Below are 52,791 nucleotides of genomic sequence, written 5' to 3'. Positions count from 1 at the left end.
GTTGTGCCTTGGGCTGGGTGTGCCGGAAGTAAGGTTTGCCTCCACCACTTCCCATCTCTGTCTCATACAGGGTTTGGATCTGCATCCCAGGGGTGTGCCCACCATCTGACCTCTCACTCCTATTACCCTTGTTATAGAATGGCCAAGCTCTCTGGCCTTTCCTGCGACACCTGTTGTTTTTTATTCTGGAGCTTACCAACCTTGGTAGGTAGTGAAGCATGAAGATGCATCCTTGCCTCTTCACCGTGGGAAATTCGTGGCCCCATTTCTATCAGACTGTTGGGACAGGGAAGGTGTGGGTGGCTGGCCCCTAGTTCCCTGGGATACCTTGGTGGCCAGGCTCATCTTGGGGAATGGTGTCTCTAGAGGTTTATTCCAAGAGCCACCAGAGACCTCAACATCCTTGTGTCCCTGCATCTTAGGCTCCTAGATGTGGCTTCTCTGTCTCATCTCCTTCTTTTTCTTTACCAGCTTCCCTCCTAACTGTTGTGAGTTCTTTGCCCCGCTTCCTGGAAACTCTCCCTCCCCTCCAAGTCCTGATACTGAGAATTTTCCAAATCTCTGATTCTAGTCTTCTGTTTTTCCTAATGTCATCCCTTCTCAGAGCCAAGATTTGGCCCCAGGCCCTTCCTATAGCTGCCCAGGGAACTCATGGTCTGTCCCCATCATTGGGCCAGACCTCATCTCAGTGATGTTTATATCATAACTCTCTCTCCTCCTGCCTTCCTTCCCTGTGCCCAAAGTATCTCCACCCCCAACTTCTCTTGCTACTTGTGGTTCTACCTGTTATCAGCCCCAGACGTTAGAACCCCTGGACTCCTGGTCTCCCCCATCTCTATACATCTAATTAGCCACGGTGCCAGTTGGCTTCATAGTCCCTTCCTTCCCCTGTTACGCACCCCCTCCAGGCTTCTCAGCTCACCAGATCATCTAGTATGTGCCTTGTCCCAGAGGTCAAAGGGAATGCCCACTGCAGGGCAGGAGTGGGGGGGCTGCTGGTGGTGCTGATGTGTCTTCTGTCCTTAACTTTGTCCATTTGCCTGGTCACTGGGTGAGGAGAGCTGGCTCTGCATGGAGAGCAACAGGGGTTCCTTGTTGGTGACCTGAGTATCACCTCCCAAGGACCCAGGCCTGGAGCCCTTCCACCTTCCATCTTTCCAGTTTTCAGAAACAGCCTCCTTTTTTCTTTTTTCTTTTTAAGATTTTATTTTTTTATTCATGAGAGACACACACAGAGAGAGAGGCAGAGACACAGGCAGAGGGAGAAGCAGGCTCCATGCAGGGAGCCCGACGTGGGACTCGATCCCAGGACTCCAGGATGAGGCCCTGGGCTGAAGGCAGCGCTAAACGGCTGAGCCACCCGGGCTGCCCAAGAAACAGCCTCCTTGTAGGAGGGCCCTGCTGCCTCTGGCCTCAGACATTGGAGACACATCCACCCTGGGAAAGCCCCTTTGTTTTTCTTCATTTCATTTTTTTTTAAGATTTTACTTATTTATTCATAAGACATACAGAGAGAGAGAGAGAGAGAGAGAGAGAGAGAGAGAGAGAGGCAGAGACCCAGGCAGAGGGAGAAGCAGGCTCCACGCAGGAAGCCCAGTGTGGGACTCCATCCCGGGACTCCAGGATCATGCCCTGAGCCATCCAGGGATCCCCCCCACCCTTTTTTTCTTAAAGATTTTACGTTTTTCTTCATTTCTTATAATGGACATTCACCCAAGGGCAGAGAATTCTGAACAACTAGTATTCTGAAACTCATTTCTTTTGGGGCTTGGGGGGGGGCATGAAACCAATTTTGTTGGTTTTACATTAATGAATTTGTCTTAGTTTTTTTCCCCTGAAAATAAAAATTAAGCTTATTTACATGTCTGCACTCGTGATAAGTGATTTCGAGCCCCAGGCCGGAGGTGGGGATTTCCGGGGAGGCTCTCTGGGCTGAGTCCTCCTTTCTCACCTACCCCACTCAGACCACCCAGATGAGCCACGTCTCAGCATCCACATCACCAGCAGGGTCTTTCCCATCCTGTGCAGCTTCACCCATCAGGGCTGGGGGGGAGCAGGAGGCAGCCACCAGGACTGTCTGAGGTCACAAAGCTTCAGGTTGGACTTGAATTTCTTGCATCGAGGCTAATTGGCGGGGTGATGCATCCACCTAGAGAAATTATAAAGTGGCTCGCCCAGGAGCCCTGCGTCTGTTGCCAGCGGTGGAGGGAGGAGAGCTTTTCTCAGTGGGACCCAGCAGACCCCCTGGGGTTCAGAGGAGCAGCCTCTCCTGCGGGCTGCTGAGCCCCACCCTCCTTGGCCATCTCCTTCCCCCCATGGCGGCCATCACGGACCTATCCTTCATGTATCGCTGGCTCAAGAACTGCAATCTGGTGCGCAACCTCTCGGACAAGTACGTCTTCATCACGGGCTGTGACTCGGGCTTCGGGAACCTGCTGGCCCGGCAGCTGGTAAACCGGGGCATGCGGGTGCTGGCGGCTTGCTTCACCGAGGAGGGGGCCCAGAAGCTTCAACGGGACACGTCCTATCGGCTGCAGACCACCCTACTGGATGTCACCAGGACGGAGAGCATACAGGCAGCGACCCAGTGGGTGAGGGACCAAGTAGGCGAGCAAGGTGGGGCAAATCGGCCTCTTTGGCTTTCTGGGGCTACCCCCTCTCTGTCTCCCCTGGGCATCTGACGGTGATCAGGGCCACAGGGTTCAGGTGCGGCGGGAGGGGTGACGTAGAGAAGGGGGCTGGTCCTGCTCGGTGGGACTGGAAACCATTGTGTGGTTTGGTGGGTTCACTCCTGTGATTTCCCAGGGAGGTTTTCTCTGCCAGAGACTCGGAAGGGTTGGGGAGACCAGCATAGAATGGGGAGAGGGAAGGTGCGTGCTGTATGCCCAACCCACCAAAGATGGAGGGGCCTCCCTGGGACTTGGGTCTCCCAACCATCAGCTCCTATAGACATGGGAGCACGTTTTGCTGGGATCGGGGTCGGGAAGGGGAAGGGAACATGAGGTTGGACTCCTTGAGTGGGGACATTTGCTCTCCTTGACTGGGTCAGGCTAGAAGGCAGGAGAGAGAGATCTGTCCTCTTCTTCACATCATGGTGGATACTGGGTTGACCTCAGGTTAAGTGCTGACATCGGAGTGACCACTCCTTTTGGGGAAAAAAGACTGGGCTGGTTGGGCTGGACCAGACGTGCATACGGACCTGCCCAGGAAGCTTCCTGCACGCAGGGCATGGGCACAGAAGAGGAGGAACAGGGTGGCTATGTTGAGCAACAGCACCCTGAGGGAAGCTCTGACCCCTAAGGGGACTCGTCTGGCGGTCCCACCACAGGTGAGGGCCGGAGAGCCCTGGGGCCCAGGAGGGGTCAAACAGTAACTCTCTGCTTTATTTTTCTCCTTAGCATTTACCATGATCCAAGACAATATACTTTAGTCTTTTAAAAAGATTTTATTTATTTATTTGAGAGAGAGAGGGAGGAGAGAGCATGAGCAGAGGGGCAGAGGCCGAGGGAGAAGCAGGCTGCCCTCTGAGTAGGGAGCCCAATGTGGGGGCTTGATCCCAGGGCCCTGGGATCATGACCTGAGCCGAAGGCAGACGCTTAACTGACTGAGCCACCCAGGGGCCCCTATAATATGTTTTACTTATTTTTCTTATTTATTGTCTGTTTTCCCCTGCTGGAATAAAGCTTCCAGGGTGGGGCAGGGGTGGGATGGGAGAGGGGCTTTTTGTCCCTTTCTCTTACTATACAACCTTGGTACCCAAACAGTGTCTGGCTTCCAGTGAGGTGCTCAGTAAATTTTGTTGAATGAACTATTTGACGAATAATTCAATGAGAGTCGGTCTCTTTCTCTATAGGCCGCCCTGCCCTGTGCCCTACATCCAGCCTTGAGGCACTTATGTTATTGATGACTCATTGGGTATATTAGGTTCCTGTTCCTGCTGTAGTAAGTTAAAGCAGAAACTGAGTCGCTTAAAACACCACACACTTATGATCTTATACTTATGGAGATCAGAAGTCCAAAATGGGTCTCACTGAGCTAAAATCAAGGTGTCAACAGAGTTGTGTTGCTTCTGGAGGCTCAAGGGGAGAATTCATTTCATTGCCTCTCCCAGCTTCTAGAGGTTTCCTGCGTTCCTTAGCTCATGACCCTCAACCTCCATCTTCAAGACCAGCAAGGTAGGGCCAAGTCCTTTTCATGCTGCTATCTCTCAGGTTTTGTCTTTAGCCTGCTTCTTCCACTGAAAAAACCCCTATGGTTATATTGGGCTCACCAGGTTAATCTAGGATAATCTTCCCATTTTAAGGTCAGTTGATTAACAATTTGAATTCCATCTGCTATCTGAATTCCTATTTCCCGCGTAACCCACCGTACTCACAGGTTCTAGGGATTAATATGGGGACATCTTTGGGAGGACATTATTCTCCCTATCTCGTTGGGCAACACCCTTGGTCCAAGAAGCACTGGGAAAGGGGGGGGGCAGGGTTCCTGGCACACTTTGCTGTTGCCCCTGAGAGTCTCTGGACATGACAGGTTGGCACAGCCTTAAAGCTATTCACACTGCTCTGGTAGTTCTCTCGTTGCTCTTCGCAGGAACAAAATGAAGGTAGTCCTGGTTTGCCAACAGGCACAGCTGCCTGCCAGGATGATCATAGGTAGTGGCAAGTGTGTATCCCTTCTTCATGGACAGAGACCTCTTGGGTTTTATACTCTGGGTCACAGGAGCCTCATTTCTTCCTCTGTAAGACAAGAGAGCCCCCTCTGGCTGCAAAGGTTCGAGTCTTACCAGCCGGCTGGTTTCCTGGGGTCTCTCTAGTTGGAGGAAAGCAGGAAGCTATGATGGAGGCATGGCTAGTGTGTGGACCCCAGGCCTAGGAAGAGAAGTGGACCAAGAGCAGTGCTACATCTAGACCTGCCGTCAGAAGAGAGTGGAATTGTGCTGGGAGGAGTATCTCCAGGCTGCAGGGGCCAAGGTGGGCTACTGGGATGAGGGAAGGGGACGGGAAAGAGCCAGGGTAGGGAATCTTTGATTGAAAGAGCTGGAAAGTGTCCTTAGGTATCATTTAGGGACTTTTACAACATGTTTTCATCAAACATCCTCCTCCAAGTAGAATTTCACTTGGAGACTCAACATGTAAAACAAATGCAAGTCAAGCCTCCCCTGCATCTCTCTCCCTGAGCAGGTTCTGGGGTTCAGCCTGGAAGGGTCTCAGGATTGCAAACTGCAGGCTGGAAGCATCTGTTCCACTGAGTCTATGAAGGACCTGAGGCTAAGAGACAGGAAGTGACTTGTCCAAGGCTGGAGGTATAACCAAGACTAGAACTTGAGGCCCTGCAGAGTTGAATGACAATACTTAGCATTATTTCTCTCCACTATACTAACTCGGATTAAATATCTGCAAGAGAGCCCTTATTACAATTTTTCATGATTGTTTTACTTAAATGTGTTATATATTTACTTACGGATATTATTAATGTCCTCTGGTTCGTGAGCTCCTTGAGGGATAAGACCCTATCTTGTTCATTTTATGTCTCTAGCACCTTCCTCTCTGTAACCCACAGAGAATAGATATGTGAATGGATGAATGTGTGAATGGATGAACTGCTTTTGGTAATGTGCAAAATGAAGTTGGTTTCTTACACTTAGGTGACTAGAGAAGGGGAAGCATGAGGGGTGAAGGACTTCGACCATTAATTCATTGGTATGAAAATGGTATCTCTTTTCCCAGAGCTAATGGTTCAGGTGCTATTAGCTAAGGCCTGGACTGTGGCTGGTACAGGGGCCCAGCTAGCACAGTGACAGGCTATGTGAATCAGAAAAAGTGGCCCTTTAGGGAAACTAATTAGTAATAAAAGGCAGACCTTCCTCTGGGCTATCATAGCTCCCCACTGCTCACCACCAGCCTGGCCATCTTGTGACCTTACGTACCTGCTCAACCATCCTTGGCAGCCCTGAACTGGTGGGTGGTGGACCCCGATGCTTTTCCAGAAATGCTAATGATTTCTATGTGGTTCTCTCTCCCTCCATCACACCCCCAGGCCTCTGGGCCCTGGTGAACAATGCTGGTATAGGCCTGCCCAGTGGACCCAATGAATGGCTGACAAAGGAGGACTTTGTGAAGGTGATCAATGTGAACCTGGTGGGACTGATCGAAGTGACCCTCCATATGCTGCCCATGGTCAAAAAAGCTCGGGGCAGGGTCGTCAACATGTCCAGCTCTGGTGGTCGTGTGGCTCTCATTGGTGGTGGCTACTGCGTCTCTAAGTTTGGTGTCGAGGCCTTCTCTGACAGCATCAGGTGATTGGGCCCCAGTGCCAAACCACTCTGGGTGGGAGTCCTGCGGGTTTTACCCCAGGAAGAGAGGGCTAGGGACGACAGCATGTAGGCAGGGGAGCACTGGAGGGAGGGAGCTAACACAATAGCAGGAAGAAGGCTAGTCCTCAAGGGGCCTTTCCCAAGGACCAAGAGAAGGGATGAGGAGAAGGGGTGGGGTGGTGGGTGCCTGGGTGACTCAGTCAGTTAAGCATCTGCCTTCGGTTCAGGTAATGATCTCAGGGTCCTGGGATCGAGCCCACACTGGGTTCCTTGTTCAGTGAGGAGTCTGCTTCTCCTTCTGCCCACCCCCCTACTCATGCATGTGCTCCTGCTTGTGTGCATGCTCTCTCTCAAAAATAAATAAAATCTTTAAAAAAAAAAAAAAAAAAGGAGGTAGGGTAGTGATAGGAGACTGTCTTCCTGCCTTTCCTTGAGCTGTCCCAAAGTGAGTAAAACATGTTTGGGCCTATGGGAGTAAGAGGGAGAGTCTCTCAAGCAGAGAGGCGTGGGGACAGACATGCCCAGGGGAGACCCTCAGAGGAGGATTCGGGCCTTGCTCAGATCCCCTCATTCCCTTTGCCATGTGAGTGTTGGGTGTGGGGCTGAGTGGGAGAACCCAGCAGGGCTTTGGTCTAGATTCTCTGTTGACTTCTTTCCTGCTGGGTGTTTGCCTAATGCAAATTGCTTAGGAAAGGGCTGAGGCCCTTATTTGCATGAGGGCAGTGCCAGCTTAGCACAGAAGTAGGGGAGCTCTTCTAGGTTCCTAGAAGAGTCAGAAGTGACCCTCCATCATGATCCATTGTCATCTCGGGGCCCCAGACTGAGCCCAACTCTCCTTTCCCAGGCGTGAGCTCCACTACTTTGGGGTGAAAGTGAGCATCATTGAGCCCGGGAACTATCGAACATCCATCCTGGGCAAGGAGGACATGGTGTCCCGCATGCGAAAGCTGTGGGAGCGGCTGCCCCAGGAGACCAAGGATAGCTACGGAGAGGAGTACTTCCGCAACTGTGAGTTCTCCGGGAGGGAGAGGGGTCTCTGAGAGGAACAGCTAGATCTTGAGGATCGCTGACTCATTTTCATTTCATAGATAATGGGGATGGAGGCTCAGAGGAGTTAAGGACCCAAGGTCACTCAACTGGTGGCAGGCCTGGGATTTAAGGATAGAGACCAAGGGCCCAACTGCTCAGAGCAGCAGAAAGATAGCCTTTGTGGAAAGAAGAGCATTAGGGGAGGTGCTGCCCAGGGATGGGGCCCACTCCTGGCACCTGGCACACATTATTCTGCCGGCAAACAGGTGGAAATGCACTGACATGAGTACAGAGAGGTTGTTCAGAGCACAGCTGCTTCACTGCAGTGGTTTTCTCCCTAGGAAACAAAAATGGGGTTCATTGGAGTTGGGGGTAAAGGGCATTTTGAATATACTGTCCTGCCCTCATCAACTGCCCACAAGTATTTTGCACAGAGGAGGTGAATTGCCTGCCTTCCTAGACCATCCCCAAAGCTGGGCCAGCTATTGCTCCTTTGCTCTCAATCCCTTATTGGGAAGTCTGACCCTCAGGCGCCATTTCCTCCTACATGTGGGCACAAAGCTAACAGAACAGTCCCTCACATTTGTTAGAGCCTTACAAAATACCTGCCTGTGCCTTAGGTCCCCGGAGCCCAAAGCGAGCGCACTGTTACTATTTTTTAATAACATTTTTTTCTTACATGCTTTTGTAGAAAATCTGGGAACTGTAGGATCTACATAGGAGGAAAAAAAAAAGAGAGCCTCCCATGATTAGGAATCCCACCAGCCAGACAGTATTTTTACTTATTTTCTTCCAATTTTTCCCATTCACTTATACACACTTGTTTTCTACTCTGTCCTCCTCACTGTCTACTCTGCTATTATTCATCTTTATTATTCTCTAGAGTGGGTATTACTATCCTCATTTTACAGGTGATGGAGGTTTAAGCTCAAAGTGACAACTAATAAGTGGCAGAACTGGACACAGTTCTCATTGCTTGTAGGAATTCAACACACAATTGTTGGATTCAGGAAGAGAAATAGGATTATTTGGGGGTGTTTACGTGAGGGACAACCTGGAGGGTGTGGTAGGTCCGAGCCCCAAAATGTGGGCTCAGGGGTCAGGAAAGGGAGCTTGGCTAGAATTCAGAAGAAACTGTCTTTCCCGAAGAGTAACAGAGCCTTGACTCTCCTGCCTTCCTGTACCCTCAGATACTGACAAGTTAAAAAACATGATGCAGTCGGCAGAGCCGCGGATCCGCGAGGTCACCAACAGCATGGAGCATGCCATCGTTTCCCGGAGTCCCCGGGTCCGCTACAACCCTGGCCTCGATGCCAAACTGCTCTACCTCCCACTGGCGAAGTTGCCCACCCCTGTGACAGATTTCATCCTGAGCCGGTACCTTCCAAGGCCAGCGGACAGTGTCTGAGCTGGGGAAGCCCAGGGGTGGTCCGGGGAGTGTGGGGGAGGGAAGGGGTAGGAGAAGAGTCTGTAGGGCCACAAGAGTGGTATCAGACATTCTGGTGGACACTTTGCTTGGGTGACACCCACTGCTGGAGAATTTATGGATAACTTCTAGCAGAAGACAAGTGCCTCTTCCCACTCGCTGGGCCCCCACAGACACCTGAGGTGGCCTTTCCAGGGGCAAAGACCCCAAGAACATCTGTCACTCATTCAGGATATGGCTTTTTCTGGACCTGGAAATGTCAAGGGGAGGAAAACAAGCCCCTGCTGAATCATGAGCCTCTCTCAGTTACCACCACCGCTGGGAAACACTGCAGGATAATCTAGCCCGCAGAGGCATCAGGCATCGTGTCAACCACTTTCTGCCTGGGTCTCTACGCATTCACCTCATTCCCACAACCCATTATTTGAAGTATGTAGTAGGGCAGACAGGGAGTGCAAGATTGTATCAGGTAAAAGTTTATATTTTCTTTCTATATATATTTCTCTGTTCACAGGTGATTGGGATTCACATAAAATAACATTTATTTATTTAATCGCCATTGATTAATTTTTCAAATATTTATTGTCTACAACATTCCAGGCACTGTGTAAGTGCTGGAAGGATCTAAAGATGATTAAATCATGGTCTTGGTTTTTTTTATTGTTTATTTTGTGGTTTTGTTTTTTTAGCACAATATCTAGCAGCAGAGATAGGACAAACAGTGATAGAAGAAACAGAAATCAGAAAATCACATTTTTAGAGCTATGAGGAACCCAGAGGCCATCTGATCCAGTAGTTCCCACCGTACCTCATAATCACCTAGTTCATTAAAAATACAGATTCCTGGCCTCAATGTTAAAATATCTGATTCAGTAGCTTGAGATGGGACCCAGGAATGTGTATTTGTAACAAGATGACAATTCCCATGTCTATGTCCACCTGGGAACCACTGACAGCTCCATAGCAGTACTGAGCGTTCAGAGGAGGAAGTGATCTGACCAAGGCTTCTCAGCATGGTGGCCAAGACAAAACTCAGGGGTTCAGATTCCCAAAGCAGAGTTAATACATTTTTTACATTAGCAACATTGTCAAATAAGTCATGAAACTGTATTAAAACACCTTAAACTTCTAAGTCATGTGAAATTCTATTGAAAAGCCTTTTTTGAACTCCTAGATGGTTCAGTCAGCTAAATGTCTGCCTTCAGCTCAGGTCATGATCCCAGGGTCCTGGGATCCAGCCCTGCATCGGGCTCCTGTTAAGCAGGAGTCTGCTTCTCCCTCTCCCTCTGGCACCCCGTGCCTCCCCCCATGCTCTCTATCATTTTCTTTCAAATAAATAAATAAATACAATCTTTTAAAAAAGAAAAGACTTTTTTGGTCTTGAGGAGTGGTTATGTAATAAAGGTCAAATGTGAATTTTTTAAATTAAAATGTCCTCAATTTGTGTCTCTTCAATATCCAATTGAACTTGAAAATAGCAAAATGAACACTTAATTACCTCTGCAAAGACCCCTTTTCCAAATAAGATAACATTCACAGAGGCAGCCCCGATGGTCCAGCGGTTTAGTGCCGCCTGCAGCCCATGGTGTGATCCTGGAGACCTGGGATCGAGTCCCACATCAGGCTCCCTGCATGGAGCCTGCTTCTCCCTCTGCCTGTGTCTCTGCCTCTCTCTCTCGCTCTGTATCTCTCATGAGTAAATAAAATAAAATTTAAAAAATAAATAAAATAAAATATATTATACAAAAAAGATAACATTCACAGATTCCAGGAATTAGGATGTGCACATATCTTTGGAGGGGGCCACTGTACAACCCCCTCAGTCTGTTATTTGCAGCACTTTTATTCCTGACACCAAATTGTGTATCAGGTAGGATGCATTGAATAGCAAGTGACAGAAAAGCCAACTCACATTGGCTTTAACAACAAAGAAAGATGACAGGATTCAGTGGCTGAATGATGGCATCGAGGATGCAGGTTCATTCTACTTTGCTCTGCCATCCACGGTTTTGGCTTTAACCCACTTATCTTTATTGTTGTGCTATGATTGCCAGTGGTACTGGGAACTCTGCACTTCTTCATTCACAACTTAACGGAGAAGAAAGAGCCTGCCTTTCCATGGCATTAAAGATTAAGGAAGTCTATTTCCCAGAGCCCTCAACAAGACTCTCCTTGAATCTCATTGACCCAAGCTGACTTAGGTTTGTCCATCCCTGAACCAAGCATTGACAAGGAGGTAAATTGCCATAGTTTAGATTAATTGGGACATGTTGGGGAGTCAGTCACTGCCCAGGAAAATTCAAAACTTAGACTCTGCTATTAAGAAGGTTAAATCTAGGGGATCCCTGGGTGGCTCAGCAGTTTGGCACCTGCCTTTGGCCCAGGGCATGATCCTGGAGTCCTGGGATCGAGTCCCACATGGGGCTTCCAACATGGAGCCTGCTTCTCCCTCTGCCTGGGTCTCTGCCTCTCTCTCTACGTCTATCATAAATAAATAAATAAATAAATAAATAAATAAATAAATAAATAAATAAATAAATCTTTTTTTTTAAAAAAAAGGTTGAATCTAGGTCAAAACCAAATTTTCTTTCTTTTTTTAAAGATTTTATTTTTTTTAATTTTTATTTATTATTTTATTTATTATTATTTATTTTTATTTATTTATGATAGTCACACACACAGAGAGAGAGAGAGAGAGAGAGAGAGGCAGAGACATAGGCAGAGGGAGAAGCAGGCTCCACGCACCGGGAGCCCAGTGTGGGATTCGACCCTGGGTCTCCAGGATCGCGCCCTGGGCCAAAGGCAGGCGCTAAACCGCTGCGCCACCCAGAGATCCCAAAGATTTTCTTTATTTATTTTCTTTCTTTATTTATGTCACAACAGACATATAGAGAGAGAGGCAGAGACATAGGCAGAGGGAGAAGCAGGCTCCATGCAGGGAGCCCGAATGGGACTTGATCCAGGACCCCAGGATCATGCCCTGAGCCGAAGACAGATGCCCAACCGCTGAGCCACCTAGGCGTCCCTCAAATTTTCTTTCTTAAAGACACAAAATATACTAGGGGTAGACCATGACTAGGTGATATTTTGAGACATTAATTGACACATGATCATTGCTCCCTGTCTTCCGTTTCCCTACTCAAGTGGGGAGATAATTTGATACTTCTTTACCTAAGGGTGAGATACTTGAAATACATTTCCTGCACTTTCTCCAGCTTTAGTTTCTTTCTCTAACCTTAATATTTTTAGAGAAATTATTGGATTTAGGGAAAGAAACAAAAGGGACTGTGACTTGTGGGTGTACACAGCGTCTCAGAGAAGCAGGGCCTTTTCCCTAAGAAGGAGATTCACTCTGGCTGATAAGAGAGTGAGGTTCGGTCCAAAGCAAGAAGTACCATTCACTTGTGGAAGCGCCTTGGGGAGGTGGCAAGACTCAAAAGAGTGACAGCTGCATTGTGTGCTTAGGCAGATGAGACCCTGGGTGACTTCATGTAAGACTGTGTCTCACTTCCTCCCATAGCAGGAAGGCAGTAGAGATTCACCAGATATAAAGAGCATGTAGACTGGGATGGCAGACATTTAAGAGGATACCCATGCAGATAGAAGACTTGATTTTTTTTTGCTCTAGGGGTTGTCTCCCTGACTCTATCATTAACAGTTAAGGTGTTTGCTTGATTTTTTTTAAATTTGTGGACTGAGATTCAGATCTGCTCCAATATTACATTTTAGTTTCCTTCATGTTACAATTATAACTTTTCTTGTATAGCTTTTGTATTTTCCTGAAGTTTTAAATTGCCTTTTCTTAGGCAATTCTGTCTTCAATTTGAAGGCAGAGTGAATCTCCTTTTCTTATTTACCCATTCAGCCTCTTAATCAAATTAGCTCCACACATTTTTGTTTTGCTTTGTTTTGATTTTAAGCAGGGAAGTAATGTGATCTAAGTTTTGAAAAGGGGCTCTGTGGAGACTGAAATGAGGGGGCAATGGTGGAAGCAAGGGAACAATTACATAATCCAAGCAAGAAATAATGGTAGTGTAGGTCAGAGAGGTGGTAGTGAGGATGATAAGAATGGATGAAATCAGTATATAATTTGGAGGCAGAACCATTGAAGGATTTTAATGAGTTACTCTGTCAAAAAGAATTTATTATGCTTCTACTATGTGCCAGGTGTAGTTCTAGATGTTGGGGTTAGGGTGGTAGAGGAGACTGAGTCCTTGCCTCCAAGCAATTTATATTCTGATGGGGTGGAGCTATAGGGAAATAGACAAATAAAAAAATGAATGAAATAATTTCATAAGCTGATAAATGCCATTAAGAAGAGAAAATTTAGTAATGTAATAGATGACCAGGGAGGTTGTTTACCTTTTTTTTTAAGCCAATGTTATTGAGATAAAATAGATATTAAACAAAGTGAATGTTTTTTAACTATAAAGTTGGGGACACCTGGGTGGCTCAGTGGTTGAACGCCTGTCTTTGACTCAGGTCATGATCCTGGGATTCTGGGATCGAGTCACGCCTCAGGCTCCCCATGGGGAGCCTGCTTCTCCCTCTGCCTATGTCTCTGCCTCTTTCTCTGTGTCTCTCATGAATAAAGAAATAAAATCTTAAAAAAAAAGCCCTCATAAAGTTTGATGAGTTTTGACTTATAAATATACCTGTGCAACCACCATCCACCATCAGTCCAGATATAGAACATTTATCTCATCCCCAAATCTCCCTGGCGCCTCCTTGTAGTTTATTTTCCTTACTTTCTGCCAGGGTTCCAGATGAATGCTGATGTGCCTGGTGTCCCTATAGATTTGCTTTAAAGCTACTTTCTTTTTTTCATTTCTTTAAAAAAAATTTTTTTAATTTAAATTCAATTTAGTTAACATACATTAGTTAAACAATTTAGTTAACATACTATTAGTTTTGGGGGTAGAATTTAGTGATTCATCAGTTGCATATAATACCCCGTGCTCATTACATCAAGTGCCCTCCTTAATGCCCATCTCTCAATTACCCCATCTCCCATCCACCTCCCCTTCCCTAAATTTATTTCCTATAGTTAAGAGTTTTTTATGGTTTACCTCTCTCTCTACTTTTATCTTATTTTTTCTACTCTTCTCCTATGTTCATCTATTTTATTAAATTCCACTTATGAAGGGTCCCTGGGTGGCTTAGTGGTTGAGCGCCTGCCTTCGGCTCAAGTCATAATCCCAGGGTCCCAGGATCGAGTCCTACATCAGCCTCCCCACAGGAAGCTTGCTTCTCTCCCTGCCTGTGTCTCTGCCTCTCTCTGTGCCTTTCATGAATAAATAAATAAAATATTTTTTAAAAATTCCATGTATGCATGAAATTATATGGTATTTGTCTTTCTCTGACTGACTTATTCTGCTTAGCATAATACCCTCTACTTCTAGCCACGTTGTTGCAAATGGTAAGATTTCTTTTTTTATTTAAAATTTTATTTATTTGAGAATGAGAGAGATCATGAGCAGGGAGAGGGGCAGAGGGGGCAGCAGACTCCCCACTGAGCAAGGAGCCCAATGCAGGGCTCCATCCCAGGACCCTGGGATCATGACCTGGGCCAAAGGCAGAAGCTTAACCAACTGAGCTGCCAGGTGCCCTGCAGATGGCAAGATTTTATTCTTTTTGATGGCTGAGTAATAATCCATTGTATATATACAACACATCTTCTTTATCCATTCATCTGGTGATGGACATCTTGGCTCTTTCCATATTTTGGCTATTTGAACATTTCTGCTGTAAACATTGGGGTGTGTGTGTGCCCCTTTGAATTCTTGAGATAAATACCTAGTAGTACAATTGCCGGGTTGTGGGGTAGCTCAATTCTTAGCTTTGTGAAGAACCTCCATACTGTTTTCTGCAGGGGCCGCACCAGTTTGCAGTCCCATTGACAGTGTAAGAGGGTTCCCCTTTAGGCTACTTATTTTTGGAGAAGATCACTTTTGCTGCCATTGGGGAATTAATTGGAATGAACCTAGTTGGAGGGGCATGAGAGGAGCAAGACTAGAGATGATGAGAGAAGTATACCAATAAAATAATAGAAATAATTAGCATTTATTGGACATTACTCAGTCCCAAGCATGGAGTGTTTTAAGTGTTTAGTGTTTTAATTTTAATTTAATCTCTATGACAAGCCCTGTGAGGTTACCCCTATTTTATAGAGGAGCAAACAAGGGTTCGGAGAAGTTAAGTCATTTGCACAAGATTACACAGCTAGTAAGTGGCAGTCGGGATTCCAGTCCACACACAATGCAATAGCACCATTTACGTAGTACTTACCACATGCCGGGCACTGTGCTAAGCACCTTAATATTCACCTTCATAGGTATTATTCCAGTTTTAATGAGGAGGAAACTAGAGGCCAGAGTGAATAAGTACATACCCTATAAGCAACTGGCAGAGCAGGTCCTTCTAGTTTTAAAATCCTACTCCTTGATGTGTCATTGTTTATTTCACCCCAGGGAGCGTCCCTGTAAGCACACACCTGCTGCAGGGTTTTCTGGCCAGCAGCTGCGGTGTGGCTCGCTTCTGCTCCCTTGAACCTTCTGAAACCTCCCCTAACCAGCCTTGCTTGGGCCTCTCTTCCAGCTCTTTCTCTGCGAAGGCAGAGAAGCTTCTGTCATCTGCAGGCCTCCCCTTCCATAGGACGGCCCTGCCCTTCCCCTGAGGCCCAGCAGGCTCTCCAGTGAACCCCACAGGGGAGGTGGGAAAAGAGAGAGCGATCCAGAGTCTCAGGGGGCTGGCTGGTCACTGAAGTACTGCCTGGCCAGACCATTTAAAACATTCTTGAACAACAAAAGTATAAATACCGCGTCTGGACCAGGACCAGAACAAACGATACAGAGAATTTTAATGCCAAACTTGGAACAACAAACAAAATGTTTCTTTGGGAATTTCTGACAGAGGAGCACGCCATATAAGGATTTTTAAAATTGTTTGTGTGGTTTTTTTTTTTTTTTAATTGTGTTTTTTTTTAGTAGTCGGGGCAAGTTTCAACCAGGATATGAAAATGAACTGGAATCAAACAACCTCAAAGGCAGAAATGAGACTCTCCTTGGAAATCTTGCATAATCCACCGTCTTGTGTAATTTCAAGAGGGCTTCGAAATAAGGAGAAAATAAATGCCAACTCTCCTAAGCTTGCCAGGAAAGGAAAAGTCTGAATTTCTCCTTCTACTGAAGAAGGAGGAGGACCCTCCCCATCCCCGTGAGGCTCCACCATCTTCCCCACCAGTACCAGGAGAGGCAGCTGATGGGTGGGCCACCTCCAAGACAACAATGACTTAATTGTGATGTGTGATGAGGGCTTTGGGAACCTGCTGGCCAGGCAGCGGGACCTGTGAGGCTTGAGGGTGCTGGCTGCGTGTCAGAAGGAGAAGGTCCAGCAGCTGAGAGGCCAGACATCAGAGAGGCTCGAGTCTGTGGTCCTGGACGTCACCAAGACAGAGAGCATGATTGGAGCACCCAGTGGGTGAAGGAGTATGTGAGGACAGAGGTATGACATAAGATAAATTTCTCGGGGGATCTCTGGGTGGCGCAGCGGCTTGGCGCCTGCCTTTGGCCCAGGGCGCGATCCTGGAGACCCGGGATCGAGTCCCACGTCGGGCTCCGGGTGCATGGAGCCTGCTTATGTCTCTGCCTCTCTCTCTCTCTCTCTCTCTCTCTCTGTGACTATCGTAAATAAAATAAATAAAAATTAAAAAAAAAGATAAATTTCTCTTAATCTAGATGTCCTCTTATTCCAGGTACTGATCCCATGAGAAGATGACAGCAGCCTACTAAATAAGAGAAAGATACTATTAAATTATAAAATTTACCCTTAATTATCTACTTTGACCACAAGGAACAATGATCTGGATCCAAAATATGTAGCCATGGCCATATAAACATGCTTCATTAGGTAAAAATAATTTAATAGTAAGTCATCTTTGTATAGCACTTCATAATTTTACAAAATTCTTTTTTTAAATATTTTATTTATTCATGAGAGACACAAAGAGAGAGGCAGAGACATAGGCAGAGGGAGAAGCAGGCTCCCTGCGGAGCCCGATGTGGGACTCGATCCCAGGACCCCTGAGCCAAAGGCAGACGCTCAATCACTGAGCCACCCAGTGCCCCTCATTTGAACATTTTTGAATGGGTCTTGCTTGTCCACTTACAAGGTCTTTGCCCACAGGTCTTGCACATGCTGGTGCAATGGAACGGATGAGAGTTGGAGTCTGGTTACCTGCAAAACATCCTGGCTGCAGTCTGTGCGACCTCAGGTAAGTCATCTAACCCCTCAATGATCCAATGTCTTTTTCAGTAAAGTAGGAATAATAACACCTCCCTAAAGGGCTATGGTAAAGCATCCATGAGGTGATGTACATAAAACCTTTGAAAAGGAGAGATGGAGTCAGATAAAGGAGCTGGCAAGTTGAGTCACAGGCCAAGCTAGAGAATGAGTACTCTTTCTTCTGGGCAATGGGGAGCAGTAGCAGTTTCTGGAAGAAGGTGGTTCTTTTCTTGGTCTTTCCCAAATTTCATTTGTCCATTCTGAATCCACCTAATTTCTTGGACTTTGGACCTCTGTCTACTGGCAGTGTCCCGCAGAGTCTCACTGTGAACTAGAAAAACAAGGAAACCATTGACAAGTAGCTGCAATAGTAAGCGCCTGGAAAACAAGGAGGGGGGACAAGACAGAGGAGGACCTAGGGTGCCTCTTTATAGGGGCTCAGACCTGGAAGCAGGAGCCCGAAAGAACCTCCCCTCCCATGGCAGAGAGGCTTCTGTAGGTCCTGGGACTTCTCACATTGGCTTCTGTTCTCCTTTACATGAAGAAAGAGAAGTTTGGGGACGCCTGGGTGGCTCAGTGGTTGGGTGTCTGCCTTCGGCTCAGGGCGTGATCCGGGGTCCCGGGATCGAGTCCCACATGGGGCTCCCTGCATGGAGCCTGCCTCTCCCTCTGCCTGTGTCTCTGCCTCTCTCTTTGTGTCTCTCATGAATAAATAAATAAAATTTTAAAAAGAAAGAAAAAGAAATTTGCCAATCATAACCATCCTGCCCAGGTATATACTGGTCTCCTTGTTGCTCAGCAGGAAAATGCTCCAGATATTAAGGCTGGATAAAAATCTCTCTCTCTTCTCTCTCTCTCTCTCTCTCTCTCTCTCTCTCTCTCTCTCTCCTCTCTCTCACTCTCTCTTCCCCTTCCCTTGTCCCTCCTTCTAATTCTTTACTTCTGAATGGTTAATGGATACATTTGGAAATAACTGCCACACTCTACAGCCTCTGGATTGCATACAACAGATCATATTCTTATTGCAGGATTCAGTTTCAGCTGCATGCCACAGACGCCAAAATTAACAGTGGATTACGCAAGACAGATATTTCTTTCTTCCCTTGTGGAAAAACCTGGCATGGTATGTATGGTATCTTCTCTCTATTGATTTGTCAGGGGCTCAGATGTTTTTAGGCTTCCTGCTCTGCTATCCTACAGTCCAAGATGGCTCTAGGCAGTGGACCGGGGAAAGGACAGGTCTCTATCCCGTAAGGCAGAGCACAGATGTTTTGCACATCTTGCTCGTGCTCACATACCTTGGCCAGAACTTAGTCACATTGTCAGAAGCTACAAGGCAGGCTGAAATTGTGGCTCTCATTCTGAGTAGCCAGGCATTCAGCTAAAAATCCAATTATCGTGGACAAAGGGGAGAATGTATGTTGTGGGAAAGCTGGCAGTCTCTGCCACACAGAATAAGTCAATTCTCTTGGAGGATCTTCAGCAACAGCTTCTTCCTTTATGTAGTCTTTGGTGTGTGATGGGTTTAATAATTACACTCCTGAATCTATGGGTCAAATGATTGGAATGTCTCTAGGAGACTCCAGGAATTCTTTTCTTAGGTACTCAGCTCTCTTAACAGCAGAGAAGTGAGAAGAGTTTGGAGACATTTCTTAGAATCAATTAGCTTTGGTCTTCAGGTTGATTGCTTTGCAGGATAGAGATCCTTACCTTTTGTTTTAAAATAGTTTTGTTGAGGTATAATTGACAAAATTCACCTCTTAAATTTTATGTAAGTGTACAGTTCCATATTTGTTTACTCACTTTATACTATTTGTACAACCATCACACAATCCAGTAATAAAAATAAATTTCTTCATCCAGAATGTTCTCTTGTGCTTAAAGTCAGTTCCCACTTTCACCGATGTACTTTCATCCCACTTTCATCTCTATAGAGACCACCTTTTCTGGAAATCCTGTATAAATGGAATTATACAACATGTAGTCTTTTGTGTCTGGCTTTTTTTAACTTAGAATAATGTTTTGGGGCTTATCCATGCTGCTGCATAGCTCAATAGTTCATTCTTTTTTATTGCTGAGGTGTATTCTATAATGCGGACATACCACATTGTATCCATTAACCAGTGGTGGACACTTGGATTGCCTCCAGTTTGGAACTAATGTAAATAATGCTATTGTGAAATTCAAATAGGCTTCATGTGAACACATGCTTTCATTTCACTTAGGAGTGGAACTGCTGTATCGTATGATATGTTTAACTTTTTAAGAAACTGCCAAACTGTTTTCTAAAGACTATGTCATTATACATTCCCCCCAGCAATGTATGAGAGCTCTGTTTTCTCTACATCCTCACCAACCCTTAGTATACCCAGTCTTTTAGATTACAGTCATACCAATATGCATGCAGTGGGATCCCTTTATGTTTTTTTTTTAAAGGTTTTATTTATTTATTCATGAGAGAAAGAGAGGCAGAGACACAGGGAGAGGGAGAAGCAGGCTCCATGTGGGGAGGCCGACGTGGGACTCGATCCCGGGTCTCAGGATCAGGCCCTGGGCTGAAGGCAGCGCTAAACCGCTGAGCCACCCAGGCTGCCCCCCTTTATGGTTTTAATTTACATTTCCCTGATAATTAATGATATTGAGCACACAAAAAGTTATAAATCTTCCTCTAAGCACAGCTTTAGCTGCATCCTATAAATTTTTTTTTGTTTTGTTTATATTTTCATTCAACTCAAGATCCTTTCTAATTTCCCACGTGATTTTTTCCTTCAACCTAAGGATTACTCATACCTGTCTTGTTTAATTTCCAAACATTTGGAGGGCTTTCAAATTTTTTCTTGCTGTTGAATTCCAATTTAATTTCTCTTGTTGCTCTTTCCTCATTTATTGTCATTTCATAAGTTAAAAGAGTTTCCAGTATACCATTTTTTAAAAGATTTATTTATTTATTCATGAGAGACACAGATTGAGAGGAGAGACAGAGACATAGGCAGAGGGAGAAGCGGGCTCCTCGCAGGGAGCCCGATGCGGGACTCGATCCCGGATCTGGAGATCACAACCTGAGCCAAAGGCAGGCGCCCAACCGCTGAGCCACCCAGGCATCCCTAGTATACCATTTTAATTCCATTAATTTTTAAAGACTTTTAAAAATGCTATTTCCTAAATAATTAGAGCAGTGGTTCTCAACTGTGGGCAATATTCTTCCCCTATTCCTGCTAAAGGATATCCAGAAATGTCTGGAGACGTTTTTCATTGTCACAGCCTGGCAGGGCATTCAGAGGTCAATCGCTTGTCAAATTAGCCTGGGTTTTAGCTTTCAGCTTGGCTCCCACCTTCTCCCCACCATGTGAGTAGTGCTCCAAGCCAGCTGCCTGTGTATGGGGAGCTTAGTCCAGCCTTTCTGTGGCTCTCTTACTTCCAGGACCTCACTGCTAAATTTCTGGCTGGTCTGCTGCTTGCCTCAAGTGGGGTCATAAGCTGAGGTTAGAAGAGCTATGAGTTTTCCCTGTTCCTGTCCTACCAAGTTTGCTGCTTTGCTGATAATGCTGCGGTGTCTTTCTGTCTTCTACCTGAAATGAAGCCTGCCCCCTCAGGCCGCAAAGATGCTAATTTTCCGGGCAGCTCTGCCAGTCAAGCCTGTTGAGCTCCAGTGGGGAATGGGAGGGAATGGCCCCAGGCAAGGAGGTCACTAATTCCTGCTGATCTCATTTGAAGAGCTAAAGGTTTTTCATGAATAAATGATTCTCAATTTGTTGTTTACCTTTGGTTAATTTGTTTCTGACAGTTTTGTCCAATTTTACACTTGCTTTTGGAGGAAAGGATTTGTTCATCTCTTCATTCCATAGTTGGAAGTTCCCCCACTACTTCGGAGTTAAAGTTTGCATCCTGAAACCTGGCAACTTTAGAGCAGCACCTTCACCTCCAAAAGGGTAAATAGTCTCCTTAGGGAAAATCTGGGTCCTTGTGAGTTAGGGACAAATGGGGGTAGGCAGGGCTAGGTAGGGGCCCATGGAAGTAGGCTCACAAAAATCCCCAAATGCTGAGGTGTAAGGAAACCAGAGATAAAGGAACAAGCCAGAGCACCCTGCCCTAAGGTGTGTGTGGGGAAGGTGTCTTATTAGGAGAGTCATCTGTGACAGACAAAGAATAACCAGATCCCAAAGAAGAAGTAAGGCCTTAAAGACGTTACCACTAGTCCTTACTCCATGGTGATATCAGTAGATAATGTTAAAAGGATTTAGGTTCGCTGGTTGGCTTCCAATAAAAGACCAATCATACAAACCCTCAGTGGCAACCTGTTGGGACCCCTTTCACTCCTGAGAGCTTTCTCTGTATCTTTACTTAAACTTCCATCCTTCACTCACTCTCCTGTGTCCGTGAGATTCATTCTTCGACTCCGTGAGACAAGAACCAAGCTCTCTCGTATCATGCGTTTAGTTTTCTGAAAACTAAAGGTAGTTCTTTTTTTTTTTTAAATAAATTTTTATTTCTATCTAAGTCGTTTTATTTTTTTAAAGTATTTATTTATTTATTTATTTATTTATTTATTTATTTATTTATGAGAGACACAAAGAGAGAGAGGGGGTGGGGGTAGAGACACAGTGGGAGAAGCAGGCTCATGCAGGGAGCCCAATGTGGGACTCGATTCTGGGACTCCAGGATCATGCCCTGGGCATGAGGCAGGCGCTAAACCAATGAGCCACCCAGGGATCCCTAGAAGTTCTTTGAAAACTGTAGTCCCTCTTCTACCAACAATCAAGTACATTTTTGGTGATGGGGGAGCAAAGGGAGAGGGAGAGAGAGCGCCTTAAAGGTGGAGCCCAACACAAGGGCTTGATCTCACGACTCTGAGCTGAAATCCAGTTGGAACACTTAAGTGACTGTGCCACCCAGACGCCCTAGGCAAGTATTTTTGACCTTTGGTTCAGAACAACTGATTCTGAACCCCAACCAGGGCTCTGATCCAAGTGATGTGATTTTTTTGGAGTAGTGTTGTTGGGGCCCAGAGCCAAAGCAAGAAAGAATTCTTGAGACATCTTGGTTGTAAAAAAGTGGTTTTACTGAAGCATGGGGACAGGACCCACGGGCAGGAAGAGGGCTGTACCCCCTCCCCCTCCAAATTGTGAGGAGCAATTGATTAGATTCTTTGGGGTTGGGGGAAGTAATGATAAGGGAAGTTCCAAAAAGATTTTCATATGCTAAAGGAGACCCTGAAGATCCTAGAGGACTTGCTATAGTCAAGCTAAGGTGGTTTTTCCCTCTAAGCAAGACATTCACATTAAGACAGTTGGGAGCTTCCTGGAGGAACCTTTTACTCTGTCTGCCTCAAATATTTGTCAATGGGCTGCAGGTTATAAGGACATTTAATTTTACCTACGTTTCCTTCTGCTTTGTTTCTCACATCACAGGTAGCACAAGCCCCTCAACTGGCTGGTTTAATATCCAAGGAACTAGCTTCCTAAAGTTTTATATTTTAACTTGTTGGTTTCCCCCATTGACCCATCTTCCCCTATGTGTGTGTGTGTGTGTGTGTGTGCGCGCACACACACACACACACACACACAGATGATGTAGGAAAAGACGGTAGGGTTCTGATCAGGGAACACAGGGCTACCTGAGGACAAGGCACGAGCTTGGGGCAGCACATGGACAAGTCCCAAAGGGACATTCCTCTATGGACTCAACTGCCTCAATGTTTGTACTTTGTTAAGAGCAGAAGGCGATTCTAGCCCGACCCCCAGGAGCCTGTAAGTCTACTTTAACATATAAAAATTCCTTTAGAAATTTCCTTTATCTCTAAACCCCCAAGATGCATTTTGGCAATCATCCCCCAAGCACATGGTCCACTGATACACATCGGAAGGGTCTCATGATTCATGTTTTATTAGATGGTAATAAGTGACCTTTTCCCAACAATAGCCAGCTACCTCAAGGTCCTGGAAACCTTGCTTCCTAAATTCCTTAGAGAATACACTATCCTCAAACCCCTCCCAACTCCCTGGTCACCCCTCAGCCACCACTCACAGGCCTGGGACAGCAGCTCTTCCTGCCCCCAGGGTCCTGTCCCCCTTGCTTTAATAAAACCACCATTTTGCACCAAAGAAGTCTCAAGAATTCTTTCTTGGTCATTGGCTCTGGACCTCACCTATATTTCAAAACTTCATCGGGTCTGGTTATTCTTTTTTGGTCATAGGTGATTGTCACAAGATAAAGATCACCCCCCCACTCCCAACACCTAGGGCGGGGTGGTCTGGTTTATTCCCCTATCTCTGGTTTCCTTACACTACACATCTTGGGAATTCCTGCGAGCCTGATCACACAGCCCCTTACCTATCTCCTCTCCCTACCCAGTCCTGCCTGTTCCTTACTCAGTATGCTTGGAGGATGATTCTTAATGAGTATCTTGGGCAGGGAGCAGGGGGTGGTGGTGGAATGGAGCCTCCAAAGGAATTTCTGTATGTTTAGAGTAGACTCACAGCATCCTGGAGGGTCAGGCTAAGACCCTCAAAGTGTCAACACCAAGGTGCCCCGATGTAGGCCCTGGATGAGGCTCTGAAGACATTCTCTTCCAAGTGCCAAAAGTCCAGGGCCATACCTTATTCATTCATTCAACTGGTTTGTGTTGAAGCACGTACTGGAGCCCAGTTCTATGCTGGGGGCTGTGGATATGATGGTGAACATGCCACAGTTCCCACCCTCGAGGAACTTTTAGTATCTAGGGAGCAGACAGAAATAAGCTTTTATATTGAAGTGTAGGGGGGCAGCTCGGTGGCTCAGCAGTTTAGTACCTCCTTCAGCCTAGGGCCTGATCCTGGAGACCCGGGATCGAGTCCCATGTTGGGCTCCCTCTGTCTGTATCTCTGCCTCTCTCTCTCTCTCTCTCTGTGTCATGAATAAATAAATAAAATCTTAAAAAAATAAAAAATAAAAAAATAAAGTGTAGGAGTTCCTGGGTGGCTCAGTGGTTGAGCATCTGCCTTTGGCTCAGGGCATGATCCCCAGGTCCTGGGATCGAGTCCCACATTGGGCTCCTCTCAGGGAGCCTGCTTCTCCCTCTGCCTGTGTCTCTGTCTCTCTCTCTGTGTCTCTGGTGAATAAATAAATAAAATCTTCCATAAAAAATATATATATATATATATATTAAAGTGTGATGAACTCAATGACAGAGGTACAGACTGTTAAGGGGAACTCCTATAAGATGGGAACACTTAGTCTAGACCAAGTAGGGGATCAGAGAAGGCTTCTTGGAAGCAGGAATGTCTGAACCAAGTCAAAAGAATGAGTTGAGTTGGGCAGGCAGCTAGTTGACACTGTATTGTTCACAGATGTTCCAACTGAGTCAAGTTTAACTCAACTTTCCACCCACTCATCTTACTTCTAGATCGCCCTCTGCCTCCTTGCTTCACACTATCTATGTAATTTGCTTTGTGATCTTCCAGGAATGCCAGCTGACTTTCATATTTATTGGAGGCAGATAGATTTAGAAAGATCAGTATGCAGCAGTTAAAACAATCTTTGACCTGATGATTGAGAAACAAAATCCCTATTTCCTGGCAGCATCTGAGCATGTTGTGTAAAACCAGTTGACAGACCATCTAAGGAAGAGATTCATGCCCTTCATGAAGGCTGGACTAGATAGCCCTGAAATTCTAGTTCTGGTCTACTATTGATTAACTGGGTGATGTCAGGCAAGTTTCTTAACATCTCTGGGCTTCCTTGTTTGTTTGTTTGTTTGTTTGTTTGTTTGTTTTAGTGTAAAGAGAGGGGTAAGTCAGTCCTCAGTTACCTTCCTCCTCTAACATGAAGTGAATTTGGTTATTTTGCAAAGCTAACTAGAAATGATCTAGAATGGGTGGTGTCATGAAAAGCAAGCCAGATCCCTACTCAAAGGAGAAAGGATCTACCTCCAGTGCCAGGGTAGGGTTTAGGAATGGAACTCAAGGGCTGGCAATCTACCCCCAGCAGCTCCGAGTCTTACCCCATACTTTTTTCTCAGAGGTCTCTTTCTTGCATGTTTTTGAAGAAGACTTCCATTGCGTCCCTGTAGATTGTACCTATTCATAAATGTTCCTGATTGAAGCAAATCAATCTGTCCATAGGGACAGACAGCAAGAGGCAGATATTGACTGTTTCATATTCCCACACTCACTACTCTATCAAGTTATGGTAAACACTCTTTCTCACTAGCTTTCTTGGAAGAACCCCTGTGTCTAACTGGAACTAGGAAAAACCTATAGTAAAGTGAGGTAGACCCACTCTATGGTCTCCTAAAGGGGTCCAGATGCTATATGGAAGTTTATGCTAAATGCACTGGTGACCAATATAACGTCAAGTCCTGACAAATCCCACAACAGATATGAATACAAAGATGTTAAGTAAGCTTGAAGATGCAACTCAACATTTCCGGTTTCTAATTTCTAGTTTTAGGATAAATGGCTTTCCTATTGACAGTCCTGCTGGGAGTGAAAAATGGTAGACAACCTTTTCATTCAGCATAAGCTCAGAGTTCTGATATGATCCAGGGAGCAGGGGAGGAGTAGCCCAAGAATGTGAGACATCCATAGCCAATAGCACGTGTTGAGGGGTAGAGGGAATGGACAAGCAACGTCAGGTTGGTTTTCATACCTTTTGGGGAAAATTAAATGTGAATGGCTGAGCTGTTCATAAGTGACAATGATACAAGGAAGTGTTTACCACAGACTCATTCTAGCCTGCCAGTGGTGGTATCTTTTTGTCTCTCCAGTAGAAAAGGATACCTTTAAGTTAGTGTCAGGTCACTAGCTCTTTCAAAGTAGGAGTCTCCTACTGCCCTAGGTTTGAAAGCCTTCAGTAAGATAGGGGAAAAAGAAAATAATACTAGCAGCCAACATTTGTTGAGCCCTTTCTATGTGCCAACTGCTGGGGTGAGTATTTACATACATTATCATCTTTGGACTTACGAAGATTTATTTCTCATATTTTGTAGAAGAGGAAACAGACTCAGAGAGGTTGCATAACTTGTTCAGAGTCACACAGACAATAGCCCTGATCTGAGCCAAGTTTGTCTGGATGGCACTCTGCACTTTGATCGTGAGCAAATACAGGGGTCACTGTCCTCTCAGGGCTGGAACACCCCATTGCTCAAGTTGCCACTTCTGCCTTTCCTCAGGGTTCATGACACCTCCCCATCTCAGATCATCATGTCCCACATGTCACCATGAGTACAATGAGGATAATTATATCTTGCTTCTCAGAGTCGTTCTGAGGATTAAGAGAGAACATGTTAGCAAAGAGTTTCCCTCAGAGCAGAGCATCATGATAAGCTTGGGCTAAATGGTAGTTTTAAAGACAATCAGTCCTATTCCTGATTCCTTGGGGCCTCCATTACCTGTGTCTGTTTTTGTCTACTTCTTTGCTCTAAGCCAATTCCCCTTGAAAGTTAGGATGCCATAATTTTTTGTTTTAAGAGAGGGAGATGTGGGGAAGGGACATAGGGAGAGGGGGAGAGAGGATCTTAAGCAGCCTCCAAGACCAGTTTGGAGTTCAGCCTCACAACCCTGAGATCATGACCTGAGCTGAAATCAAGAGTAGGACCCCTAACTGACTGAGCCACCCAGGTGCCTCCCCTCCCCTCCCTCTCCCATAAATTTTCTTTTAATTGGTCTTTGGAGTAGGCTTTCATTTTTGTTTTATTTATTTTTTTATTTTTAAAAGATTTTATTTATTTATTCATGAGTGACACACAGAGAGAGGCAGAGACATAGGCAGAGGGAGAAGCAGGCTCCCTGGAGGGACCCTGATGTGGGACTCAATCCCAGGACCCCAGGATCATGCCCTGAGCCAAAGGCAGATAGATGCTCAACCACTGAGCCACCCAGGTGTCCCTTATTTTCTTTTTTTAAAGACTTTGTTTATTCATTTGACAGAGAGAGAGAGAGAGAGCACAAGCAAGGGGAGTGGTAGGCAGAGAGAGAGGGAGAAGGAGAAGCAGGCTCCTCCTTGAGCAGGAAGCCTGATGTTGGTACTGGATTCCAGGCCCCTGGGACCATGACCTGAGCCAAAGGCAGATGCTTAACCAACTGAACTACCCAAGAGCCCCTGGAGCAGGCTTTTAAAACTCCAGTTGTCTAGGGGTACCTGGCTGGTTCAGTTGGTGGAGTATGTGGCTCTCGATCTCTGGGTTGTGAGTTTAAGCCCCATGTTGAGCATCGAGATTGCTTAAAAACATCCAATTTTCTAACCACTGCCCATCTCTCATTCCCATGAAACCAAAATGGTTTGCAAATTCATAAATATGCTGGGTTCTTCGTTGCCTCTGCATTGTTCATTTACTTTTAGAAAGGTTGTCAGTGGGAGCCTGGGGAGACTAGGAGTCCAATTTCCATAAGGAGGATCTGCAGGTCAGGTTAGAATCAACCTCGCTTTTCAATCTCTATTCTGGAGATCAAAACTTATCCTAGACAACATTTGCAGAAGGGGAAACCATGCCCCAGAATGTCTTCTACACCCAAGCCCTTCCAGTTAGCTATTTGAGGGTTCCTTTAAGCATCATTTCCTCTGGAAAGCCTTCCTGGATCCCTCCCATGTGAGGTGACTATTTGCTCAGTTCCCATAGCCTGCATGCTTGTCATCCTTTATTTATTCACCTGAAGCTCTTCCTCTATAGACTCTGTGCTCCTTGAGGTCGGGGACATTGTTTTCATTTCCGTACTCCATCCATAGCACCATGCCCTGCTTATAGGAAGTTTTCAATCATGTTTGTGGGGTAAATGTCACACTTAATTTGCTTTCTGAGGGAAAAGTGCATTGTCAGGTGTATTTTCTGATTATTCTTGAGCAGATTTCAAAATGAGTGCTCAATTATACATTTAGTAAACCTTCCCTGTGCTGTCGATCCTGAGGTCTCATCTGTTTTTCCCTTTTGACCTTAAGGTTTGCTCATACCTTGACACAAATGAACAAACAAGCAAGACGTGCACACATACACTTTTATTGTTTTTCCTTATTATATAAGCAATATATGCTTATCGTAAGACATTATAACATGTGAATAACAAAAAAATGGAGGAAATGATAATAAATGTAGTTCTACCACTGAGAGATAACAACTATTAATATTTTTTAGACCACAAATGCAGACTTTTCTTTATGTATGTATATGCTTTTAAAATAGGTTGCAGTGTTCATATGATACTTTTAATATATATTTAAGTACTATATATGTTTTATGTCATATAGAGATCACATCGTTTTTATTGTGTTAATATGCCACATTTTCTTTATTGTTGGCTGGCTGCATTCTCTTCAATTCTTAGCAATTATCCACAACACTGCAAGGTGGTTAAACGTGTAAGTTGTTATTCTATTGTTACCTTAAGATAAATTTTTGAGAATAAAAATACTGGTCCAATGGGCATACATAATTTATATGGGTTTAAAAGTTTTTAAACTTTTTTAAAGGTTTATATGGGTTTTTAATGAGCTACTAAATTCCCCTTAGGCCTTGATGGTCCTGAGTTGTTGTTAACCTTGGACACTGATGTTAAAAATAAAACAAAGCAAACAAGACATTTGCTTATTGCAAAGTCATTCTTGTTTTACTTGGCATTTCTTTAAACACTGGGGAGGTTACATTTCTTTTCCTATGTGTATGGATGCTTTCCTGATTTGTAAAGTGAGTATTCTCATCCTTTGTTTTTCTTTTCTTTTCAAAATTTATTTATTCATGAGAGACACAGAGAGAGAGAGACAGAGACACAGGCAGAGGGAGAAGCAGAGCCTGATGTGGGACTCCATCCCAATCTGATCCTGGGGATCCTGGGGATCCTGGGCCAAAGGCAGATGCTCAACCACTGAGCCACCCAGGTGTCTGCAGTTTTTCTTTTGAGTAATTTGAATGTCTTGTTTCATATAGGTGAGAGATCAGCACCCAGGATCCCTTGGAATAAAAGCCCATTTTTTAATGATAGGTGTTAAATGAGGTTTTGCAGAAAAGACTTTTCTGGGGTTACTTTTGATGCAGGCAGTTTGGGTTCGAGCACTCAGAGGAGGTCCTACAGGACCAGCCAAGAGAATCCTTGGCTTCTCCCGTGTTAGAAACCCAAGGCAAGCTGCAGAAGTGAAAGCAGAGTTTATTGAATAGTGTGAGTGATGGAGAATAGTGGATGAGTGTCTGGGAGACTCAGAAAGGAAAGGAGTCTCATCATAACTTGGGGTTAAGAGTTTATATTGGGGTCTAGGGTACATGTACCTTTAGGAATCCAGTGTAGGGTCAATCAAAGGCAAGTGTCAAGTGTCAGATGGGTGTTATCTCATAAATCACTAAAGGTAGATGATGTTGATGCCAACCTCAGCCAAGGTTTATTCAAAGCTAATGTCCTGGAACATGTTTGGGATCCAGCTCTTCTTGGATGTTATCCAGTGGGCCTAGGACAAAACACAGAGAATGATTAACTTTCTTGCTTCCCCCTTGAAGTGGGAACATAGCTTCTTTGGCTTCTTCAGAGACAAACTATAGAACACGAGTAAATGGGGCCTAGCAGAAAAATAGCAGAGACTGAGCCTTTCTGAAATAGAGTCCTTTCAGCTTCCCTACCTCACTTTGGTTATTAAAATTCATGTCTCGGGATCCCTGGGTGGCGCAGCGGTTTGGCCCAGGGCGCGATCCTGGAGACCCGGGATCGAATCCCACGTCAAGCTCCCGGTGCATGGAGCCTGCTTCTCCCTCTGCCTGTATCTCTGCCTCTCTCTCTCTCTCTGTGACTATCATTAATAAATAAAAAAATTAAAAAAAAATAAAATTCATGTCTGATTTACTAAAGTTGCAATTAAAAACATTTTTCTTGTTTTATTTTTTTTAAGATTTTATTTATTTATTCATGAGAGACACACAGAGAGAGAGAGAGAGAGAGAGAGAGGGAGAGAGGCAGAGACACAGGCAGAGGGAGAAGCAGGCTCCATGCAGGGAGCCCGATGTGGAACTCGATCCCGGGTCTCCAGGATCATGCCCTGGGTCGAAGGGGGCCCTAAACCACTGAGCCACCCAGGCTGCCCAAACATTTTTCTTTAATAATTTATTCGATTTATAGACCTTATTTTATCCACACTATTTAGCCAATTTTATTAGTTTTTAAGGGGGAGTTTGATTAATATTTCATTCTGCTATTTAAACTCCCTTGAGAAATTTGAACTGCATCGGTAAATTAACATATTTAGGGGTACCTTGGATGCTCAGTCCATTGAGTCCTGACTCTTGATCTCAGCTCAGGTTTGGTTTTTTTTGGGTTTTTTTTGTTTGTTTGTTTTTGTTTTTTTTCAGCTCAGGTTTTAATCTCAGTGTCCTGAGTTCAATCTTGGCATTGGGCTACACACTGGACATCAGGCCTACTTTAAAAAAAAGAAGAGGAAAATTAACATATTTAATTCTCTCTGATAAACAAACATTAAAATAAGCCTTATAAATCAAATAGCAACATATAAATATGGCTCCATCTCAAGCCCACAAGTACTACAGGAAGGCTCTTTCAATATCTCTATGCCAGATAAGGGGATCTTGTACAATCCCCTAACTCTGTATTTGAGTGTGCAACCTCTAATTGTCACATCTGACTTAAGCCTGCCAACCCACCCATGTTGATTCACAAACTGAGTGGATCTAATAGATCATTTCCAGTTATACTATAAGCTGTATTATTTTCATATTTTTCCTATCTGCAATGCTACAAATCTTACAGATATTCAAATGACCCTGGTTAGATTCTGTTAAATTGACCTCTGCCTTACTCAAGGGTAACGATTCTAAGGTCATTTTTGTAACAACAGAATGACAAATTACGTCTTGTTTTGTTTGTTTTGTTTCTGCAAGGCAGATAAAACAAGATAAGTACAAAGTTCTAAAGTTAGTTGAGTAAGTAATCACTGACAACTACCCAGGTTAACTCAACCACGGAGTTCTCCTTCCTTCTTCTTTGCCTCTCTCTTAGGCAAATCACCACAATCACATTTTATCAGTTGACTTATAAATGTTGAATCCCCAGTTGATGCCTAAGGAAGCTAAGGAATGCCTATGTGATGAGATGAAGTGAGGTGAATGATGTAGGCATGCGACGTAGTGCTAGGCTATCTTGATCTTCTGCTGATGCTTAGAAGGAGGACCATCTGCTTCCAGACAGAGGTTGACCAAGGGTAACTGAAACCACAGAAAGTGAAAGCATGGATAAGGTTGGGACTGCTGTAATGGAGTTCCACCTGAGGCAAGTGGCCAGTTGACCTCCCTGCTAATTTGTCTTTAGCTATACTTGGACTATGAACTTAGTGAATATAGAATTCAGAATCAGTAGGTTCTGATAATTCTGTGGAATAAAATCAATTTTGATGAAAGTGGAAAGAATAATTCAGATAGGGAAGAAGCTGGGTGGCTGTGTGGTCAGTCAGAACACCATCACGTCGGGAACTGGTGAGCCTTGTTGAGACTTGGGGAATAAGTGGTTTCTATCAACAGTAAGAGACAAAGGGAAGACCAGTGGCGTTGAAAATTGCATGTTATCCCTAACGGAACATGCTCTCTGAGGGGCAGTCCATTGTAACCGTGAAGCTCACGGTCCCTGGAGCCAGCTTTTCTCAGACTGAATGTTGTTGGTTCCACCACTTACCAACTGCATCAGCTTAGGCATGGAATTAACTTTTCCGTGCTTTGGTTTCATTAAATGGGAAGATTAAAGGAGATGATGTACACAAAATGCTTAAAGCTGTGTCTGACGTTTGCTAAGATACACTATTGTCATCCACTGCTGATTGTGGAATGGCTTACTTCTCCTGAAGTAGATAGGAAAGAAACCCGACCAGCAGCTTGTTAAGAAGCTGGCATAAAGAATGGAAGAAATCTGTAATCTTTTGGGGGTAGTAAAGGGCATTAAGTTTTTTTTTCAGCCCATTCAGACAGGATTCCTTTCAATCAGGAAATGCTTACACAGCATCTATCAGTTGCCAGACACTGGTGTATGTGGGTTACAAATACTAACTCACTTAATCTTCCCCGATACCCCTTCACTGTTATTAACATGCCCATTCTACAGATGAGGAACCTAAAGAGAGGAGAGCGGGCTTCCTAGGGCAGCAGGCAGGCTCTGCCCACCTCCTCGTTCAGACAGGACTGTAAATGCAGTGCGAGTGACCCACACAGGCTGGAGCCCAACACCAACCAGCAGTGCGGTGCCAAACATCTGCTCACCAGCTTGCGCTGTTTAACTCTTCCCTTCATCAGATGGGTACAAGAGAAGTTACAACTTCCTTGTCCAAGTTGGTTTAACGTGCACGGAAGTTCATTTTCTTCTTAGGATTATAATGCTGGGAGGAAGAAAGCACCTGCGGCCTTCAGGCCACTGCTCTGCCCCAGCTCTCTGCTGAACCCACACCGGGGTAACTAGGTCCCCCTTAGTTATACTGGAAACATTGACTGTACTTGGCACTTTGAGGGGTCAGGGGCGCTTATCGCAAATGTAGAAATAAGAATTAAATTTGGTAATTTCCTGATTAGCCCATAGTGTGTTTCATTTTGAATGTATATTATTGGCCTTGGCAAAGTTTTCTTCTCTTTCTGGAACTTCTGGAGCTACAAAGATTAAGTTTAGTAAGTGCAGTGTTGTTTTGTTAGCGAGAAGCAGAGGAGGGGGACTTCTGTAGGCAATCAACACTCCATGTGGCTCTTGGCTTTATTAGAGCAACTCTAACCCATAACAGAATTAAAGCCCAGGGACTGTGACTTTGTCTCTATTCTTAGCATCTTACACATAGTAGGTGCTCAGCTCATGCTTGTTCCATTCAATTAAACCCACAGGGTACAACAGAAGCATGCCAAGTCAAATTCTCAACTGGGAAGAAATATACTGAATCTTATAGCTGAACTCTTAACTGCAATTACCTTTGGGAGGTGAGATTCTAGTGTTTTTTATTTTCTTCTTTATGCTTTTGATATTTCCCCCCAAATCACAGCTTTGGTCTTTGAAGCAGATGATTGCTTATAGAAATGAGAACTCTTCTATCTCATTCCTTTTTAAATCGTGGTTTTTATTTTTACAAAAATTATATGGACACACAGACAACCAAGTTGCTACGAAAACCAACAGGACTTCCTTGCCCTTCTCTCCTATTTCCCAATCAATCCACTGAGGACACCACTTTGGATTCTTTGAGTCAATTATTTTGGTATTTATCTCCCTATGTGTCACTAACATGCTTATGTTGCTCGATTTTGATTTGAATATTTTCTATTCATTCTCACTGTGGGATCTCACCATGGGGGATAAGACTTTAATCCATTTAACCACCACTCCCATCCCATCCCCCAGGTGCATTCCAATTGTACCTCACCCCTCCTTCCAGTTCAGTTGCTTAGAAATTTGGTCAGATTGATGCTCATTGTTGACATATGCTGACGATGCAAGCAATTACTTCTGATTCCCTGCACAACATTTTATTTTCTCTAGAGTTAATTATCTTTTTATTTCCTCAGTTTTTTTATATCTTCACCATTAAATTGACTTCCCTTGCTTCTCCCTCCAATTTTGTGAATCATCTCTCAGTATGTTCAAACACCTTAGGTGTTCTATAATTTCATCTTCTAGGATGATTTCTTGGGGCTTCTGGACTTCCTCAAATCTGGACTGATTTCTCTAGGCCTGCTACACAGCTGCCATCTTGGGATTTCCCTTTACTGCTATCCTAGGGATTTCTTTTGCCTTTTTCCTATTTTGAATCCATTGTTGCCAGGATCCTCATGTCTTCCTCTCTTTTAGTGAATTCCCTCATTTTGGGGTAGCTGCCTAACTTGCTTGGGAGACAATGTTTTGAGAATTTTCATGTCTGAAAATGTCTATATTATGTTCATATTTAATTGATCTTGGCAGGATGTGGAACTCCAGAATGGAACTTCCTTTCTTTCTGAGATTTTTAAGACATAGCTCCTAGCCTCCATCATCACTGGTGAGGAATCTGACACCATTCTGACTCTCAATCCTTTACACGAATCATGTTTTCTTCTCTGGAAGTCGTAGGATCTTCTCTTTGTCTCCACTGCTCTTGACTTTCACTCTGATAAACCCCAGTGCCACAGTAAGCATCTGCTTTCACCACTATGCTGGATGCTTCATGGGCCCTATCAATCTGGAAACACGTATCCTTCATTTCTAGAAAATCCTACTGAATATTTCTTTGACAATTTGATCTCTTCCATTATTTTTGTGTCCTCTTTCTAGAATTTCTAGATTTGGAGGCTTTACTCCTTTAATTTTCTCTTCTGTATTTCATGTCTTTGCCTTTCTATTTTTTAAAAGATTTTATGTATTTATTTATTCATGAGAGAGGCAGAGACACAGGCAGAGGGAGAAGCAGTCTCTCTGCAAGGAGCTTGATCCCAGGACCCTGAGATCATGCCCTGAGCCAAAGGCAGTCACCCAACCACTGAGCCCCCCAGGTGTCCCACCTTTCTATTTTAAATAGAAATTACCTCTCACTTAATATTCTGGCTCTTTCATTGAATTTTCATTTGTGCTAGTCTCATTTCCAAGAGCTCTTTTTTGTTCTCTGAATGTTCCTTTTTTAACAGCATCCTCTTCTTGTTTCACGTATGGAATATTTTATCTCTCTGAAGATGTTGAGAGCGTTTTGTGTATGTTTCCCCCTTGCATTTTCTGCTTCCTGCAGGTGACTTTATGCTGTCAGGTCACTTTAGTCTCTATCTTTCATACTAGATGTTTTCTTCTCATTTCTGTTGATCCTTAGCTAGTTACTGACATTTAAGGGTAGGGAACTAAAGAATTGCAAATTGGTGGTGCCTATCAATTATGATCTTCACTGTTTTGTTGTCCCTGGACTGTTTCAGTGGATCCCTGATACCAGTGTCCTAGAACTTTTGTTTCTCTTGGATTTGTCAGATTCCTCAGAGAAACTTCTCCAATCTCCCAGCTGGAAGGCATATGTCTGGCTGCCACCATTCTGGTTGCCAAATACAGGAAAACTGAGCTCAGGCTTTCAGCATGTACATTTTCACTTCATCCCATTTCCAGAACAATATCCGTTCCCTCAGCTCTGCCAAATGCACCCCCCACTCTTATCCACATACTCATTGTTTTAACCCCCTCTTCCCAAGTGTGAGAGGAACAGTGGCTGTACATATTTGGGAGGAGGTCTGATGGTCTGTTTCTTAAATAGGTTTTCCAAATACACCATCTTTTTTCAGGGCCTCCTCTACCCCTACTTCCAGAGACTTCTAGGGCCCCAATTCTTCAGCCCTATGGGAGTTCTTCCATTAAATTGAATTGCTTGTTAGGTTCCCCATTGCCATGTTAGTCAGTATTTTCGGTTCTGCTAAATCATTTACTGCTTGTCCACTTGCATTCTTCTCATAAAATTTCATTGCTATGAGTCTTCTCTTTTTTCTTGTGGGTGTATTGTATTATTTTAAAAGGTATTTTACTATCATTTTAGTGGATTTTCAGTAGAGAACAGATACAAATTAATGTGCTAAAGCTGTCAATATTTATTGTTTTTCTTATTACTCAATTACAAAAGTCATAACATGTACACAAACAAGTTCTAGTAAACTGTTTTTGAAGATGTTCATGACATCTACCCTGAATACGCTGAAAAGCAGGGAGAGGCTGCTTATCACACAGTCTAGAATCTTGCTATTCAAAACATGTTGTGTAGGCCAGCATCATTGGCATTACCTGGGAATTTATTTTAAAATGCAAAATCCCAGACTCTGCATCAGACTTCGTAAATCAAAATCTACATTTTAACAAGATCCCCAGATAATTCCTAGCCAAAAGAAAAGCTGAGAAGCACTGGTCCATAACAATAGCCCTTATCAATCAATTCAGCAGTATTAAGTTATGTTTGAAAATCAATTGGCCAGGATCTTTCACCTTAAATTCAACACAACTATCCTTAGGGATATGACCTAAGGGAAACAATGGTTAGTCACACAAATTGAGTGATGATCCAGAATAGGTCCAGGGATTTCAAGCTCTGACCATAATTATGCTAATTAGTAGGGTAGAGACTGTCTAGGTTACTCAAAAAAGATTGCCAAACACAGACGTAGTTTACTTCGAGCAAAAAAAGTGATATATGTCGTATCCATCTTATCGGGAATCGAATTTTAAAAAGAAAGAATAGGTTCTTATTATAAGATACTGGTAAGTAAGTGATATTGACAAAGATGAAAATAGTCAATTCAAAAAAAAAAAAAAGAAAAGAAAATAGTCAATTCACTCGTGCCTTTGCTAACACTTTGACTTCTAAGAATTAGAAGGAAGCACCCGCTGCTTTGAAAATAAATTCATCTTATTCTCTCAAATCCAGGTCCCTTCCAGACCCAAGAGATTAAACCTTAAAAGAGAAGCTCACAGATTTGAATTTGGTCATTCAGGGCATGGAGGGGAGAGGAAGTATGTTCCAGGAAATCTCCTAGGGCTGGAAGGATGTGGCTCTTAGCTCTATAGCATTTAGGAATAAGGGATGGGGCACCTGGGTGACTCAGTAGTTGAGCATCTGCCTTTGGCTCAGGTCATGATTCCAGAGTCCTGGGATCAAGTCCTGCATTGGGCTCCCCATGGGGCTCCCCCTAGGAAGCAGAAGTCCTGCTTCTCCCTCTGCCTATGTCTCTGCCTCTCTGTGTGTGTGTCTCATGAATAAATAAATTAAATATTTAAAAAAGAAAAAAGAATAGGAATGATAGCTACAATTGAGTGCATTGACCTTAAATGAGCAAAGCTGGCATCAGTGATCTAAAGGCTAGTAAGAGTAGCCAATTATCTGGGGTAAGGGAGACCGTCAAGTTTGCAGGACAAGCTAATGCCATGGGGGCAGAAATCATAAGAGTCCCCTGGCTGACATGACTTACTGCAAACCATGGCTGTGGTGAAGAGCAAAGCACTTGCATAGAATCAGTCTGGGAATGCAAGCAGGGGGAGTGTGTGGATAGAAGTATCACTGTGAAACTACGTAGGGACGTTGTCAGTGTCGGACTCAGCTGGAAGAGTCCTGCGCTGAGCCCGGCAAGAGGGGTTTTTACCTGAGCAGGTGGACATTACGTAAACAGAGAGAGAACCATGCCATTTGCAGGAGAGTGCCAGGGCTGGTGCTCCGTGCGGGAGTGTTCAGTCAAAAGACGATGCCAGTGCGCAGCCTACTAGATGAGGCAAAGGACACCAGCAGAAGGCCTTGTTCAAGGGATGTCAGAGGGGTGCTGGACCAGGCGTGATGAGATGGAGGAGAGTGGCACCAGACAGAGACCAGGTTTCCTTGGATTCCTGTGCACTCTGCAGTAGCTACTTTAAAGAGCTACCTGGGGTCAGATCATTAGCTGTTGGGGAGTTCCACTGGACAAGTTCCAGAGAAGGAGGGAATGCTTTCTCAGGACAGGGTGTCTAACTAGAAAAGCCGAAGTTTGGTCAACATAGCCTTATCTGAGTGGAATAGTCACTGTGCACTAGCACCTGAAGCATAGCGAAGCTATTTTTCAGAGACAACCCTGTTCAAAATGGAATCCTTTTCTCTCTCTTGGAAGATGGAAAGTGAGTTGAGTCCTCACTCTAACAAGGTATAGATAGCATAGGGGTGAAGGGGCACTTTCTTCCAGAGAAGGCTACCTGTCTGTCACCCAGGGATGGATACAGTAAGTGTTAGGGCTTTGTGTTAAGGGAGAGAGAGGAGGATGTCTTCATTTGTACAAAGGAAGTTGTATCTTGTCATCCAAGGCATAAAGTTGTTTTGCTCTTTTATAGAAGCTCAGTATAGGGGCACCTGGGTGGCTCAGTAGGTTAAGCATCTGCCTTCAGCTCAGGTCATGATATCAGGGTCCTGGGATCGAACCCTCTTTGGGCTCCCTGCTTGGAGGGGAGCCTGCTTCTTCCTTTCCCTCTGCCTGTTGTTCTCCCTGCCTGTGCTCTCTCTATCTCTCTCTGTCAAATAAATAAATAAATAAATAAATAAATAAATAAATAAGAAAGAAAGAAAGAAAGAAAGAAAGAAAGAGAAAGAAAGAAGCTCAATATACATAGAAGGATTGAGTGGATGCTCAGTAGCTAAAGGGATGGAACGTGCTGGTGATGAGTTACTTTCTCTAGGCTTCTACACTTCTGTGCTATGCTTTATGTTGCTGTACCTGGAACTCTGCAAACCGTATTTCTCTTTGCCAGCTCTCCCTGTTGGGGTCATCAAATAGAGGCTCTGGAGGGAGGTTAGGAGGCTGGAGGGGTGAAGGGTTTGTTCCTTTCTGTTTGCTTTCTGTTCCTGTCAGTGCCACCTAGCAACTAGTCTGCACTGTGCCATCAACTCTTGACTTCAGCAATACTTGCCTGTAGGTCGTCATCCTTTCCTACACTCCCTAAATAGGCATGATTATCCCCTTCCAAGATACCACTACCAGCCAGTTGGGCTGCAGAGACCTCGTCAGAGCTCCAACTACACCAGCACCACCCAGCCAGTGCCCCATCCCCCAGCAACTGAGTTCCAGCTCCTTGGGAGTCTCTCCTTAGGAGCATGAAGCTCCACATTTATCCCAAGATCTTTTCTTTCCCAGCCCTGGGAGAGGCAATTCCACCTCCAGAAAATTTCAGTGTTCCCTTTCATCTTTTCCATCTCTCAATCACTGGTTAACAATTCTGTATGTTAAATTCTCTCTTTTAATGGGGTGTCTGGGAGGCTCAGTGGTTGAGCATCTGCCTCCGGCTCAGGGCGTGATCCTGGGGTCCCAGGATCAAGTCCTGCATTGTGCTCCCCAAGGAGCCTGCCTCTCCCTCTGCCTGTGTCTCTGCCTCTGCCTCTCTTGCTCTGTGTCTCTCATGAATAAATAAATAAAATCTTTAAACAAATAAAATAAAATAACTGCAGTGGTTTCTATTTTTCTACTCAGGTCCTAACTGATATTTATACCTCTGGCTTTTCTGGCATACACACTCTTTTAGGAGATAAACCCCTTTCCCCAGTTGAAGATCATTGCTGTAATTAGGCTGCCCACACGTCCCAGTGTGCCTGGAATAGTACTGATTCATGATTGTCCTGCCATAATTAGTAATAGTGTAATGAAATACATAGGCCCTTTGGAGGGTAGGAGCCACTGTTATTCATGGGAATGTTTGCTATATTGTGGAGTGAGAAAATAAGAACTACTGTTAATAAAGGTAGAGTAATCAAAACCAACATATAGATCAATGGAACAGAATTGAGAGTCCAGAAATAAATTCATACATAAATAGCCAAATATTTGACAGGGAACCAAGAATAGTTAATGGCAAAAGTATAGTTTCTTCAATAAGTGGTGTTGGGAAAACTAGATATTCACGTGCAAAAGAATAAAATTGGACTCCTTCTGACTTATACCATTCACAGAAATTAACCTGAAATGTATTAAAGACATATATGTGAGACCTGAAACCTTAAAATTCCTCAATAAAAAGATAAGGGAAAAGCTCCTTGACATTCGTCTTGGCCACAATTTCTTGGATATGACACCAAAAGAAACAAAAGTAAAAACAAGACTCTGAAATACCAGCAGGAGAGGGATGAGCGTTCACTGCCAAAGCACTTGGCAGAGAGGTTGCGCCCAGAGCCGAGCCTGTGAGCCGCCCAGACACACTGTCTACCAGGCTGCAATTGGCAAGAGAGGATGCCGGTTGGCTGGGAGGCTAGCTTGCCAAGGTACCTCTGTGCTTTATCATTTCCAGAAATAAGTTCAAAGGTTGCTTAGAAAAAATATTATGACTATTTTTAAATGTTTGAAATTGACATGGAAAAATACATGGTTCAGACAAGCCTGCTTTATAATTGTGTGAAAGGAAAAATGAGTTCTAAGTCCATATAGAAATTACATAATGAATGGAGAGAGCAAACCACCATAAGAATGGAAGGCAGTAAAAATGTCTCTCAAATAGAGCATTCAATGCAAATGGATTAATTCTCCTGTACCAAAAGAAAAAAATTTTAATTTATTATTTATTTTTTAATTTTGATTTTATTTATTTATTCATGAGAGACACAGAGAGAGGCAGAGACACAGGCAGAGGGAGAAGCAGGCTCCCTGTGAGGAGCCTGATGTGGGACTCGATCCCGGGACTCCAGGATCACAACCCGAGCTGAAGGGAGGCACTAAACTGCTGAGCCACCCAGGTATCCCCAAATAAAATTTTTTAAAAGGAAGACTTAACCAGGGATTTTTTTCAAGATTTATTTATTTGTTAATGAGAGACACAGACTGAGGGGGGCGGGGGGCAGAGACACAGGCAGAGGGAGAAGCAGGCTCCATGCAGGGAGCCGGATGCTGGACTTGATCCTGAATCCTGGGATCATGACCTGAGCTGAAGGCAAGTGCCCATCTGCTGAGCCATCCAGGCGTCAAACCAGGGATATTTTTAAGCGATCCAATGATTTGCTGGCACCAAGATTTACAACTTAGAAAGATATTAACAAAAATTAGAAAGTCTAAGATATGTCAGTATAATTTAGGAAAGTCAGGTATCAGCATCATAAATGTTTTTTCTTTGAACAAAATACAACAAAACACAAAATCTTGTGTGCCAAGATCTTTAGGGTTTCATCTGTGGTTTCTCTACTATCTGCGTTGGAATGTTCCTGGGAATCCAACCTTTCAATGTGCACCTAGAATTGCACAATGAGGTAGCCTTATTCAGCAAACCAAAAACTTGTTCTGTGGGATACTAACTAGAATTTGCAAAATCTCTTCTTAATAAATGTTTATCATATCCTCTTTCCATGTGATTGTATGTTGTCAGTATGTGGATATCTTGCTACTACTGCTTTTTCACTCCCACTGCTCTGGGTGGAGTTGCATTGATTCCTGCTGGCCTAGATGCCCATGATTACTTGGTCTGTGTCCTGGCTATTTGCCCAGTGTCCTTGTACCTTGAATTTCCCAATTATATCAGCCAATACATTTTATTGTTGCCTACACTCTCTGAGTTGGATTTCTGTCACTGGCAAACAAAGAGGCCTGACTAATGCTCCTGGTAAGCCTTGTTCAAGGTCTCAGTGGCTTTTCTTAAAATAGAGAAAAGAAAATGTAAAAGATTAACATATTTTTTTCTTGAGGAACGTATGCATGAATGTAAAACTATTTTTTTTTAAGTTTAGGAGGATACACATCCAACTAATAATAGTGGGTTACTTCTGGAGACAGAGGTAGCAGAGCAAAATTAGGGGTGATGATCCAAAGAGCCTTTGATTTTTTTCTGCAATGTTCCATTTTAAAGCATATCAATGTAGATGTAGTTGTGATTTTAAAATTAGTAATAAAATAACAATTTTATTTTTATTTTTAAAAAGATGCTTCTTTCTTTATTTGACAGAGAGTGAGAGTGAGTGAGCACATGCACAGGGAGTAGCAGGCAGACGGAGAAGCAGGTTCCCCGCTTAGCAGGGAGCCCAACGTGGGCCTTCATCCCAGGACCCTGGAATCATGACCTGAGCTAAAAGCAGATGCTTAACCAACTGAGCCACCCAGGCACCCCTAAGATAACAATTTTTAAAAGCAAGTTTCACTTTTCCTATTCTGCACCAGCCCATCCCTGAATAATTTAGTCCTAAAGCAAGGTAAGCATGCACACTAGGTGGTGGTGGTGGTATACTGCAGGAGCCACAGTGGCCAGAAAGAAATGGCAGGACCCAAACTAGTTAAAAAGGGGATCGTTAAAAGAAGGCTGTCTGGTGTGAAATATTGGAGCCCAAAGAGGGATGGGAAGGGACAAAGGGAAATTTCGTTGTATACAAGGAATTTGCTCAAGTAAAATCTACTAAGGAAAATGAAAATGAGAGTTCTCACTGAGAAGAGGGTGAGAAATATGGAAAAGGAGAAAACTAGAATGAACTCTGAGATGTTGGACTATAATTGAAGGTATCTGAGTGAAATCAAGTTTTTCAATAGGTGGTAGATAGGTGATAGATGATGGTGATAGATGATAGATAGATAGATAGATAGATAGATAGATAGATGATAGAATTTTCAAATGAGTATGTTTGTGTGTATATGTGAACATATGCCTATGTTCCCTAATTCTCTCACCGTGGGGCCCTGGGAGCAGCAACATCCCAACAACCATAACGCACCTGGCACCCAGATCCTGGCTCTAAATACGATTTTCCACCAAAAAGAAACAAGATACTGATTTCAGGGCTGATGCTGGAAAGTACAGAAAAGCCAGGAAGTAAGGAAATGCTCAACCACTGAGCCACCAGGTGCCCCAAAGAGCAAGGCTTTGATGGGAATGGTGTTTATCTGACAAAGGAGCGGCCAAGGGGCCATGTTTTAGCCTTGTTATTTATTGTCAAATTGTTTTACAGAAATATCAAGTCAACCTATTACCACAACAATGTATTCCTGCAAACTGGGCAAAGAAGGACATAGATCTGCCTGGTAGGAGGAAGAGAAGAAATTAGTGGAAAAAGCATAAAACAATCTATATAATAAAGACCTTGGGGGGTGGAGAGTGGAAATGGAGAATGACAAGGGATAGAGGAGGGGATTTGAAATAGGAGATTAGAAGAACGAGGCAGTATCAATGAAGGAGGGGAGAATTAATCAGGGTCACTAAGGAGCCTGAAAAGTTGGGTTCCATGCCCGGGGATAGAAGAGGGAACCTATTGTTCCCTCCTTCTATGGGAAGCCAGTAAGTGTGAGGAGCTGCTAACAAGTGGTGGGATATGGGGAGGGAAACAGAGATCCAAACCAATGGTTTTGATTTCTCAGTGAATTAGAAGGCAAATTGTCTCCTAAAAGAGAAGAGAAATGGGTGGTGGAGTTGAGAGGAAGGAAGGAGAGTGAACATTAGAAACTGGTGTTTGGGAATATGATAGGAGCCTGACTAGGCACAAGAGGTAGTATTGTACAACTGAGGTCCCTACTAGGAACTTTCAATGACATTGACGTCCACATACAATATTCCTCTCTCAGAGCTCAGCAGTGGGGATTGTGGTATAGAAGAGGGCCAATGGGTTAAATTGGAATTGGGGTTTTCCTTGGCAAGTGGCTCCAGGATGTGAAATATTTTTGCTGAGGATTTGCAGAATGATAGAGCTTTTGGGTCTGGCTTCAACTGGTCAGGGAAGGGCTAAGAGAAAAGTAAAGGCCCATAGAGATTAATATCTTTAATTAAATGCCAATGAATCAGAGGTAAACTGGTGTAATTAAACTCAACAGGCAGTGTAAATTAGTACAATCCTTTAAAAAAATATTTTGAGAACACTCATCAAGATCCTTCATGTTTTACCATTTGCCTCAGCATTTTCACTTTCTGTAATCCAAACTTTAAAAATATACAAATGGACAAAATATACAATTGCACAAAAATATTCATTGAACCATTATGTATGTAGTGAAAAGTTGGTAATTACCTAAATGGTCTACAGTACTTTATTATTATTATTTTTGATGATTTTACTTATTTATTCATTAGAGAAAAACAGAGAGAGGCAGAAGGAGAAGCAGGTTCCCTATGGGGATCGATAAGGGACTGGGTCCCAGGACCCCAGATCATGCCCTGAGCCAAAGGCAGATGCTCAACCACTGGGGCCTCAGGGGTCCCAGTCTACAGTACTTTAAAACAAATACTTAGAGATGCCTGAGTGGCTCAGTCCATTGAACGCTAGACTCTTGTCATGATCTCAGAATCATGAAATCTGCCTCCACATTGGGGTCACACTGGGTGTGAAGTGTGCTTAAGATTCTCTCGTCTTCTCCCTCTGCCCATCCTTCTATCCCTTGTACTTGCCCTCTTAAAAAAAAAAGTATTACTTATTAACAGATTATTATACAGCTATTAAATTCATGGCATGAAAAAATAAATATTAAAATAGAGAATTGCTTCTGTTAACTGAAAAACAGCAGGATATAAACCTGTGTATACAGTATGAGTTCAACTACATAAACATAAGCATTATAAGGAAATCTGGAAGGAATATATCAAAATTTAAATTATAATTATCTCAGGGAACCTGGCTGGCTCAGTCAGTAGAGCATGTGGCACTCCATCTCAGGGTTGTGAGTTCAAGCCCCATGGTGGGTGTAGAAAATTATTTTTTAAAAGGTAAATAAATAAAACATATTCCAAAAATTTTTTTAAAGATTTATTTATTTATTCATGAGAAACACAGAGACAGACAGACAGACAGACATAGGCAGAGGGAGAAGCAGGCTCTTCGTAGGAGCCAGATGTGGCACTCAATCCTGGATCCTAGGATCACGACCTGAGCCGAAGGCAGCCACCCAACCACTGAGCCACCCAGGCATCCCTATATCCCCAAATTAAAAAAATATATATAAAAATTAAAAAATCATAATTACCTCTTGCTAGTAGAATTGTAGATTATTTTTTTCTTCACGACTATTCTGTATTTTGTGTTTTTTGTAATACACATACAAAATTTCATACATAATTTATAATCAACATAAAATACACTTCATTTAAAAATAATTTCACTTTTATAAAAAAGAAAATACAGTCCGTTCTGCTATGAACACTTGTTTTGAAAATGTGAATTTATTTCAATGAGATTAATATGTTATAGGATAATTAAAACAAAATCCAAAATATTCATTTGCTAATGCACAATGTCCTGTGCCAGAAACCCAGAAACAGTAGGTGAACACAGAAACTGCATCCAGTGGAACCCAGCTGCGTAGGATACACACGAACACATGCTCACAAACAACAGTCATGAATACCTTTCCAATAATCAAAGAGAAAGCATTTTCTATTAAGAACTAAATAGATAATTAAATTAAAAATCACAAAATCCTGCAGAAATGGCTCTTCCAAGTGGCTGGTTTAGTGGGTTCAAATCCCACTACAACTTCCAGTCAATTGTCTGACAAAACCAAAAATGCAGATGAGAAAGCCACAAAAGTATTTCCAGCACTAATACAGAAGTTAATTGGAGACCAAGTTTATACATTGGATCAAAAGTTCGATTTCTATGAAACAGCTATTTATTATAAATGCATGCCTCAAAGAACCTATATTCCAAAGTCCCAGGTTAGGAAAGATGGCTTAACTATATTGTTTAACCTCAATGCCAAACCAAGGGCAATGAGCCACACTCCTCCGCATCTGCTGCTAGATGTGGTGTTTCCATCATATTTCAGATAATCCTCTTTCCACCACTTACAATAACTCACAAGCTACAATTCTTCTACGGGCAAACTTCACGTCTTTCTCAAGGTGAGGTGCCATATTTATTGCAGTATTTATGTATTTCCTAGCCATTCCACATGTGTTAAACTGTGTTATTGTTTTTGTTAGATTCCTCTTTCTAAGAAATGTGTTTTGAAAAAGATTTTCAGTGTTGTCCCTAAACCCATTTCCCAATAGCCCTGTGGATTGCACCATGTACTTTTGCATAGTTACAGTGATTTTTTTTTTTTTTTAGTACAGTGATTTTTAAGGAGCTATGTATTGAGTTACTGCAGAGCTGAGTATCTCTGGCTAGGAAGACACACAATTATCATTCTGCCAAAGTGAACAAACAAAGTTAATGCAATCCTATTCAGAATTCAAGTTTGAATTATTTTAGATCTTGACAAATTGATAATAAAGTTAATCTGCAACGTTTTTTCAGCCTTGCCACAATTGACATTTTGGGCCAGATAATTCTTTGTTGTAGGAGGCTATCCTGTATATCATAGGATTTTTGCAGCGCCTGTTGCCTCTAACCCACCAAATACCAGTAGGCCACTTCCTCTCCTGTGACAACCAAAAATGCCTCTGGACAGTGCCAAACGTCCCTTGGTGAGCAAAATTACTTCCTTAACAACTACTGATTTTGAGGGGATGAGCATTGGGTGTTACACTATATGTTGGCAAATTGAATTTAGATTTAAAAAAGTACTACTGATTGATGGATGGATGAGACTTTATTTAAATTAGATTAATGAATATATAGTGTATTATTAGTTTCAGAGATAGAGCCCAGTGACTCATCAGTTGTATATAACACCCACTGAAGAACTACTGATTGATTGATTGATATCTTTTTAGAGATTTTATTTATTTATTCATGAGAGACACACAGAGACAGGCAGAGACATAGGCAGAAAGAGAAACAGCCTCCCTGCAAGGAGCCCGATGTGGGACTCGATCCCAGACCCCAGATCACGCCCTGAGCCAAAGGCAGAGGCTCAACCGTTGAGCCACCCAGGCGTCCCAGAACTAGTGATTTAAAAGAACAAATCTGGGGGTGCCTGGGTGGCTCAGTCAGTTGAGCATCTGATCCTTGATTTTGGCTTAGATCATGACTGTAGGATCCAACCCTGCATCTGGCTCCACACTCAGCATGGCATCTGCTTGTCCCTCTCCCTCTGCTTCTCCCTTGCTCCATCCCCCATAAATAAATTAATTAAAATCTTTTTAAAAATAAAAGGACAAATTTGAGAAGGAGAGGGGGAGGGTTGCCTTATTAAATCAAAACTATAAAACTGTAAGGGCACCTGGTCCAAGGTCCACAGTATCTGAGGATATCAGCTGATCGAGCTTATCTCCTTCGATAATACAAAGTCCTCCAAGGGGAAGGTCATAGGAAGGCACTCAGAGCTGGGTGACTCTTCTCAGATTGCTAGCTTTGGCCATTCCCTGGACAGGCAATGAACTGGGCAATGAATGGGTCTTGCCCACTGAGAGGAAGTGTGGAATGAAGCGGGACAACAATTGGCTGGTTTTGTTTTTGTTTTAAGATTTTGAAAATTTATTTGAGAGAGCTCATGGGAGAAAGACCACCAGCAGGAGGCAAAAGGCAGAAGGAGAGGGAGAAGCAGACTCCCGGCTGAGCAGAGATCAGAGGGAGAAGGGCCTGGGAGGATGGGCGGGGCCGGCCAGACCTGAGCAGAAGGCAGCCGCTCAACGCGCCCCGCGGGCGCCCCCTATTGGATGCTTTACAGGATGGCAGGAGCTCCTGACCAGGTCAGTGGGCTAACTTCCTCCTCAGAGAGAACATCTGGCTTGTTTCCCCCACTGGGTGGTTGTCAAAAAGCCCATGGGAAACTATCTGAAAGCACCTAGTAAATGATAAGGCATTATTCATACAAGAGCCTTACTCTTATTGCCACTGACCAGGGACCTTGAATAATAATTTTTGTGATTCTCAGATTCTAATTTCCCAACTATCCCCTCCAAAGAGCCATTGAACTCAGTCACATATAAGATCTCTTGGCTTCTGGGGCGCCTGGGTGGCTCAGTTGGTTAAGCATCTGGCTTTTGGTTTCAGCTGAGGTCATGATCTCACAGGTCCTGGGATCGAGCCCCATGTTCAGCTCAGCCTGCTTGAGACTCCCTCTCTCTCTCCCTCTACCCCTCCCTCCATTCACACATACTCTATCTTCTAAAATAGATCAATAAATCTTTTTTTTTAAGATTTTATTTATTTATCCATGAGAGACACACAGAGAGAGAAGCAGAGATACAGGCAGAGGGAGCAGCAGGCTCCATGGAGGGAACCCGACCTGAGAGTCAATCGCGGGTCTCCAGGATCACGCCCTGGGCTGAAGGCGGTGCTAAACCGCTGAGCCACCCAGGGATCCCCTAGATCAATACATCTTAAAAAATATAATAAAACCTCTATTGGAATGCGAGTGACCTATAGAAAGGTCATAGGTGATCTCAACTCCTTTCCAAAGTTTTTGTTTGTGTTTGCTTTTTTGCCAATTGACACTGGCTGAAAGTGAACTTTATTACTTTTATGTACAGAAAATTCAACAGCATCCAATTAGCCCAGTTTGGTGAGCAGTTCTTTAGCCTTTACCTTTTCCAGCTTGGCAATGAGAGCCACCGACTTCAGACCCAGGGCATCTGTCATTGTCATTGGTCCTGATGGTTTCCACCAGCTTTGCCAGACTCCTTTGTCTTCCGAGTTAACATGTGTGTGAAGGCAACAGTGGTGCAGCTCTTCCTCTGATCAGACGTCCCAGCCTGGCCGTCCCTTGATAATCCAGCAGGGAACCCCCATCTTCCTACACAGGGCAGGCAGGAAGACAACCAGCTCAGGGGAGCCACAGCATGTGCAATCACTGCCACCTGAGCTCTCTTGTTTTCCACCAATGTGGTGACAGTGTTAACCCCAGATCTAGGGACAGGCGGCCTCAGAGTGGGGAAATCACCTTTGGCCTCAGCTCTCTTCTCAGCCTGGGCTAACAAGCTCTTCTCTTGCTTTGTCACTGGTCCGTACGTGCAGGCCGGCTTAGGCAGTGGAATAGCTGTTTGGGGGTCCAAGGCCTGGGTGAACCGGTCAGGCCCGGGAGGCACTTTCAGACATTTATAGAGAATAGCCCTTTGCCACTGCAGCTGGATGTGTCAGAGCCGTTTGACAGGTGGGTGACGCTCCTTTGGGGCTGGATGTTCTGTATGATGCCAAAATTCTTGGGCCTTTTCTCAAACAGGGGACTGATCATCTTCTTGGTCTCCTGCTCCTTCACAGCAGCAGGGGCCAGGGCTACCTTCTTCCTCTTTCTCTTCTTTCAACATCTTGGGTTGCTGGATAAGAGCACCAAAGTGGTTGTTTTTTTCTGTTTTTGTTTTTTCTCAATGCATTTTTGAAGGGAGCCTGGACAACCTCTGCCGCTGCAATTTTACTTGTTAAGTAAGAAACTGCTGCATCTCCCCATGACTTGACACATCTCGGTGCTTTCACATGCCTGATTGAGAAATGCTGATGTAGGGCCACATGAGAGTGGACCCACCCAGGTGACAGGGTCCCGTCCCTGGACAGTGACTCGGGCAAAATGTGTCCAGGAAAACAGACCATCATTTGCAAAACTGCACAAAGGGGCAGGGTCTCCATTTCCACATACACCCGCCAGGTCACAACGGCCGGCCTTCTGGGCCCCAGCCTCACTGCCCCGGACCGCCCGAACTCCCTCGCTGCTTAGTGAGGCCAGAGGCCAGGAAACCACCCCCGGGACCGACATTGCCTTTCTTGTAGAATAATGACACCCTTTACCCTCGCCCCTCAGACTCTGGGTGCATGCGTGGGCGTGGGCGTGGGCATGCACGGGCTGCCCTCTGGCACAGCCTATGGCCCGGCCGGCTGGCTGCCCCAGAAAGGCCGTCCCCGCTGAGAGAGCCTTCTGGAAAGGCAGAGGCGAGGGCTGCTGCGGCCCTGCCAGCGCAGAGCTCCGGGGAGTGGCGGCTGCCTGGAGGGCCCAGGCCGCCCAGCCTCTTAGGGGAGCAGGTGTGCAACTAGAATGGGTGTCAAGCTCTTTGAAGACATCTGTCCCCTCCCGGGAGACCTAGAACTGCTCAGGTAACTCTTAGGACCCAGTTAGACGCCCAAGGAGCTCGGAGAGTGCGTGCAACTCGCTTTGCAGAGAAGGTTCGGGCTGCTGGGCTGCGCTTCAAGAGCAAAGTCTCTGACTCAGGGAGGCAGAAAGGGGCAAAGGTGACCCTGGGGCACCGTGGTCCCCAGCGGTCCCCAGCACATCACATTTAGCTCCTGAAGTGTAAGAGGCTTGTTTCAGACACATTGAAGGGGTGAACGCACGCAGGCAGGTCTCCGGGGAGCCAGGAAGGCCTTTCCCCTTCCTCTGTCTTCACTGCAGGAGACAAGGACAAGGGACACTTGGCAGGAGCTGCGCTTCCTGGGGCCTGAGGGCTTGTCAGTGTCTATGGAGATGCTGAGGCAGTAAAGGTGTGTTCACCCCAGGATTTTGACACAAATGGCCGAATAGGACCTTTCTGAGATAAGCGACTGCAGGGAGGCCTGGGTGGCTCAGTCAGTTAGGCGTCTGCCTGCTGGTTTGGGCTCAGGTCCTGATCTCAGGCTCCAGAGGTGGAGCCCTAGGGAGAGGGGGTGGGAGCTCAGCAGGGGCGCCTGCCCCTCCCGCTGCTCACGTGCTCTCTCTCTCTCTCCAAAATGAATCAATACATCTTTTTAAAAAATGAAATAAATGATTACAAAATATATGCCACCTCGTTAACGGTCCATTGTTCGGTAAATCATGTAGGGATTAAGATCTCTCAGGTCTGGGTCCCTGGGTTGCTCAGCATCCTGCTCTTGACTGGGGCTCAGGTCATGGTCTCAAGGTTGTGAGGTGGAGCCTTGAGTCGGGCTCTACACTGGGCATGGAGCCGCCTGGGGATTCTCTCTCTGCTGCCCCATGTCCCTCTGCCCCTCTCCCTCAAAGTAAGTGAATGAAAATAAATACAAAATTTTCTCATGTCAACAGAATTTCTGAGGGTGATGATTGCTACAAAGACATCGCCAACCACTGACTAACATGAATCATGGGTAGTTGTGATGATTTCACTTTGAGTTCCATTAATTTTTCTTTTAATTAAGTAAAGTCTACCTGCAACGTGGGACACCCCCTCATGAACCAAGATCAAGAGTCCCATGCTCTGCTGATTGAGCCAGCCAGGTGCCCCTAGAATCCATTTTTTAAGTAAAACGCTGTTTTGTTTTATTTTTAAAAAAGATTTTATTTATTAGAGAGAGAGAGAGAGAGAGAGAGAGAGAGAGAGAGCACAAGTAGGGGGAGTGGGAGAGGGAGAAGCAGACTCCCCATTGAACGGGGAGCTGGATGTGGGGCTTGATCCCAGGATCCCGGGATCATGACTTGAATCGAAGACAGATGCTAACTAGGGGCCCCTCAGGTACCCCTAAAACTCTATTTTAAAAGAAAACTGGCTGGGGCACCTGGGTGGCTCAGTGGTTGAGCATCTGCCTTTGGTTCACGGCATGATCCCGGGGTCTTGGGATCGAGTCCCGCATCAGGCTCCCTGCATGGAGCCTGCTTCTCCCTCTGCCTGTGTCTCTGCCCCTCTCTCTCTCTGTGTCTTTCATAAATAAAGAAATAAACTCTTTAATAAAATAAAATAAAATAAATAAAATAAAACTGGCTGAAGCAAGGCAGTATCACATGCTCTTTTGGGGGAGCCTCAGTAACCACGAGGCTCAGAGAAAAGATCGAAGCAGTTTCTTGTCTTGAATTTAAGCTAGAAAATGATGCCGCTCTCATCAACTGTGAACAAGCATTGTTGCCAAAGCCCCCAAGGAAGGCCTGGAACTTTGGCCCTAGGAGGGGGCCCAGTGCCTTAATACCAAGTGGTGGGCAAGGGTTGTCTTCCTCTCCAGCTGCAGGAGCCCTTGGGAATGACTAGGGGGAGCCCCGGCGTGGGCAGAGGAAAGGAACTCTGCATTTCCTTCCAGAACTGGGAGTGGGAGGGCCCTGCAAGGTGGAGCGGTAGGCCCTGCAAGGGGGAGGGCTTGAGCGGGACTTGCAGGGAGCAGCAGGCCCCTCAGTGTGGGCACAGTGGGTGGGTGGGGGACAGGCAGTGTGCCCTCCCTGGTCACAGCCTCTGTCGGGGATCCCCGTGCTCCCACTCAGAGCTCTCACCTGGGGGCATCGGGCCGGCCAGGTGAGTGTCAGGTGGGCAGAGAGACTCTGACAGCTGCTATCTGCAGGCTGCCTGTTGCGCCTGTCATTGCTGGGTGCCCTCTTTCTGCTCCCCAAATGGTCCGACCTGGACTCTCTTCTAGGAAACAGGGAAATTTGCTGCTCCCTTGCCAGGGGTCAGGAGCCTGCTAGGGTCACAGGAAGCCGTGTGTGCTATTGGCCTGGGCTTCCTCAGAAAGCCTTCCCGGGACTGATAAGAGGAGAAAACACAAAGGAAAATTGGGCAAAATATGTCAACACAGGGATATGGACGTAAGCAACAGAAAACACCATGAAACCAAGCAGGGTATTTTTTTCCTCTGAAAACTGCTAAAGCCAGGAATTTCCCCTTCACACCAGTTCTGATTTTGGACCAGGCGGCTGCAGAGTGTGTGAAAGGAAGCACCTTGCAATGCAGAGGGGGCTCTTGGGCAGGATGCCCTGGTTTATAATCCTACTTTCCTGCCTTTTGGAGCATCGGGCGATTAACTCAATTTCCCTCCCTGTAGTGTCCTCATGTATAAAAAGTCATAACCCTCTCCCTTGTAGGGCTCATAGGTAAAGGAACTCGGTGGGTGGCAGAGAGCTAACTGGGATGAGGGAGAAGTAGGCACTCAGCAAGAAGCACACTGGGCAAACTGAGAACCATGCCTGGCACAGGGTAGGTGCTCAGGAGGGTTTATGAGATTAATGAATTTACCTCCTTGCTCTGATGGTCTTGAGGGCAATTTTATAACCTTCCAGTTATGTCTCCAAAGCTCTCCTCCACCACCAAGGACACTGACTGCAGTCTCCTTGCATATGTCCTATATATGGTCAGGGCAAAGGATGGACATTCTTGGTTTCCTCTGTCTCCGACATGAACATGAAGACCAGAGGACCAGCTCCCCTCTGAAACACAAAGAAGAAAAGTATTACGAGAATGATGTGTGTCTGTCTAATAATTCCATCCTGCCATCTCGAAGATAATGAGGCACATCAACATGAAGTCTGGGAAGGTGACAGTATGAATCCCGTAGTAGCTGGAGACGATGCCCAAGGAGAGCGCAAATAGACTAGTTATTAGCTCAATCATATGCGTTGGTCATTTTAGTAAGACAAAGACAGCTGCATATGGGCAGTGTAATATGATCCAAACCAAGACACTAGATCTCTTACTAGAAGTGAAGATGCTTCAGGTGGAGGGAGATTTTAGGGCTGCTTCTTTCTTCTTTCAGTTTGGTGTCTCTCACATTAACCCACCTTAACCCTGGGGCCAGGTGGAGCGCCTCTGGGTCCTCAGGCACCTGAGCCCTTTTACATCCACTGTGCCTTTACACAGGCTGTTCC

At 44.6% G+C, this 52,791-nt stretch overlaps 1 protein-coding gene and 2 long non-coding RNA genes across 4 annotated transcripts; 2 read left to right on the top strand and 1 right to left on the bottom strand.

Annotated features, from left to right (window-relative positions):
- Nucleotides 1-2,178: 2,178 nt before the first annotated feature.
- SDR9C7 (short chain dehydrogenase/reductase family 9C member 7) lies at nucleotides 2,179-10,203 on the top strand. Its single transcript, XM_026001683.2, has 4 exons — nucleotides 2,179-2,616; nucleotides 6,037-6,295; nucleotides 7,158-7,321; nucleotides 8,533-10,203. The coding sequence occupies exons 1-4, from the start codon at nucleotides 2,316-2,318 to the stop codon at nucleotides 8,748-8,750; spliced, it is 942 nt and encodes a 313-aa protein (XP_025857468.1). The 5' UTR covers nucleotides 2,179-2,315; the 3' UTR covers nucleotides 8,751-10,203.
- Nucleotides 10,204-15,360: 5,157 nt separating this feature from the next.
- LOC112922247 (uncharacterized) lies at nucleotides 15,361-47,841 on the top strand. Of its 2 annotated transcripts, XR_011999354.1 has the most exons (6): nucleotides 15,361-16,271; nucleotides 16,953-17,040; nucleotides 18,080-18,174; nucleotides 32,866-32,958; nucleotides 41,396-41,639; nucleotides 42,387-47,841. It is a non-coding gene; the product is annotated as an uncharacterized lncRNA (long non-coding RNA). The 2 variants fall into 2 exon arrangements; XR_011999353.1 differs by having other exon boundaries at nucleotides 41,396-47,841.
- Nucleotides 28,001-47,973, bottom strand: LOC140597510 (uncharacterized). Its single transcript, XR_011999355.1, has 3 exons — nucleotides 47,835-47,973; nucleotides 30,252-30,416; nucleotides 28,001-29,456 (listed from the first exon to the last, which is right to left on the bottom strand). It is a non-coding gene; the product is annotated as an uncharacterized lncRNA (long non-coding RNA).
- Nucleotides 47,974-52,791: the final 4,818 nt, after the last annotated feature.

This window comes from Vulpes vulpes, unplaced genomic scaffold (assembly GCF_048418805.1).
Source record: "Vulpes vulpes isolate BD-2025 unplaced genomic scaffold, VulVul3 u000000674, whole genome shotgun sequence".
Taxonomy (NCBI): domain Eukaryota; kingdom Metazoa; phylum Chordata; class Mammalia; order Carnivora; family Canidae; genus Vulpes; species Vulpes vulpes.
Note: the sequence above shows the minus strand (reverse complement) of the source record. Positions and strands in the feature narration are given on the sequence as shown.

Excerpts from the sequence above, each read along its gene's own strand:
- SDR9C7 (XM_026001683.2), top strand. The coding sequence starts at position 2,316 with ATGGCGGCCATCACGGACCTATCCTTCATGTATCGCTGGCTCAAGAAC. Across the intron at positions 6,296-7,157 it reads GCCTTCTCTGACAGCATCAG|GCGTGAGCTCCACTACTTTG; the intron begins GTGATTGGGCCC and ends CTCCTTTCCCAG. Across the intron at positions 7,322-8,532 it reads AGAGGAGTACTTCCGCAACT|ATACTGACAAGTTAAAAAAC; the intron begins GTGAGTTCTCCG and ends CTGTACCCTCAG.